We start from the raw sequence: 72089 nt of genomic DNA on the forward strand, positions 1-72089 counted from the left end.
GGCATGCAATGATTGAACATCCTGGCATAGTCAGAGCAGAGGGAGGGATGAGCTGACAACCAGAGCCCTCACCAGGCAGGGAAGGTGCAAACACCCTGACCACCACCCTACAATGTCACGTGCTTTAAGAAAAAAGGCAAGGTGTCCTCAGGTGGAATGCTTGCTTAGCTTCTGGCTCCTGGCTTCTGTCCCCATGCTAAACTGAGGGACACATTTAAAAAGGAAGAAAATAAGGATGAAGTTCTGGGCTCTTTCGTCTTTGGAGTTGGTAGCAAAGACAGAGCTGGTGGACAGAGGACTGCATAACCCATGTGGCAAAGTGAACTGGGCCAGACGTTTGGCAGTCTTTGGGCCATCTGTGATCCTTGACCATTGTGCTCTCTTCCTCACCCCAGTCTCTTTCAGAAACAGCTCTACCTCTCCACTTAGCTCTAGTCTCCCAGGATAGGCACATAGTAGGCTCTTTGGAGCCCTTAAGAAGAAAACTCCAAAGTGGCCTGATTTTCAAGGAACAAGCAACCTTTTAGAAAAAAATTAAACAATAACCATATTAGGTTTGCACTACAACAAAAAGTTGAAGAATATTTCACCTAATCCTTAAAAAGAGGCCATTAGCAAAAACAGACTGAATTACATACTACAACCTCTGTGGTCAGGAGCACGAAACTCACACTGTCACTATGGCAAACACCTTGTGATCCAAGCAATATACCAAACTTCTTCATTTTCATCTTTGTATTTGAAAGAGTGACAATAAGCACAAAGCAGACTGGGAGTTGGCATAATGCCTGTAGTTCTAGCTACTCAGAAGGATGAGGCAGGAGGATTGCTTGATCCCACTCACACCAGACCAGCCTAGGAAACACATAGAGATCCCATTTAAAATAAAAATAAAGTTAAAAACAAAGAACACAGAGCTAATAACAGGAAAACAGTGTGCTTCATTGCTAAATTAATTTTTCTCTTCAATTATGTTGCAGAAATTGGACAAAACCAAAGAAGAATGCACAGAAGTTCTGAAAGGTTAGTTACGTTTTTTTTTTGATAAGTAGAATTCTGAGGCAAAAATTTAAAATTGTCTTTTCTCAAGAAAACGTACACACACAGTAAGTAAAATGTATTTTTTTTTTTTACAAAGGAAAACAATACAGAGTATTGGTGTCGAGTAATATTTTATTTAACCCCTTGTTATCTTATATCTTTAAAGCCAATTTCTGTTTATGAAACAAACCTCATTATTGGCATAAAAATCTTTAAAGGACTTCTAGGGCAGAAAGAACATTCAAACCCCCAGGGTCCTAGGGCTGTGGGGGATTTTCTACTTACAAGAACACCATCTTTAACTGGCTTCCTTGTTTTCTATGTCACGATGTCCTTGTCAAATGTTTGAGAACATTCAGAGTCATTCTATGCTGTTAAATTTCCAGTCCAAGAGAAAAAAATTACTCAGGGGTATAGATTCAGTTGACTAAAAGGAAAAGCAAAAATGTAATAATTTGATGATATCGTTCATCAAACTAAGTTTCTAAATAGCAGGCATGCATTTTTGCATATTAAAGATGCATAGTGCCTTGTTTTCTGTCTACAGGGCTGACAAGCAGGGGACTCCTATGTCATGGAAAGGCACAGCAAGGGCCAGAAGTTTCCTTTAGGACACAGGTCCTTTCTGGTGAAGGTTTGCTCAGTTTGGGGCCAGAAGGCACTGGTCTGCTAGACAGAGGATGACCTTGGGAAACATTGGCCTTTCTTTTCCTAGAAAGCTCTGTCTTTGTTGAGCTCCACAACTCTACTTCTGCAGCAGCAAAGCTGAAGGAGGAGCAACCCCTGGGTGATGGAGGTTAGAACAGAAGCATCAGCTGGGCCAATCGCACTGCACCTGCTAATGAGGCCGACGTGTCTGGACGCAGCAGCCCAATTTGCATTTATCACAAGAGGGAGGAATTAGCAGTATGAGTGTCAGAGAGAGACAGATGTGCCCCAGCAGGACTGCCACCTCAGACACCCGCTGAGCTACCAACACCAGGGAGGCTGCCAGCCCAAGGGATGCCCCTATGCCTCTGCCAGACATGACAAAAGAATAGAAACAGATGTCCTTCCTTGGGGCCCCCGGGGTCCTGGCTAATGGATGGGGGACAAATTAGCTGGTGCCCCTGGGGTGCTGAATCCCTAGTCCTTAGAGACTGTCTGTTGTCTTCCAGTCACAGTGCCCCTTATCTTTTCTGACTCTGTACCTTCAACCCACCAACATTCCCTGTGTTCTTGACAGATGCAAAGGTTTTTAGCAGACTCGTCTGTGTGAGCTGCTTCTTGAGTGTCTCCAAATTCTCCTTAGTCATCTTCTGTTTCTTCCAAGCCACTGAAAAGAATGAAAAAAAATAAAAGGGTTCAGTTAAGTGACATTAGGAATTGCTATGACATCTCTTGGAAGATGGGAATCATGTTAGAGCTGTACCTCAGCTTCCTGGAGGTGTACTTTCAGTGTAAGACAAGAATTTTACATGAGACTGAGTTAGAATTCATAATCTGCTATATTTGTGCATAATCTCATTGTTTAAGATAGAGTAGGCACCCTCTTTCTGAAAATGGCCAAAGGTGAATTACCAGGCTTGTGTGTCTTCCCACAACCCTTCCACTTTTTTATATTGGAAGCGGAATAGTACAAAAAGTGGATGAACATGGATATGTACTAATAAAACTTTATTTACAAAAACAAGCGGTGGACCAGGTTTGTGGCATCATCTACTTTGATGATTCCTGATTCAGAACAAGCAAATTTCATAGAAAGTAAGTACTTAGATTTCAGAACATCCTGGATTGGATGACAGACACATTGCATGCAGAGTCTGGGCTGTGACAAGGATATGACCTCAGCTCCTTTTCTCATGGCCGAATTACCCCTACAAAACCACTGCCATCTCTCAGTATCTCAGCTTGTACAGTAAGGACACACTCTGCCTTTGTCTCTTGATGCCAAAGTTAAGTGAGATGGCGTTTTACAAGATTGGCATCCTACAGCAAGCAGAAACTGTTGTCAGTCCTTCCAAATGTGCTGTGATCTGTTTCTGTCCCCTTAGCCTGCATCCCGAAATTCTTCGTTCTCCACCCCACCCTACATCTCTCCCCCTGTAGGATCGCTTTCCTCTAAGTTTATCCAAACATCTCCTCTGGAGAAGGCTCTAGTCTTAGCATTCACTTTCTTCTTAGGTGATGATGTAATTAGGGAAGAAAATATTTTCCCTTACCTTCTCGAGTTCAGTGCTGCATGAGCTCTGCAAAGTTAATTCGACAAAAGGGAGCTGAGAAAAAGAGATTTTCATCCACACAGTACATGGGAATTCTCAGAAAACTACAACTGGAGGTGATTAGAATCCAAGGCTTAGATGACACAGGAACAGAGGGGGATGAGGGAGAAGTTGTCCTTCCGGGAAATAAATGACTTTTAACATAAAGAAATGGATCATGAGAACACAGCAGAGAGATGGCAGTGTGTGACAACGTCTGCTTAGGTGTGGTACCAACTTCTGTGACCTATGGTGAGAGCTGTGAAAATCTAAAAGAGAATGAGGATGGGGGGCTTTTGAGGAAGACTGTGGGTCTTACAGCTGTCTGTCTGTCTGTATTCTGAAACCCTAAACTTTCACCCGGAATATGTGCTGAGGCGATGAGAAGTCTCTAAGATTTAATTAATTTCTTTGGTGTGTAAAAATAGTTAAAACAACTAGATTGTGGGGAGCTCAGCCTCGATGAATACTTCTGAATCGTGGTTCCTGCATCCATGGCTCGGAGAACATCATGGAAGACAGGGAAGAAAAATAGTAAGAGTCGGAGGACCAGAAAGTATGCTGTGAGATGGTTTCTCCTTAAAAAAAAGGGGGGGGGGCTACATAAACAAGACCAGAACAATATCAATATCCACAGATATGTTAACATAAAAGGGGCATTTTTCAAGAGGTCCCAGACCTAGACAAAGAATTACTGGCAACTATTGACTCCTAGGAGAATGGGAATTAACCTCTCCCAGGGACAAACCCCTTATTGGTTGTCCAATGCAGAATGGTCAATCTTGAAACCATACAAAGACCCATCAGGTTCTAGTTATTACACATTTGTGATATATATATAGAGATAGATAGATAGATAGATAGATAGATAGATAGATAGATAATGTGTGTGTGTGTGTGTGTGTGTGTGTGTAAAAATGTAATCAGAGATAAAGAGGCAATTAACTTGAGAATGATGGCGGCATAGAAGAGGTTGGAAGGAAGGTAAAAAGGAGGGGCTGGAAGAAAGAAAGGGATGAGGAAGTGATGTAATTCTATTTCAGTTTAAAACATTTTAAGATAAAATACATACTGAAAACTGCTGAAATTTAGAAAAAGAAAAAGAAAAAGTGAAACCCTAGTCTACAGAATTAAAAGAGATAAGGCAATGAGAAGAAACCTGGGCTCTCACAGTCCCTCTGACATAGTTTCTATTGTTAGAACACATTTGTTATGAGTCCTGAGGGTAATAAATGAGAGAAATACAATTTTAGAAGATACATGTGTGTGAATACATATATATATATATATATATATATGGAATATAAATCTATTTTATATTATATTTTATTTATTATATACTTACACATATATAAGGTATTCTATATATGACTATCTATTATATGTGTGGAATTCAATGAAAAACATGAGATCATTGAGTTTCACTAAATTATCCTTTTTAATCACTCACTGAAAAACTAATAAACCAAGTCAAGACCACATTGGAAGAAATCTTAAGTGACACTGGCACATGTGTGTTTGTGTTTTATTTTGTTTTGTTTTGTTTTGTGTGTGTATCTGTGAGTGAGCATACATTTTCATATGGTGGTTTATGCAGTAGTAGGGATCAAACACAGGGTTTCATGTGTATTAGAAAAGCATTCTACCAATCAAGCTGTACCTGCAGCCCCCAAAATGGTACAATTATTTAATGAAGTGAAATAAATTATTTAAGTGAAATTCTACATGCATGGGGATCACAAGCAGATAAGAACATAACAATCTCCTTCATATAAAAATTCCCCTTCAGAAGTTCAGGTACCCACAATGTGAACTAGTCTGAAAATATTAAACAGAAATTTCAGAAATAATTAGTTTTAAATAACTTGAGCATATTGTTGTAACTGTTCAATTTGTTGTGTTATCATTAATCTTGTACTGTGCCTAATTTATAGATTTGGAAAGAACATAGCAACAGGGAAGACTGTCTACCACCTTGGGCATCTACTGGAGTCTTGGAAGACCTCCCCAGAGGTAAAAGTGGCAACTTTAAAACTTCCTAGACACTCTCAAAGAGATGAGATAGCACCTTTGAGTGTCTATATAGGGAAATTTATAAAGATGCATGAAGAGAACATTGAGATACCTCAACCCAGCTTCCCTTAAAGACCATAGATGGAGCAGATGTTTCTCAGCATGCCCTGCCCTGTGATAGGTGAAAAGAACTACCCAAGGATTTGTGCACCTAAGAAGTTAAGAGGACTTTGGAAATGTAGAACTTGCTCCAAATCCTTAGTCTGTGAGAAACCAAGAGTAGTAAGAAGACAAAATAGTGAACATTAACGCCACAGTGAGATTCTTGCTGAAAAAAAAAGGGGGGGGGATCACTCTGTAAATATATAGAACACTCTGTAAAATATAGAATCACTCTAAAAAACCTCTGGTATATTTTAAATATGATCACATTTCCAGAATTTCAAGAGCATATTTTTAAATATTTGTTTGGTAATGTTATACATGAATATAATTTATCTTGATCGAAGTTATCCTCATTCCCTACCATTCTCATTCCCTACCATCTTCTTGTTCCCCCTACCAACAACATTTTCCCTTTGAATTTCTCCTGTTCCTTTTTAAGCCCACTGAGTTCACTTAGTACTGTGAGCATCTTCTTGGGTGTAAGGCCGCCCACAGGATCCATTGGAGCATGGGCAGTCCATTAGGGACCACATCCCCAGAAAACTTCCCCCAGCAGTCATCAATTGCCAAGAGCTTCTCAGCCAAATGTGACACTCTGTGAGCCCCTCCTCCATTCACCCTATAATTCTGGCTGGGTTGATTACATGCAGGTCTTCTGCATGCAGTTACAGCCACTCGGAGTTCATGTGTGCAATGACCCTGTTATGTCCAGAAAACACTGTTCACAGCAGTCCTCCAGTACCTCTGGCTATTACAATCCTGCGACTCCTCTTCTTCAGTGAGCCTCAGGAATCCCATTTAGGGCTGATCCCTTCTCAGTGCCTTATTCTCTTCATGTTGATTCTTAAGAATCTTTATATTAATCACCACCTTACTACAAAGAGAAGCTTCTCTGATGAGGGCTGAAAGCTGAACTAGTCTGTGGATATAAAGATAGTTGCTTAGCAAATAGTTTAACAAATGCCCACTTACCAGTATAATAGTATGTTCTCCCCTAGGGCCTATATCCTACCCAGCCACAAGTCCTTGGCCCAGTCAACAGTATCAGACAAGAGTTCTACTTTGTGGAGTAGACTTTATATGCAACCAGAAAGCAGTTGGTTGCTCTCAGAACACTTGTGCCACTATTGAACCTATGGGCATACATTACCTGGCTGGTTATGATAGCTTATTGGATCATACCTGCATAAGGTTATGGATGACTTTTCTCCCCAAGTAGCATGCATAGAAACCTTTAGCATTATGAAAGCTAGCCAATAGGGCCAAAGCTTCCAGGTCAGTACTAGCTTGGCTTCTCCGTGTCCTATAACCTAGGAATATGGAGGCTTTGATAACAGGGTCTTTCTATAAAGTTCTGTGGGATAACCAAGAGGAATGGCAATGAACTATGTTGTTCGACCAACAACTGGAATGGAGTTAACCCACACCTGGCCATGGGAGTTTGTTTAATAACCTCTGATATCTGATGAAGCATTGTCCCTATTAGAGGGTGGCCCTATCTAAACTCCTTTTTAGATGTGTATATGTAGACATTTTGGGAAGAACATATAGAATAAGGTTTCCATATGGCTTTTTCAAAGGTTGTCAGTGTTAATTATTTCTCCCCATGCGCTCTCCTCTATCTTGCCTTCCAACCCACCACCCCATTTAACCCTTCCTGACCCAAGACACATCCTTTTAATGAACTTTCTGTTTATATAAAAAATTATATATACTGCTTCTGCATGGACACTATTTTCAATAAACACATGAAAACAAAAGCTTCCTCAAGACAATGGTTTTACTCTGGTGCTGCTTTGGAATGCTTTAGTATGAGTAACTGAGAAGCAGGATGAATTCCAATGTTAAGAACACACGCATAACCATTTCTGTTGTCATAGAGGGTCCATGCCCCCTCCTGGGGGAAAACGAGCTCCAGAATAAAATTCCTACAGAATAAACTGTAGGTTTCTGTCTGAGGCTTCTTCTCAAAATTGCCAGTGAAAGATGCTGAGACCCTGAGGCTGTCGTGGGAAGGCTGGGAACAGATGCAGAGACCCACAGCCAAACATTAAGCAGAGCCATGGGAACCCCACAGAAGAGGGGGAGGAAAGATTGTAGGATCCTGAGGGGCCAAGGACACCATGAGAACACAGCCTACGGAATCAACTAAGCAGGGCTTATAGAGGCTCAGAGACTGAAGCAACAATCATAGAGCCGGTAGGGTCTGACCTAGGTCCTCTATATGCATGTTACGGTTGTGCGGCTTGGTATTTTTGTGGGACTCCTAACAGTGGGACTGGGAGGGGGGATGTCTCTGACTCTTTTGCCTATGCTTGGGACCCTTTTCCTCCTACTGGGCTGCCTAGTCCAGCCTTGGTTTGAGGGTTTGTGCAGAATCTTACTGTACTTTGCTATACCATGTTCAGTGGATATCCCTGGGAGGCCTGCTCTTTTGCTCTTTTTTTTTTATATAAGGGAAATAGAGAAGGAGGAGTTTATCTGGAGGTGGGAGATGGGGGGAACGACTGGGAGGAATGGAGTGGAGGGAGGGGAAATTGTAGCCAGGATGTAATATATCGGGAAATAATAAAAGTTTTTTTAAAAAGACCAAATAGTCCTCCTTCTTATTTCACTCATTTCTGGATGCCTAAGCTAAGCTCATTGTACACAGCACTGCATTGTTTAGAGGAAGCTGCCAGTCTTTCCTTTGGAGCTCACCAGAGATGCTCCCAACACCAACATCCAACTGGATGAGCACGAGCAACTGCAACCCTCCCTCAGAAGACAAACCTGTGGTTCTGTCCACCGTGAAGAGAAAAGGGCGGTGTGGGGCCAATAACCTCACCTCCTGCAAACTGGACAGCGTCTTCACCTTCAGACCTTTGTCGCTGCTGAATGCCTGCCTCTTCAGCCACCCTTCTGTCGGCCCACAAACATGCTCTTCCTATCTGATGATCCCCTTCGTGCATTGCCCGGCTCCAAAAGTCTCAAGCTGGAATTAGGCAGAGCTCACTTTTACAGAATGCTTGCAGCTCCCCAGTGAAAGCAGTGCTTAGTCTCACAGCAGTAGCTTTCAGAGTGCCAAGGATTCTGCATTATAATAATACATTTCAGGGGCTCACGTGGAGAGGTAAACCTGCAAAGATGGAAACCAACTACCCTGAGAATGCAAGCATTGCTGGGGGGAAAAAAGCCTGGTGAGCACAGGAGACACATGTGGGTAGGGCAGAGGTGCTTGAGAGGCAGATGCACTCATACAGAGGTGGATACTGGCATTCTGCAATCCCAGCACACTCTTCTTCAGAGTTTACCCTACCAGATGCTTCCTAGTGTGTGCATATGTATATTGTATACACTGTGTCTGTGTGTATATTGAGCACACATCCTTCTGGTATTTTCATGTTTTCCATATAAGACAGTGTGACATTTCGGTACTCTGACTCCTTTGGGGATTTGTAACAGATCTGTAAGAGATTGATACTGTAACTATGAAGTCACAGGTAGCACTGGCCTTGGGTAACAATGTCCACAGATGGGCACAAGACATTTTTTTTTTTGCACAGCATATAACATCTATACTCAAGAGAACAATGTGATGCTTTAGTTTGAGATGCCAGTGGGTTTTGAAGTGAGTTTTCTCTTTGTCAGTTGCTTGCATATAGGAGGTTCACAGAAATCCAATGGCCACAAAGGAAAAAGGTGAAGGTGTGGCCTGAGAAATCACATATTGAAGATGAAAAATTAAGTTACTTTTACTTTTATTTTGTTTTACTTATGTATATGAGTATTTTGCCTACATGTATGTCTGTGCACCACATTCATGCCTGATGCTTGCAGGAGGCCAGAAGAGGGCTCAGATCTGTTGGAATTGGAATCACAGATGGTTGGTAAGCCATAAGGGTCCTGGGAATTGAACCTAAGTCCTCTACAAGAGCATCAAGTGCTCTTAACAGCTGAGCCATCCCTCCAGCCCTGAGGATAAGAAATGGATTCTCCCCGCTTCTGGATCTAACTAGCGCTTAGCACTCATGCAGCATAGGTGTCAGAGCTGACTAACACCCTGTAGTTTGAGCTTCATTTGGTCTTGCTAATGTTCTGATTTCTAAGGGACAAATCATGTTAAACAGACACAGAGTATCCGAAGGAATTCCTGGGTGATGTCTAGGTAAGTTAAACACAATGGTGTCCATGGTCACTCATCCTTATGAATCACCTCATTCACAACGATAGAGAGAGAGACAGGAGAGAAAGACACACACACACACACACACACACACACACACACACACACACACACACAGAGAGAGAGAGAGAGAGAGAGAGAGAGAGAGAGAGAGAGAGAGACTGACTGACTGACTGTGTGGACAAGGCAAATGGAGAAGGCAAAGGGAAACCTTGTATTTCCTATTAGCAGTTAACCTGAAGTCTCTAATAATTCGGAGATCTCATCTTGTTACTAAGCACTGACTTGTGAAATGTGCTTTAAACACACAGAGAATCTCGAAATAGGATCTTTGTGTTTATTTCTATGACTGTTTTTGTAGTTTTGTCATTGATGGTGGTAGTGATGGTGATTTTTTATCTATTTGTTTTGTTTTGTTTTGTAGAAGGTTTCAAATGCCCTGAGGCTGGAGGTACAGACATTTGTAAGGCACCCAAAGAAGATGCTGGGAGCAAAACTCTGATCCTTTGGAAAAGCAGTATGAATGCTTAACTGCTAAGCCATCTCCTCAGCTCCCTATGTACCTTTGTTTCTTTAGAAAGATAAAGAAAAAACAAGTATAATCTCCAACCACACTGGTGGTTTGAATAGGCATGGCTCCCATAGACTCATGTGTTTGAATACTTGGCCCATAGGGAGTGGCACTATTGGGAGATATGGCCTTGTTGGAGGAAGTGCGTCACTGTGGGGGCAGGCTTTGAGGCTTTATATGCTCAAACTAAGCCCAGTGTGGCAGTCTCCTTCTGCTGCCTGTGGATCAAGATGTAGAACTCTCAGCTCCTTCTCCAGCACTATGTCTGCCTGCATGACACCATGCTTCTCACCAGGACGATAATGTTTTCCTTCATAAGAGTTGCTATGCTCATGAAAGAGATATCTTGACAGAGGGAGCCATTATGGGGTTAAAGAAGAACCTGGTGCTAGGGAAATCCTCAGGAAACCCACAGAATGACTCCAGTTAAAACTCCTAGAAGTGGTGGAAAGGGTGCCTGAACTGGCCTTCCTTTGTAGTCAGATTTGTGACTACCCTAATTATCATCATAGAACCTACATCCAGTGACTAAAGGAAGCAGAAATACAGACCCATAGCAAAGCACTGGGCTGAGCTCCTGGAGTTCAGTTGAAAAGAGGGAGGAAGGATCATAGGAGAAGGATCATGATCATGATGAGGAAAACCACAGAGACAGCTGACCCAAGTTAGTGGGAACTCCTCGATTCTGGACTGACTGCTGGGGAGCTGGCATGGGACCCAACTAGGCCCTTTGAATGTGGGTGACAGCTGTTTCTGGGGCTCCTGGCAGAGGGACCAAGACTTACTCTGGGTACATGAACTGACTTTTTAGAGACCATTCCCTATGGTGGGATGCCTTGCTCAGCCAGGATCTATCGGGGAGGGGCTTGGTCCTGCCCCAACATGGTATGCCAGCCTGTGTTGACTACCTAAGGGAGGCCTTACCTCCTATGAGGAGTGGATTGGGGGAAGGTGGAGGGAGTGGGAAAAGGGGAGGGAGGGGAAACTGTGGTTGGCATGTAAAATGAAAAAAATTTAAATAAAATATATTTTTTAAAAAGTTGTTGTGCTCATGGTGTCTCTTCACAGCAATAGAAACCCTAAGATGCATACCACAAAGGAAGCTTTCTGTACAGTAGTTATTGTATTCCATGTCTTCTTCATGTTTGGTGATTTCTTTTTTTAACAAATCAAAGAAGTAAAAATGATGGCACACATGGGACCACTTTAAAATTGAATGACAGCATTTTCCCTCAAGAGTCAAAGCAGATGGAGGCTGAAGCCAAGCCTCATCCTTACCTGATTCTGAAGAAGCACCTGTGGATGATGGTGTGTGTGTGGGGGGGGGGAGGCTGGGCATGCAGGAACCCAGAAGATAACTGCAACTTTTATTTTCTTAGTTAGTCAGTCAGTTTTCTGGACAGCCATTTCAAAAATGTGAAGTCCTGGAGTCTAAGTCACTGTAATGAGTTTCCAGGGCAGGTTTTAGAGCAGATAGGTGCCTCCTCTCCATTTTCAGGTTCAAATGGAGCAGTCTCAATGAGCCTCTGTGAGTCTGCTGTGGACAGCCACCTGCCCACCTCCTGGGTGGGAAATAGGAGCTGTAAGTCCCCCACCCCCACCCCCGGGATGGAAGGACAGCAGAAGGGATGGGGAATTCCCAGCCGGGGCCCTGACTTTCCACAGGTCCCTGTCCCTCAATCCGGCCCCACTGTGGGCATGGCTCAAACCTTCCCTTTACCTCCTCTGCAGCAAGTAAGGGCACTATGTGCTAAATCTGAAAAATGTCGTCCAATAGGCTGGAAGATGCTGAAGCGGACACCTAGTGTATTCATTGACGTGTTGAATGTTGCTGGGACAACTTTACCATGCAGTGAGAGACTGTCGCCTGTCTCTGGATGCCAAGTGGCCCCAGCTTGAACTTAATGCTTCTTCCCAGCCGGAGACACTGAACTATAATCAGAGCTCTTTTCAACTAAGATTCCAACCAAGTCAAGTTTCTATCACCTACCGCCACTGACCTTGCAACTTTCTACAGTATATTCTTATGTCCAATATTCTTACATGATTTTATTCCTAATTATACACCTTTATTTCTTCAGTGAGAAGATTAACTCTTCTTCAGAGCTGATGTGTATTCAGAGACTGTATTAGTATTAGTGCCTAACTCATGGATACCAACAAATGATTCCCTCTAGGACACTGTCCTTGAGATTTTTACAGGATCTAGTACAAAATATCAAATATTTGATTCCAAGAATAGAAAAAAATGATTTCTGTTACAAAAAAAAAAAAAAAAAAGAGGAGGTCCTTTACGCCCCTTCATTAGTTAGCTTCACATCTGTTTCACATCTCAGGACTCTAGAGTTGCTTCTTGGACCTACCTGTGGCAGTTTGAGTGATATGCCCCCATAGAATTTCAATGTTTGATCCCCAGTTGATGGCACAATTTGGGTAAGCTGAGGAAGTATGGCCTTTCTAAAGGAAGTATGTCACTGGGGGGCAGGCTTTGCAAGGGGGAGGCTCAGACCACTCCTAGTTCACTTTTTCTGCTGTCTGCTTGCTTCAAGATGTGAGCCCCCAGCATCTTGCTCCAACCAGCATGCCGCTGCACTGCTATCATGAACTCTTCTCCCTCTAGGACCATAAGCCAGATAAGCCTTTTCTTCTATAAGCTCTCTTGGTCGCTGTATTTTCTCACAGCAATAGAATAGTGACTCACTGGGCGGTGGTGGCGTACACCTTTAATCCCAGCTCTCAGGAGGCAGAGCCAGGTGGATCTCTGTGAGTTCAAGGCCAGCCTGGTCTACAAAGCAAGATTCAGGACAGACACCAAAACTACACAGAGAAACCCTGTCTCAAAAAAACAAAAAGAAAAGAAAAGTGACTAATATCACACCTGATACCTTAAGTCATTCACAGCAGCTTGCACACAGCATTTAATCACCTGAAAACCTCAATGGAAAACAGACAGAGGTCTGTTCTTTTCAGGCATTTCATACTGAAGAGTCAGTTGTTCTCAGATAAGCTCATGATACCAATGCCCTATCAGCCTGCTTCTCCCAAGTCTCCTTCCTCCAGCCCATGGCTTCACAAGGTACTTCCCCACCTGATGCCTTGCTCTGTTGCCCAAAAGCTTTCTCAACATTATCCTATTAATCCTCACCAATTCCCCTTCTAAAGAAGTCCAACGTCAGCCACAGATGATGAAGAATTATCATAAACAGTCATAAACAACATTAAAGACCTTCCTGTCAAAATAAGTACAGAAAGGGACATTTTCCAGAGCAGGACCCCTGATTTTGATTGTGTGCTCATGTACTCACTAATTTGCAAAATTCTACAATCCACAATGGGTTCCCCTGTCATTAGCGCTAATTAGTGGGATTCTACCGGACTAATAAATCAACATTACTCACAGTGCCTGGAGACATGGGTGAGGACACATTCCTGCACAGGAATTTCTAAAAATTAGATTGTGGCTCACCACCGCAGCCCTGATTTCCACGGATAGGGTTTGGATACATGCAGCCTGTTTATAGCTGCTTCTAATGATGGCCTCATCATTCCAGTCAGACAAACCCAGAGAGAAGGCAGGGTCAGAAAGGGGTTGGTTGGCACACTCAAGCAGGATCCATGTGCCACAGGAGTCTTTCCAGAGCCACATGAGTCTCTGTATCACATCCTAAGGCTCATCATAAGGCTGACATTGATGTGTCACAAATAGGTCTCCTGCACAGCAATACTAATACTAATAGTCTTTAAGAGATGGGGCCCAGTTGGGAGATTTTTAGATCTTTGGACATGAAGAGCCCATGGAGATGATTAACATAGTTCTTGGGGGACCTTAGTGACTCTTTGGCTTCCTCCCTGGTCTATGACCTCTCCCATATTCACAAAATCTTATTAAGGTGACCTCCATCGCCTTGTGATATAATAAGAAAAGACCCACTAGAGTTAATCCTATGCTACTAGAGTTAATCCTATGCTACTTAGACATCCTTAACTGTGAGCTAAATGAAACTCTTGTCTTTATAAAGTATACAACCTCAGGTATTTTGATCTAGTGACCAAAAGGTTACCAATGTGCTACTTCCAGCAAAAATATGAACATGCACAAGTCCAGTGAAGACTTACTTTTCATATGCCTTGAAGGAGTCATGACATTTCTCCAAGTTCCCTTATTTTCTGGTCTTTCAATCATACCTTCCCATTGTCTCCCATCTGATAATTTTGCACTCTCCATTCCCTTTTGTTCCTCAGTTATGAACTATGTGCTTTTTATTTGTGGAACACTGTGCAATATTCCATCCTAAAAACAGTCAGTGGTTTGCATTAGACACCATAGTTGGTCTGTAGCTCAGCTCTCCTAAGGCATTTACCTGACCTGGGATTCATTTATTGAACATCATACCTTTCTTTTAACCTCACACCATCATTTAATTTACAGTGGACAAAATGAATTTCTTCACCAATCGGTATAATGGAAGGTTATACAGTTACTGACCCACATCTGAGCAACTGTTCTCAGAGCTGTACAAAACCCGGCTCTCTGGCTGGCCAGCAATGGCCCAGAGCCAATCAGCACAAATGCCTTTTGACCGGATAGTCACCTTACAATAAATATCATTTAGCAGTAGCTATGGAAGACCCATTACTTTTCAGCATTTTTACAAGAGGATGCATGTCATGGGACAGTTTCTAGACCAAGACAGAAGCAAATCATAGGATGCGACAGACGATTAAGAAGCCAGTCAGAATCTCTCCACAGAATCTCTCTGAAAATGAAAGCAGTTGCTCTGTGAAATGGGAGACAGGCATGACAGGATGGACCAGCCATGGCTGCTTCTCAGTTCTGTAATGTTTTGACATCCCCACAAAATGACTGAGTCTCTCTAAGATGTATATTTGTACTGTCAGTCATAAGTATTCTGCGTAATACATGACTCCCTGGGTGCGGTTCAACTCTGATTGCTCACCAAGAGAGACAGTGCAGATAAATCCTCTATGACACATTCCTCTACTTCCCTGCAAGAAATGCTGTGATTCCAGCAGTTATGCTCCCACAAAGGAGGCTGCAGTTTAGCAGGTAGAACTCGGGCAGTGAGCCCCGGAATGAATTTATACACATGGATGAATGAATACTCAATGTTACTCAGGCACAGTGTGTTTTTAAAATCAAGTAGCATTTTAGTATAGCCACACTATACAAAGGCCATTCTGGTGCTTTCTAGTAAATATGTTGGTGCATTCCATTACTCTGTAATCTGAGATGGAAGAATTCAGGCTGGGGGCATCCTGAAAGACTTCAAGATGGCATTTCATAAGTATCAGAAAGTTGGGCTGCTCACTCAAGCCTTTTGCAAATTTCTGCTGCACTGCTCTGGAAGCAAGTTGATTTTCAGTACTTGCTAGGAATCTTGACAGGACATGCAAAGAGGTGTAGGAAGGTGGCCAGGTGTAGGGAATGTTGGTGGACACATTGCCAAAACCAGGTAGGGTAAACAATAGGATGAAACTGATCACATTTGGTTTCAAATGAAGCACACACAGTACAGTGGATACGCTAAATGTCATGTTTAAAGATTTAATTCACAAATGCCCTGAAATATCCATGATACATATCTATAAAGGCAGGGAAAGTATTTTTCTCCAACTATTTAATACTGAAGAGACCAGGACTGTCTACAGAAGGAAATCTTTGAGTGAGGAATCTTCTAAAATATTAAGAAGTTCTACCATGTCATTCCCAAGAGCAAGTACTACTGTGAGTCCGTGTTAGCTTAGAGTGCTGGGTCCACTGGATAGCTAGACTGGAGAACAGGTCTGGGTGGTTGTGTCTACTCACCATGGTTTTTAACATACTGATAATCTTTTTTAATGCAAAATACATTTTTAATCACATAATATATCTTGATTATAGTTTCCCCTCCCTCTTCTCCTCACAGTTTCTCCCCACCTCCCCTCCCATGCAGATCCACTCCCTCTCATTCTCTCATTAGAAAATGAGCAGGCTTCTAAGGGATAATAATAAAATATAGCAAAATAAGATATAATACAGTAAAACAAAAACTTTCACATCAAAATTGGCCCAAATAAACAAACAGAGGGTCAAGAACCCAAGAGAAGGCACCAGAGTCAGAGACCCATTCATTTACACTCAGGAGTCCCACAAAAACACTGAACTGGAAGCCACATTATGTATTCAAAGGACCTGTAGAATAAGAGACAAATATATATATATATACATATACATATATGTGTGTGTATAAAATACTTTTCATGCCTTTATTTTATATATATTATATATAATATATATAATAAAATTACTCTATATTCCTGGGCTATCTAGGCTCTGGTTCTTGGTCACCCAGGCAGTGGCAGGTATGGGTTCTATCTCCTGGAGTTGGCCTTAAGTCCAAAGAGATGCTCATTGGTGACTCCCACAAGCTTTGTGCTGCAGTTGCTCTTGCATATCTTGTAGGAACGACAAGACACATTGTAGATCGAAGAGTGTGTGGCTGAATTAGTATTTACCTTCCTTTTTTGGTAGCATGCAGAGTACTTTCCTATACCAAAAATGCTAGAACATAGGGGTGAAAGCTCTATGGAGGCTCTAGCTCCACTTCTCCAATAACAAACCAATATCATTAAGAATGTGCATTTTAGTGAACTCTAGATGCAGACAACTGTAAGAGATGCCTGTAGTATAGCTATGGAAGTTTCAAGCTTTATGTTAGACTGATTTAATTTTTTATATTTTGCTCTTATTTACAGAAATGGTGACCCATATGGTAGTAACTTTCTTTGGCAATGAGAAATCCAGCAAAGGCAAAATCATAAGCATTTCTCCATCACTGCTCCCCATGTGGTCTCTTCTTATTTCATAAAGCTGCAATCCCATTACTAGAGAGAAGTTATTAGAAAAATGAACAGAACTCATCCTAGGGACTGGGGATTCAGCTGTATTGGCAGAGTGTTTCTCTAGGATACTTGAAGTCCTGGGTTTAATCCCTTGCCCCACAAAGCTGGGCATGGTAGTTCATGCCTGAAATCCTAGCATTCGGATTTAGGAAGTGATGACAAGAGGGTCAGAAGTTCCAGATCACCTTCAACTGCAAGGAAATCTTAGGTCAGATTGAGCTGTAGAGCCTGTCCCTGCTCCAAAAAAAAAAAAAGAAAAGAAAAAAAGAAAATTCATCTTCTAAGAAATGAACAAATGAACATGCAGGTATAACAAGGCATCACAGTGAATTCCTAGCCTGAATGTTCCCAGGTGAGAGGTGTAAATTCAAAGATTAGTGCTAACTTCACCTGCTTCTTAAAAAACAAAACAACCCAGCCAGCTGGTTGTAGGGATTCAGGTCAGGGTCATACCTCATCATTACTAAGTTGTTTCTCAACAGGTCTTTCCTGGGAAACACCTTAGAATGCTGAAGTGTTTAACTACAAGATGCCTTGCTACCATGGTTTAAAATTGAAGAGTTCTTTTTGGTTTGCTTCCCAAAAATCAAACCCATGTGCAGCAAGCTTCCTTCTCAGACTATCTTTGGACCGCCAGCCCTCAAATAATGACCTGGAGACTTATTATTAATCATGAAAACTTGGCCTTTAGCATAGGCTTGTCTCAATTAGCTCTTATTACTTAAATGAACCCATATTTATTAATCTACGTTCTACCAAACAGCATTACCTCTCTTCCATCTTGCACCTCCTGTCTCCTTTCTGTGTCTGGCTAGTGACTCCACCTTTCTTCTTCCCAGAGTCCTCTCTGTCTCTGAAAGTCCTGCCTATACCTCCTGCCTATAGATTGGCCTTTATTACACCAGTCACAGTGATACAACCTTCCAACAGTGTACAAATACCCCATAACATTTCCTCCTTTTTGTCTAAATAAAAAGGGAAGGTTTTAACTTTAACACAGTAAAACTCTAGACAATAGTTTTAGTATTATAAAGAACAATTATCAAGTAAGAATTACAATTACAGTGTCCAGTCCATTTGTATTTAGCAAATTTGAAGAAACAACTCTATTATCTATCCTATCTTGGTGAATCCAGTTTTTACCAAATTTATTTTTTATCCTAATTTTTATTATCAACCCAAAACTGTCTTTTTTGATCTCAAAACAGGTAAACAATTTAAGCTTTTAAGTCTCTCAGCCTTATATATTCTACACCTCTTTTGTGAATTTATTTTCTGAATTTGGTAACAAGAAAAACTATAACTATAACCATCTAGTCTTCAACTCCATCAAAGACCTGAGAAGGATATAATATTACCCAAGTAAACAGAAAGTTCAGAGCAAGAAACTTCCAAAACTGTTGAAATGGCAGAAACAGCTAACTGCCTGGACAATCACCCAAGGTTCCTCTGCAACATTGGAGCACCCATCTACTGCCTACAGGTCTAGAATATCTGATAGCCTTTTTGTGAAGCAGGAATTTTTGAAGGACTATCATACCTTGCCTTGCCGAAGTTAGGTGGTCACCTTCTTTTATGTCCTGTTTGTCCAGTTTGGACAGCATTCTGTCAGTAGTCAAGGCAAAGGCAGTTTCTTTGCCCAGTGGTTAACCTTGACACACATGAAACTCCATATGTAGGTTCATGCCCATCATCCTTTTTTGAAGTAAATTGGTGCTGCCAGCAGCAGGTATGTCTCACTGTCATGAAAAGCCTTATGTTATTAAAACACTTTAAATGCCATATTCTGTAGGTCTTTGAAGTGCTTGAAGACCATCTATCTATTTAAAACATATCTCTGTTTTACCTTGAAGACATACCTAACATGACTATAAGTTTGATTGTTGTAGATGACTAACGACTAGCCTGTATTTTTTAAATTTTCCTAAATAGTTTATAATAACTTTCAAGGACAAGAGATTTACACTACATTGTTAAATGAGCTACATAGGTACAATACCTTAAACAAGGGTAGAAACATATATACAGTATAACAAAAATAACCTTAAATTTGGATCAATATATAAAAGTCCATAACAATGTAAAATATTTGAGATTAATAGTTGCCTCTTAGTTAAAAGTAGATTCAATAATCTATTTTTTCATTCTATCATTTCTATATCCCTCTGTTTTCTTTTTAGAAAAAGATCCTTGAATCTAACCTCCCTTGTTTCATTTTTCTCCCTTACCATGATCAGTAATAACTTGTAACCAATACCCCTAGATGATGACAGACATTCATAACCTACCAAATGACCAAAAAACATCCATCACATATCTTGGGAATGTGGGTATCTTGTTCTTTTGACTACTTCCTCTTTGTCTAGGGATGAGAGTATTTTTAGGGGACCCTGACAAAATTGGGATAATAGTCAAGTCCTCGAAAAGCTTGCTGTATTAATTTTATTTATCCTCTATATTGTGGGCAAGTGTAGAGCTTCTCTGCAGTCTTGGCTGGATAGTCTGGTGGCTAGACCATCTCAATGAGCAGCTTTGAAATTGTTCTGGATGCAGAATTTTGAGAAAACTACAATAGAGGCATTCTGAGAAATTAGTTCACTTGGGCTACTTGTATTTCTTGGTGTCTGGTCCTTTTTTTCTGAAAATACATAAACTTTTAAAGGTAACATATATATCTGTATTAACACAAGTATGAAATGTGCGGTGTGTATAAGACAGCTAAAGATGATTTTTTTGTTTTAACTTTGAGCAGGTAAAAAGGCATCTGTTAGCTTTATAAATTTCTTTGGATCATATAGCCAAACCTCTGTCCATGCCATATGAGAGGTTGACATGTAATAATAAGCCATGAGGACTTTGTAGACAACAAGACTTATCATGTCTCATCCACTCTCAGAGCTGTTCCCATGTCTAAGGATCAGTATATATGTCATCTGTCCTGTAGTCTTCTTTGGCTTTTCCCCTCATGTCTGCAGCCAAGATCCTCAGGATGTCTCCCCTGATTAAATCTGATCTTTATTAATTTTGAAGAAAACCATAGCTTTTTGTTCCTTGTGGAAACAAAGACATAACCTCTCCCCCAACACAACACATTATCCAACTTCCATTCTGAAGCCAACACATTTTTAAAACATATAAGTTGATTTAGTTTAGTAGATTTTATAATCCAATGTCTCTCAGCAGTTATTTTTTTGTTCACTAGCATTTAAAATATCAAAATCAACTAAACTCCATACAGGATCTAGACACCCTGTGTATCTTTACGTGGCTTATTTTTTTATATTACTTTACTCTCCTTTTAAAGACTTTATTATTTTTAAACTATTTATTTTTCTATGACTATCTACACCAATTTTCTTTTTGTAATTCAACATCTAAGCACATTTTTAAGCATACTATGTCTGTTTAGTCCAGACTTGACTTTATTGTGCGCCTTCAGTGTTCTGCGACCATCGAGAGAGCCTAAATGGTTAGGCTAAGCAGGGTAGTGCTGGTGGCTGGCTCCACCTCCCTCAGTTCTGTAAGAACTTAGCCTCATGTCAAAGGTACAGGCACATTTATCACTCCAGCTCTGGGAATGTGTTGAGTCCTAGCAGCAAGTGTTTTTACTTAGTAGCAGGCTGGTCAAGTGCTCTGCTGCTGTGCCTATAAAAAGAGTCAGGCCTCTGTATGATGAGCCTACCCAGAAGACCACAGTCACCAGGAAGCCATGTGAGGAAGCTGCATTTGACTCCATGTTCCAAACTTTTTTCTTTCTTTTTTCTATTTTTTTCTTTCTCAGGCCTTATGTGGATATTCGTGGCCAGATGTTGGGCACCATATGTTGCAAGCTTTCTTGTTGGACTGTCTTTGGACCACCAGCCTGAAATGATGACCTGGACTTATTACTAACTATGAAAGCTTGGGCTTTAGCTTAGGCTTGTCTCAACTAGCTCTTATAACTTAAATAATCCCATATTTTTAAATCTATGTTCTGCCATGTAGCATTACCTCTCTTTCATCTTGTACTTCCTATTTCCTCTCCATATCTTGCTGGTGACTCCTCCTTTCTTCCCAGAGTCCTCTCTATCTCTGGAAGTTCCCCCATACCTCTTGCCTAGTGACTCGCCATTTAGCTTTTTATTACACAATCACAATACACCATCACACAGTGTATAAATATCCCACAACACCTTTGCATCCTGTAGTCAGCCAAGGGAACAAAGAGGAAAGCTGGCAAACAGAATCCTGTTTGCCCACGTGAACAGAAACTCCTGGTTCGTCTCCAAAGTGCATATTTTGACTTTCCTAGAGGGTTTGTCAATCACTGCTATTCTGTGTGATATATGGCTCCCTGGGTGCAGTTAAACACTGGTAGATCACCATGGTAGACAGTACAGATAAATCCTCTAAGACACATTTCCCTACTGCCCTGCAAGGAGCCCTGTTAGCCCAGTATCACACGCCTCCTAAGAAGGATGCTATTGTTCAGCAAGTCAGAGTGGTGCAGAAAGCTGAGGCAGGCTCAGTTCTGTCTCCATGACATGTGTGCTTGCACTTAGAGATACTTTATTTTGTAAAGACAGATGGGAGAGGGGAAGATATAGATTCAGTGGGTAAAAACCAGGTATGTAGGCTGCATAGCCCTCAACCAGACTTCATCTGACCCCATGTCAGGGATTCCAACCTGGGATGTTGTGAACTACCAGAATGGAACAGTTCCCAGAGGCTGCTAACACATTTCTTGTGGGCCAGTGGCCTAAATAGCCAGTCACCTGGACACTAAAATCTATTGTCCTGTTCCCACATTAAAGGGGTCTCCCAAGTGACTGATTGCTCCTCGAGGAAGGACACAGCTGGATGGAAATTTGCCTCAAGCAGAAATCTCTTTTGTCTCTCCATTTGTCATCACCATCATTCCCTTTTGACTTTGGTTAGCAGATGTTTCTTTAGTGCTCTGACGTCCTTTTTAATTTGCACATTTATTAATTTGGCTGGCTGAGAGTGGAACTCCTTACCTGGAGAGTCACTCCTATATGTAAGGCTACTGGGGTTGCCCATGGAATGGTCCTGCCCTGCCGTTCATCACCGGGCAGCAACTCTGACCTGGGTCCCCTTTCAATGGGGTCACTGATGGCCAGGGCAAAGTTTGGTTTCTCTGCTACCTCACATTTCAAGTGAATGAAGCCGATGGCCCTCGAGTCCATTTCCTCCCACACTCTACAGGGGATTGTTTAGATTCTAACATGCACCCTCACGACATCCCATTTATAGCTGTAACAAAGAGGTAACCAATTAATCAGGCACCCATCCTAACAATACTGACCTGCCAGCATTTAAACGCTTTAATTAAAATCGAAGCACTATACAAGCCTGGATAGTGGCCCAGTGGGTCTGAGGCAGGCTGGAAACCTCTCCCTTCACCAGCCCCCGAAGCAAGCACACAGCATCAAGTCCCTTCAGAGGACCTTTAATGAGAAGGAAGAAAAGTCTCCAGGGATGGTGTGTGCACGCTGTTGCTCACCTGCAGACAGAGGACATTCACTGAGAAAAACTACTGTAGGACCCACCCTGTAAAGAGACTTCCCTCTCCTTCTCCCTGTTTCCCCTTCTCTATCCCTGTCTTTCCCCTCCTTTTCTTCTCCTCTCCTTTCTCTCTTCCCTCCTAACTGCTCTCACCTTTCTCTTCATTTCCTCCCCCTTTCCTCTCTCCCTCCCCCTCTCTCTCTCCCTCCCTCCCTCCCCCTTCACCCCTTTTTAAAACCTTACAACGAAAAGAGATTTTAAAACGTTTAAATATCAGTATGGGTAGACAAGGCTAGAATTTTCCAACTTCCAATGTTAAGTCACCTTGAGGCTGCATTTAGCCTCTTGATATTCAAGCCTGCACTCAGAGTATTTGCCTTTCTTATACACAGGAATACCAATCACTGGTACTGTGACTGCCAGTGCACCTGGACATGTCCTCTGTCACTGCCAGGACCACTGGAAAGGCCTCTGCATCCTCATAGCCGGTGCCTGCTATCTGTCACCTCCAGCTTCAGCAGGATTTTGTCTTCCAGTTCTAGCCACAATTCCGGAACATATCCTTTAAGCAAAGTCTTTTTGCAGACTTAGTCTTATACCCAAATACACTACTAGGGCAGCTGTCTGACGGTACTTAGATTGCTCATGCAGTCACCCAAGACTCAATTGATTTCCAGTGCCATGTGCCCCTTTCCATCCAAATTCTTAATGTCTTTATTCCGTCTCTCCCTCAAGCTTCCCTCAAATTTGTGCTCTTTGTGGATGCACTAGAAAGTACCTCCTCGCTTATCTGGCTTCCCACATGCAGCTCTCAAGTGTGTGGCACCTATTGAGGGTTGCCTGTCCTCAGGAGCACAGACTCTGTGCGCTCTTCCCCTGCCTGGGCCTGCCACACTGTTTATCCACCTTCCCCAGGGCTTGAATCCACTGACTTCCTGCTCTGCTCATGGCCCTGCCCGCCCCCCCCCCCCTTTTCATATCCTGCCTCTTTCAAGTTTCTGTTCTTTCTCCTTTGAAGGATATTGATACTTCCCTTCACAATTTTCAAGTTGGAAATATGAAACTTAATACTTTTCCTCATTTCCCTCCTCCCCGCTGCTTCCCTTCTGTGTTTATTTTTAAAACTTTATCCTCTATTGGACTCTCTCTCTCTCTCTCTCTCTCTCTACACACACACACACACACACACACACACACACACACACACACACACACAAACACACATACCTTACCACAAGCTTAGAATCAGAAATTTGAGAGGCTGACAGCCTTTACTTTATCATTTCTGCTCATTTTGGGGCAGACAGTGGGCAATCTCAGCAGCAGACAGGATACAGAGTCAACTGGTAGGAGCTAATATAACCCATTATTATTTTTAAAAATATGACTATAAGGACTCCTTGATACTGAGAAATAACTTCCTAGACACACATCTGATTTGTCTTTCAACCCTCTCCTTGGATCCCTCCTAATTCACTTTTGGCTTCTCTGCTCTTAAAAACATCACTAGAAAGTATAGATAGAGGTTTGCTTCATGAATCTGTTCCAACTGTCCCAGAGGCTTGGAAATGCCCAGCCCTACAGTCTCAGTGAAGAGGTGCAGGCCATCTGCTGGCAGGACTCTTTCTTGTTTCTAGACATGGGCAGTTGACTGGGTAAGGTTCAATACATTGTGCAGAGCTATTAGCTTTACCCAATGTCCACTAGCTTAAATGCTTATCTCATCCAAGAAAGCACTCATTCACAAATATCCAGACATCTGAGAAGCCTACCTAGCCATGGTGACAGATTAACCTTTGTCACAGACATTCCTAAACTGTGTGCTATGGAGTACTAACTGGTCTTAGGAATTCTTCTTAAAAAGCTGCCATCATTACATGGAAAAGAATGGATGTTAACATAAGAGTCCCTGTTTGATGTATCATATTTTATAGTTCCAGTCACCTGAAACCAATCATTGCCTAGAAATATTGAATAGAAAATTCTGGGAAAAAAAAAAAAAAAAACAACAACCAAAAATCTTAAATCGAATACCCTTATGAGGAGCATGGTAAACTCTTTCACGGTTTCTTCCTTTCTGATGCGGATGAGAATTGTGCCTGTGTTTAACATGTCTGCAGTGTATGCACTATCCCACCCAGAAATTGCCCTGTACCACAATGTGTGTGTTGAGTAATCCTTATTTAACTTGACAGTGGCCCCAACATGCAAGACTAACGGACAAAACAGGGATTAGGCGTATTTCCTGGAAAGACAGATGAATCCTGTTGTGTGGCAGTGATAGTAGAGCATACAGGAGAATCTTTGCAGCATATACAGCAGGGGTATCCATTGAAACTAGCCTAGAAATAGCCCATGTACATAAGGGATTCAACTGCTTGTATTTGTTGAAAGTCTCAAAATCGCCATCTGCTTATAAGAGAGTGTCATTACCAAGATTACTTAACATGCTACTGGAAGAAAACAATATATTGATTTAGAGGTAATCCTATGCTTATATTTTTTGCAAAATAAAGAGAATCACACACCACCACAGTCTTTCCAGTCTTTAGACAAACCACCAACTGAATCGCAGTCTTCTGTCTGTGACCCTCACCTTCATTCAAAGCTGGTCTGTTTGAGACACAGCACTTTTTTTTTTCTGGCACCCAATGTTCATGGTACAAAATCACAAAAAAAGCTGCTTGCCTGTGGCCTTGTGGGCCCCAGCTCAGGCCCTAGCTGACCTCAACCAGTTGTGGTGGCTCATGCTGGTTGTATTTAATGAAGGAGGCAGAGGCAGGAGGATCCTGAGTTGAGGCCAGCCTAGGAGGCTTCATAAGGAGAAGCTTCGGCAGGGGCCCAGCAACAAACAGTGGTGGAACCATGGAGGCAGCGGCTACTGCTCCGAGTTGCAGGCTGCTTCTCATCGTGTCGGTGACTTCAGTGATGCTGCTACCTGGGATGAAGTGTTTACTACTGATTGTTCAGAAAAGAATTGCCAGGCCCATCATGTTACAAGAAAGCATTGACAAAGGTCAGTTTGGAGAAGTTTGGCGAGACACATGGTGGGGAGAAATTGCTGTGAAGATTCTCTCTTCTAAGGAAAACTGTTCATGGTTCCAAGAGACAGACGTTTATCAGCATTTATCAGACTGTGATTGCTCCAAACCACAGAGGAGGCAAAAAAAAAAAAAAAAAAAAACCATGACCATGCTTAACAGTGACTTTGAAATCTTCAAAAGGAGGACAAGATCCCACAATGATGATTCCACATGGACTATGATAAAGCCATTAAGCTGATTAACACCACGGAAGGATCGGCTTTGGACTACACACTACTCAGGACAATTTCAAGATGGCTAGCTATGATGATCCAGCCTGACAGACTAATTGAACAAGGACTTGAAACATGCCCTGCACTTTCTCATTATGCAGCAGCTGGACAAATGATACAGGACTTGAGAATTAACCCAAAAATAGAGTTTTTGTTTAAAAAAGAAAAGGGAGAATATAGATATGAGGTAGATCACCGAATCTACTCTGAGAAAAAAGATAAAGAAATAATAGGATAAATGGGCAGATCATTGAATCTGCTCTAAAAAGAGAAAGAGAAAGATGACAAAAGGTAGATTATTGAATCTATTATGAAAAGAAAAGAGAGAGAATATGGATATGATAAGATAAAAAGGGAGATTATGGACTCTACTTTTAAAAAAGGAACTACTTGTTTTAAATAGGATAAGTAATGAATTTTTTTTTGCCTGAATTTATCAAATGTTACTTGACTGGACATTGTTATACATAATGGAGTTTTTCACCTGAATCTGTTAAATGTTAATGGACTAGACACTGTTAATGTATTTCTTGACTGTGTAAATTGTATATACTTATTGGATATGATTTTTCTTGTATTAGTTATAACCTTTTTTAAATTTTAGACAAAAAAGGGGAAATGTGGTGGTATTGTGTTCCCCACAATATTGTGCACCCTAATAAATTTATCTGGGATCAGAGAACAGACAGCCACTAGAACAGAGCCAGAAATGGTGGCTAGAAAATGGGTCAGAGCAAGCCATAGCAGAAGTTGGCTGGTGGTCGCACACACCTTTAATCCCAGCACTTGGGAGGCAAAGCTAGGCGGATCTCTGTGTGTTCAAGGATACAGCCAGCATGGAGACACAGCGCCTTTAATCCCAGAAAGCGAGCCTTTAATCCAAGGGAGTGACGGCAGAAAGAGAAAGATTATATAAGGTGTGAAGACCAGAAACTAGAAGCATTTGGTTAAGCATTCAGGCTTTGGAGCAGCACAGTTCAGCTGAGATTCATGTGGATGAGGACTCAGAAGCTTCCAGCCTGAGGAAACAGAAGGTGAGGCAGCTGTGGCTTGTTCTGCTTCTCTGATCTTCCAGCGTTCACCCCAATAACTGGCCTCAGATTTGATTTTATTAATAAGAACTGTTAAGATTCTTGCTACAGCACTTTTTTTTTCTTTTTTCTTTTTCAAGACAGGGTTTCTCTGTGTAGTTTTGGTGCCTGTCCTAGATCTCGCTCTGTAGAACAAGCTGGCCTTGAATTCATAGAGATTCGTCTGGCTCTGCCTCCTGAGTGCTGGAATTAAAGGCATGCACCACCACCACCTGGCCAAGACACAGCACTTCTAAAGCATCTGTCCAAGCTTACTTTTTTTTATCTAAAATTACAAAAGATATTATGAAACATATTTTGAAAGTTCTTAGATCTTTGAGCATATAGAAAATATTGCTTCTATTAACTCAATTCTATAAACACCCAGAATTGAAAAAGTTACTAAATTGAGTCCGGGACAAAACACTTTCTCAAGTGGAATTTGGTCTGAAAAAGAAGCAATGAAGAGATGATTCAGTAGAAAACAAAACACAACCCAGCAACTGCAGGGTGTACCAGAGATCACGTCACTTACAAAACCAAAGTCTTAATGCCTAGAGCTCAACATGAATCTCTCAGACACCACCAATGTGAAGCTAGTGCTCTGATAATGTCCATGTCCATGGGTTTTGCCCCCTGACATTGCCATGTTTATGGGAAGGCTTCAGCCCCTGAGGTTGTCCATATTCATGGACAGGCTCTATACTCTGTGTCCAGACTCCTCATCAATTCTAGAAAGGGATCCTATAACCATATAGCAGTGGCTGAAAAGCAAATCAAAATATCCACTTTGTGAAATATTTATGTCTCCCTACCTTAAGCAGAATGGCTGTAACTACCCCTCTGCATTTATAGGTAAACACTTCTCAGACACCTGCACCTCATGGAAATCCATGGATGTTCAAGTCCCTTTTGTAAAATAGCAAGGTTTTTGCATACAACTAACTCATAGGCTTCAGTGTATTTTAAACCTTCTGTAGATGACTTATAACACCTAACACAAATGTAAGTGCTATGTAAGTAATTATTGTACTATATTAATTAGGGAATAATGGCAAGAATAAAATCTGCACCTGTTCAATATACAAGCATCCACTGTAAGTCTAATTATACAGTGCACCTTAGCAATGACTTAAACGTTATTATTTTATTTCCCTCCCAAGTTTGGCTAAATTCATGAATACAGAACCTGATGATACACAGGACCAAATAGACTATGAAAATCATTTTTGAAATGCTTCATTATCCAGAAGAAAAAAAGAAAGAGGAAAAACTATATTCCCCAGGATAAAATCTGAGTTTCTCTAGTGGAGATTTTAGAAGCAAAGTGACATAAAAGCCTTATGAGAGGGAAACTGTGTAAAACCTCAATTTAGTCTGGCAGCCATAACTTGAGGAAGCCACTGAAACCAGGTGCCTCTGTTCCTTGTTTTGGAATGGGATTAATCACACATACACATACCTATCTAGAGGTCTATGATAATTAAAATGCTAGGCACAAAATAGGAGTGAAACAAACCACAGCAAAACTAGATGTCCATTAAAAAGCTGAAAATAATGCAGCCGTTGGTGCAGTGGTAAGATGCTCCAGCAATCCTGCCACTGGGTAAACATCCAAAGGAGACACAAGCACAGACAGCACTCCAGAGCTTACCATAGCTCTCTGAACAGGGCTGAGACAGAGTCATCCCAGATGCCCATCACCACACGAGTGGACAGGTACTGTGGTACATAAACACCCTGAAATATTGCTTAGCCTTGAAAAGAATAAAATCCCGAAGACTGGATAACATAATGTTAAGTGAAATAAGCCAAACATGGGAATACAAGTACCATATTGTCCCATTCATTTGTAAAACTAAGTTTGTTTCTTAGAAGAGCAAAGGGGAACCAAAGTCAATAGTGACTGGGACAGGCAGACAGAGAAGGGAGGAAAGTCTTTGGACACACAGCAAGAGGGCGTGCTCATCCTGCTCCTGTCGTGCAGTGCCTGCAGGCTATAGCAACCCACCATGCTGTGTTTCTGAATAACTAGAGAATAGGAGGCTCTGACATACCAAGATGAAACACTGAGAGAGAGGGGACATTTCTCACCTGCCATGATCCTGACATGCTGAATATACACACCTAGTTATCAGGATACCACAGAGATAAGGCCTGATCCTGGGGGAGGGGGAATCTGGATAGCTAAGGCTTTTTGTTATTTCTCACACTTGAGATTCCCCCGAGAAAAAAGAGGAGGGCAAGACTGGATTGAGCAGAATTTCCAGTTTTGATAGCTGATTGTCCAACACCTTATCAAAGTCCCTCACTGCCCACCTGTATTTGTAAGAATCTTGTAGGTTTGGTCAGCCAGTGTTCCTTTCAGACATCATGCATCCATGTAGTAAATTTGCACCCACTGGCCATCTGCTTTGAGATTATGAATTTCCAGGAGCCTATGCAGTATTCAGAGTGGAACTCTGGGAAGTCCATTGTGAGAATAAGCCTGCTGGAATGTTAGTGAAATCAGTTATTTTAACTCATACGTGCAGATGCGTTAGTCCATAGTCTTTGGCTCTGTTTATTCTAGTCCTGTAGTGAAGGAGTACATCATGATATCAAGAGCATGTGGCAGAAGCCACTCTCACTCACCTCAGAGCAACCAGAAAGGAGGAGAATCACATACAGGAAGGTACCAGAACAAGATGTAGTCTCCAAGGACATGACTATATTGGTCTGATTCTTCCAAACCTGTCCACCTTCTACTTCCATCACTTCTCAATAAAGCTGTTATATAATGAATCCATTGGGAGACTCATCCTTTCATCAAGTCAAAACCCTCAAAGTCTCACATTTCCCTAAAATCCATAGGCTGGTCCCAAATAAATGAACATTCAGCTGTTGATTGGTTGGGAAGCAAATCCTCTTACCAAGCACCAAAGAGGCCAGTCTGTGAACTGCGAGCAATAAACTTCTGTCGTTGGAACCACCATTCTATGATAACCTGTTCTAGTTACCAACGTCACAAAAAAATCCAAGTATATTCGATTCTGCTTCTAACACATGTGAGTAGCATTACATTGGGGGTAGCATTTGACTTTGTGCCCTTCCTGTTCTTATCTGCAAGGTAGACACAGCACTGCCTGACTGCCTTTTGGGGTTGTGGCATGTCTTGATTGACCTAAGGAGTCATTTTCCAGAGGCCTACTTTCATGTCAAAAGTTCTCCAGTTTCTGTGAACTGCCATCCCCTCCCCTAATCTTCAAAGCACTAACTCCAGCCTGATGCTCAGTGAATACTCTGTGAAATGACCTGGATTCATGGATTGACATTTTCCCAAACTTAATATTAATTATTAAAGTTGTTTACATTTTAAAACTATCTTTAGTGGAGTCTGAAAATTTGGTATTGAAAGAAAGTCTATAATATGCAATATATGCCATATGGGCATCAGAGTTTGTAAAATCTTTTCCTTTTTCCAAAATCATGATGCCCCTTTATTTGAATGATAGCATTGTAATATGGGCACTAATTCTGGCTTTCTGAGTCCTGAGAGCTGTTGGGGGGGGGGGGGGGGCTTTATAATTACTCACTTTGAAGGACATTAGATACCTTCCAAAGTTCCATGTATTTACAGGTTGGTCCTCTCCTTGTTTCTAGCCAGTGTCAGGGAGTGGAACAATTAAGGAGTGGAGCCTAAAAGGAAGTCTCAGGTCATTGGGTCATGACCTTGATGAGGATAATAGAAATCTAGCCTTTGCCTGTTGTTCTTTTCCACTGGAAGGATGACAGGAGGTAGGCAGCTTCCTCCACCTCACACTTCATTGTAATGTGCAACCTCAATACAGGTCCCAAAGCAATAGGACCATTGAACCACGAGCTGAACTCTCCCAAGCCATGAGCCCATGTTAAAATTTCTTCTTTTTAACTTGATTGCCTTACACATCTTCCTACAGTACTAGAATATTAACATACCCCACAGGACTGTGGCTCAGCCTAAGTAAGTGGCCTATGTGCCTCAGTTTCCTCTTCCATTAAACTGGTACAAGGATACAGAGCAGTATGAAGACTTTAAAGAGTTAATGTATTAATGTTAATACCATAAATCTCATTTCATTAGTTAAAATATTTATTAAGCCACATCTAGTAACAACATCTATAATGCCCAGACCAGAGACATGGAGACAGGAGGATTGCAAGTTTAAGATTAACTTGGTCTACAGTCTGTGCTAAATAAGACAAGAGAAGTTTTTTTAAGTTGTCAAGGACTGTGGATTCAGGTAAAATAAAGTAGGGGTGCAGAAGGAGTAGGGGGAAGAGAGGTGGAGGAGGAAGAGGAAGGGGAAAGGAAAAGAGGAAGAAGAGAAAAGGAAAAAGAAGGAAGGAGACGGGGAGGGAGGGAAGAAGGGAGGAAGGAGGAGAAAGAGGAGACCAAGGAGACCTTCCTTGGCCTGTCAGGTCCAGGACTCAACTGTGCCCAAAATTAGTGGGTTCTGGAAAGATAGTCTGACTGGCTGAAAAATGATTAACCTTCCCTTTAATAATCAACATATTTTACCCAAGGGCGGTCTCAAAATATCTTACCTCTGTGTAAGGCTGATCATTTTTCTAATAACTACCTGCATGCCTTTTTTCAATCACACCTAGAGAAGACACAGGCTTCTAAGATAATAGGAATGTCTCGATTCTCCTCTCATTAATATAATGATTCTATAACACAGTGACAGATAAAAGAACATTCTCTTATTCCACTCAAGGCTGGTTTTACATAAAAATGGACCATAACTCAGAGTCTGTAATGTCTATGGAAAGGTTAGGCTCGTTACCATCCAAATAGGCTGAGCTAATAAAAATTATATTTGTTACAATCCAAATAGATTAACCGGCCTTAAGGGCTTAACAATGTATTACACTTTTCAATTTTCTTATAATTAAATTAACATAAAATCGTCTTCACAAATAAATGGCTGTTTCAGAAAGAGTTAAGCTCTGCTTCACACACACATTCACACACACACACACATACACACACACACACACACACACACACACACACATACATACACACACACACACAAATAGCCACTCTGTTTACATGCTCAGCCTCTCAGGTAGACTTGCCAAGTGGAAAGAGGCTCTTGTCTGGAGAGAGGACTCCTCATCTACAGATTAGCATGCTTCTTCTGGCCTTCATGCCTGGCTTAGGGCCCTGCCCCTGGCACAGGAACCCTAGCAAGCTAACTGAAAAGCAACCCCAATCCCTTCCCTCATTTCCTCTGGACAGATCACCATGGTAGTCCTTCTGTTCTTTGCTGGCACTCCCAGCCATCGTCCAGTGGGAGGAGCCTCAAGTGACCTATCTGTAAAATAGACAGCTAGTGTTGGGAAGCTAGCCTTGGTGCTCTATGTCTTAAACAAGTTTCTGTTGTCCCTTCCCCCAAGTGATCCTTGCTTGTTTCTCCCGGACCTCAGGATCCAGGTATCTATTTACCTTCCAGCTGTAGATCCTACTAGAGTATTGTTTATTTATTAAAAGGCACTAGTCAAAACTTTGATACCTCTTATTAGCTCCTACTGGCTGTCCCCGATGAGATCACAATGGTGGCTTAGGGCTCAACTGAGATCTTACACAAAGATGCCCTTGAACTGATTGCATCCCTTAAATGTTACCATTGCATGAAGCTAATTAATTTACCATCAGCTTTTTTTTCCTCCTTGAAATGTCTTAAAGAATGGGGAAAAAAAAGAGGAAACAATGTACATAGCCATTTCATTTTAAAATAATCTTAGGTTTATGTTTTCTGGTTCTAAAAATCAAGAGAGAAAATCCATAATACGGGAGCTCATGAGAAAGCCCCAATGCCTGGCAAGGGGATAGTATGACAGTACACACTTTATAAAGATTTGTTTTATTTTTAATTACATGTGTGTGGGAATGGGGTATGTTAATGTGAGAGCAATGCCTGTGGAGGTCAGTGGCATTGGATCCTCCTTGAGTGAAGTTACAAGCAGTTGTTAGCTGCTTAATATGGGTGCTGGGAACCAAACTTGGGTCCTCTGAAAGAGCCATAAACACCCCTAAATATTGAACTACCATTCTGGCCCCTATAATACACTTCTAATTCCTCATCTTATTCTACATCATCTATATCTACATACCTAAGGATCAGGGAAAAATGCCAAGTTTCTGGTGTGGGAAAATAAATATCCCAGAGCCAATGTGAGTCCAAGCAAATTGCACAGACTGAGAAATCAAGAGAAGGACTGAGGCATATGAGCCTGTGGATATAGGTTGAAGAAAAGCCTGGGTTGAAACACTATTGGCAAAGGAAGCCATTCATGGCACACAGTAGGCAGGAATTCCATAGTTAGTTAATGTGTCAATATGAACTTGTCATTGTGTCAGTAGACATCAATCTTTCATGCTGTCTTTGAGCAAGATGTCTCTACAGCATTAACAGTAAAACATCAGCTAATACATGCTCATAGTGATGGAATGTAAACACTCAGTGGGCAATATAAGCAGCACCTCATACATCACTCACTGGAAAATAACTAATCACAGAGTGTGTCTTGGTCATGTTGGAGCTCACAGTGGTACAGGCTCTTACAATCTTATAAACACTGCCTTTGCCTACCTTTGGGGCAATTTAACCCTCACTAGTTCCTCCACAAAAGGAGGAGCAAGAAAAACAGATAGTAGGTTCAAATAAGTCCAGCTTGCCACATGTCAGTAGCTTCCATGGAAGCTTTGATGAGAGAAGGGTCAAAAGCAATGGCACCATAAGGTCTTTCAATTACCCATGGGACTCGTTTATGAGGGTGCCCCTGCCCATCCTCACTCCTCCCTAACATCTAGGAGGAGCCAGACACAGCTGTACACATAAGAAGGTGAAGTTGCTTTGATTCAAAGTGTTCATGGGACACAGGTAGATGAAGAACACTGTAATTCGTACCTCAGATTTCTGTCTTTAATGTTTATCTCTCTGGCTATAAACTTGCTTCATCCCAAGAAGTTCCCCTCCTGTGTGTGTGTGTGTGTGTGTGTGTGTGTGTGTGTGTGTGTGTGTGTATGGTGTAGGTATGGTCCCATTGAGTTTAATGAGAATTTTTAAAAAATGCTCCCCCTTTTCCCAGTGACCATTAAATGACAACAGTCCCTCAAGAAAAAGTGTGGCCTCATGACCACTTGTTGGTGATGCTATGGACTGGTTCTCAAAGGTTGCTAGCTGTACACTATCAGCTGGCACATTAAGAAAATGTTAATTTCTCAATGGGCTTGGTCATGGATATTGGGATTTCCCCAAAATACCCAGGGCACACCATCCATGCAATGACATCAAATGAAGAGTGCCATCAATGTAACTCGAAAGCTGCAGAGACGGGAGCTACCTGAGGCAGGTGACAGCCACTTGCCTATCCCCCTCACCCAGCCAGTAGAGGACCAACTTAGAAGGTCCAGTTAACTGCTGGGACAGCTGGAGGGCAGGGACATTACAAAATGAAGTGAAAGAGACAAAGATAAGAAAGAAGAGCGAGAGGAACATGAATTTTGAGCTACTTCTGATTGAAACCAACCCACAGAAGAAACACCTTTAACAAAATGTGTGCCCACGACAAAGCAAGTTCAGGGGCTAGACTAGCCCAAGAAGGGATCATGGTCAGGCTTGCAAATCAAGCTGTGCTCCACTGCCAACCCCACTCTGAGCCCTCAGCTGATCAAAGATCAGCCACTGGGTTGTGGTGAGTTTGATCCTGGGACAAGTCTGCGTAGTGTAGAGAGCCTATAGGTACATCACATGACACACAAACCCACACATCCTCACAAGACACACTCCCCATATGGCACACACAGAGAATCACATACCACATATGACACACACACACACAACCCCGCATATACACCTCACATCATACACATAGACACACATACCTCACATGGAACACACACACACACACACACACACACACACACCCCTCATATAACACACACATATAGACTGACACAGACTCCCCACATGGAATGTACACTCAAACCCCCACACAAACCTTACATGACAAACACAACACCTCACATCTCTCTCTCTCTCTCTCTCTCTCTCTCTCTCTCTCTCTCTCTCACACACACACACACACACACACACACACACACACACACACACACACCTGGTATAACATACATACAACCTCCCCATACCTCACATGACACACATAAAATGCCCCCATAAAATACCCCTCATACTTCACATATCATATTCTCATATCCCCCAATTTAATCTCTTTCCCACACCTCTCGTGACACACACATACAACCTCCACATACACTCCTTACATGACACACTCACGTACACATGTTCCTTACATAGAACATGCATGCATAAACTCACACAATGTACAACTGCATACACCCCTCATGGGACACACCTATATCAGAGCTGGACTGTGTATCTCAAAGAAGCTGGCAGAGAAGATTTGAAGTGTCCCCAACAGAGGTGGTGTGTACTAAGCAGAGAGATGTGCTAGTTACTCTGAACTGATCATTATTTCATAAATGTGTTGAAACGTCATAAATTATGTCAGTTCAAAATCTAAAAAAAAAAAAAGAAAAGAAAAGAAAGCAAAAAGAAGAAGAAAAAGTAAAGATCACTAGGAAATACAAACCTGGGATGAACTGAAAAAGACTGATGAGGAGCCACTAATTGTAGTCCCCAAGGAAAGCAGAAGCCATCTCCTCCATGCCCTTAGCTCACAGGGGCATGGGGACTGCACAGACCCAGGGCATTCGCTTGCTGTTGCTCACCAGCAGCGTCCCCCCCGCACCCCCCTCCCGCCCCCCCCCCCAAGCGGGCTTTGGCTTTGGCTTTGTGCTCTTTCCTGTGTGGTCCTTTCAGCCAGACAGGGCTGCCCTCCATGTGCCTGGCCTGGAGTGTGTCAGCTCAGCCCACTGATCAAAAGCGAGGCGGTTCAGCCTTCGCTGGCGCTGGCTTTTCTACTGCTCTCCCTGTTTGGAGTCTATTATAACTTGTGCGTTAATTCTCAGTTCCTCTGGACACCAAGCTCCGTGGGGAACTGGGCACTAAAGTCTCAGTGTCCGCAGAACTAGTACTAGTCTGTCCACCCTGTGCTGTTTCAGATGCACAGTGTTTCTCTAGGGACATTCCCAAACCCACTCGAAACCTGAAAATAGGCCACATGCAGGGTAAACTGCATCTCAGGCACCGTGGGAAGGAATCGGCAGCCTACATGTTAAGAAAGGCTCGGAACCTTCTATTTCAGATCCAAAGCAAGATGAAATTCCTCCCCACGCACCTATGACATTTGTTCTGTGAAGACTTGGTAAAAATCGATTGTCAGAGTTAAAAAGGACCCTTGAGACGCTCTAGCTGGGGATTATTAAGTGGGGGCGCACATCAAAATCACCTGAGGAGGTTTTTCAACATGGACAAGAGACTCTGATTCACAAATTCAAGTTGAATTATAAAAGGAATTAAAAGGCTGCCAGTTGGTACTGCATTTTTCATTTGCTATTTGAGTGGTGTGGGGGGGATTTTTTTTTTAAACCGTTTTTCAAAGTAAAAGAGTATAAATCACTTATGCATGACTGTTGCCCATTCCACCTTGACTTTGACGTGCGAACTATTCTGCACCTTCTGCACCTTCACACGGCTCGATTAAGCAAAGAGCTAGAAAGTGTCAGGGTGGTGGGTGATCACAGGAACACAGGGGAGCCATAAGGCTGGCTCCTTTGATCTCCTCCCTCTCTTTTTCATCCCGCCCTGGACACTTCCTCTCCTGCAGCTTCAAGTGGCCATTCATGTCCGGCTCTGCTTCATCTGCCCTTCTCATCTCCAATGTCTCTCCTCTTCACTGCTCTCTTTGGTCCCGCTTCCTTCTCACACGCTTCCCATGCCCCTACCCAAATCGTCCTGTATGAAAATGAGGAGGACTTCAACAGATGTCTGACGCTTGGCATTTCATGAAATGAGACAAGAATCCAATCCACACAAAGGCAGGCTCTGGGAACCCTCCATTCCATGCACAAGAGTAGCTCAAACTTCTGCAAGAGAGAGGGGGGAAGGGGGAAGGGAGGGAGGGAGGGAGAATACCAAAGGAAAGGGGAGTTAGACAGCTTATAGAAATACAGATTTCCAGGCCTCTGATTGACAGCCTGCATTCAGTAAACACAAGATGAGTACCCAGTTATTCAGAGACAGAAAACAAAGTGTTGAGCATCAGGTGGTCCAAAGAATAGTACACAATGAAGAAGACCAATGTACCCATGGAGTCTGCATTCCTCCTTCCAATCCCAGCTACCAGCTCTGCTCTCTGTGTCCTGCTGCCTTTGGCTGAATGAGGCTCACCATCATGACCACGTCATTCCATAAGAACACAGTAGAAAGTGCAAGGAGACCTGTCCCCAGTCATGCAGATATGCATGCATTCTCCAAAAGCCAGCCCACTCTTTCTGATGAGCATGGTTTTTTTTTTGTTTTGTTTTTTGTTTTGTTTTGTTTTGTTTTTAAATAGAACTCTGTGGAAATGTCTTTTTGCCTTCACACCAATGTTTTCCATGGAATGCTGCACCTGGGACTTGGGGAATTTTGACAAACTTGAACATTCTTAATCCAAAACTATAGCACCTGAAATGTGGCATCACAGATAGGAACGGTGACATCATAAAAACTTCTTCATGAACAAAGTTATCAAAAAATATTACAGGAATTAATTACCTTTAGGTTGTGTATATAAGGAGCATATGAATCACCAATAAATCTCATGTTTAAATTTGGCTCACACCAACTAAGTATCTTGTTATGCATATGCAAATACTTTAGTATTCAAAAAACATCCCAGCAAATGAAGAATTGAAAACACTTCTGGAAGTTCTCAGAGACAGTATCCAAGGTGCAATTTCCTTGAAGCTTCTCCTGCCTTTGACATCATTCTCATCTAATGTAGGCGAGAGTCTCTGTGAAACATGATGAATGCATTTGAACTTTGTTTTTCATGGTCATGTGTAGGGAGGGAGTGGAAGAAGTCCTGAGTGAGTGAAGTCCTGAGTGAATGTGTATTGTTGACATGACATGGGCATGACCATGAAAAGGACCAGGGCCTTGTACTCATGGGAAATTGGTGAAGCCTTTCCATATAGGGGTAGAGAGCAAAATTGGCAATGCCTTCTTTCTCTAGTCCAAGGAAGAGTGTTTATAGACGACTGGCCAGTGTGTGCAAAAAAAAGAAAAAAAGAAAAAAAGCAACTGCAGCTTCCTTCTGCTGTGTGTTTATATCCTGAGACTGTTCACCTTCAGAGTTCACCTAGCTAAGCACTGTCCCAATGCTGTTCATGATAAATACACTGAGGATCCAGGTGGATGGTGGTAGGTACACTCAATCAGAGTGTGTGCACACTGTCTGACTCCAGGTTTCCATATTTGTGTCTGTCTGTCAGACCTCCTTTAGTTCTCTTGCTTCCCCTAGTTAGTCTGGGTACTCATGAAACAGCCTCAGTTCCAAAGGCCATTCTGCCCCCTGCCTGTCTCCTAGTCACTTCTTATGCTCAGTGCAGGACTTGTGTTCCTTCCTCTCCCTGACTTCTTCTGCAGCTCTAGCTTTTCTTTTCTTTTTCCCACATTTTCTGTTGTTTTGTTGAGTTGAGATCATGGGACTTGGATTTTATTATTTTAATTCTCTTGTTAGGGAGGAGAATAATTAGACATCCCAGTAGTTAAAAGCATTTGCTGTGAAAGCAGGGGTAACTAAGTTCAAATCCTCAGCATCCACATAAAGGTGAAGCATGAACTTGTCTCTCACCCCAGCACTGGGGGTTGGGGAGTGGGGTTGAAATAGCTCAGTCACAGGAGCTCACCAGTTAGCAGGCTAGAGGAGATGGTGAGAGTCAGATTGTCAGAGACTCTCAAAAAGCAAGATGAAATCAACCCAATTCTCTCCTCTGCCCTCACACATTAGTGCATTTAGGTATGTGTACCTGCACACACAAGTGTGCATACACACACTCCACACACAAACACACATACACACACATGCATGCACACACTCTGGGTAGGAAAGGGGTCCTCATATCCCTCAGCTCCAGTTCCTCAGTGCTACATGAACAAGCCCCAAGCTTCTAGATTCTTAGAGAAAAGTTTGGGGAAAGCTATAAAATATAAATGTTGTACAGTAGGGATCGGGTTGGTTTCATTCACTTCTCCCACCATCTACAACATATGAGAACTGAATTCCTTGAGTGTGACTGATGGAGAGGACTCTAGCTATCCCACACCTCAAGATCATTACAGAAATACCTCTTAAGATTCCTGAAATGCACAACTTCCATGTTCAGTCATTGCCTACCAAGTAGTGTATAACCCCATAGCAGCTACCTGAAAGGGAAACTACATACTTATTTACTGTAGGATGTCCTTCTGTACATTGTGAATATGTGTTGCTATCTTTGGTTGATAATAAAAGCTGATTTGGCCTATAGCCAATCAGAGTAAAGTGAGGTGAGGAAGTCATACTGAGACTGCTGGGAAGGATAAGGGCGGAGTCGGAGTTGCCAGCCAGATGCAGAGGAGGCAAGATAAGAATGCCATGCTGAGAAAAGGTACCAAGCCAGGTGGATAAACATAGATAAAAATTATTGATTAATTTAAGTGTAAGACTTAAATAAGCCTGAGCTACCAGCCAAGTATTTATAAGTAATATTAAGCCCCTGAGTCAATTATGTGGCTATTGGGTATTTGGGAGTTGCTGATGGGACAGAAACTTTCAATTACACTTATTTTCTCATTTTATTAATACTCTTCTAAATTATAAATCTGTGGACATTGTTTGGGAATTATTGCAATTTTTGATTTATAATAAATTTTATCCTTCATCACTGAATTTATGTTATTTCCATTTGTAGTTTATTTAAATTTAAATGTGAGGCATTCTACTAGTTTTCTAGGGTCAACACAGAAATTATTGCTGTGCTAAATCAGCAGCACCTTACTCTCCCATGGGTCTGGGGTCTGAAATCAAATCAGTGGCAAGATTCTGACCCCTCTGAGGCCTGAGGCAGAGCCCAATCTGGCTTTCTTTGGCTTCCTGAGGTTCCCAGCAACTTATAGTGTTCCTTAACCACCAAATGTGTCATCTCAGACCCTGCCCCTACTTCAACAAGCAGTCTCCTATGTAGCCACATCTAAATTTCCCTATTCTTATAAGAATATTGGGCCTTGTAGGATCAAGGACTATCCTTATCTTAACTTGATTACAACTGCAAAGTCCCCACTTACCAAGACCGCACCCATAGATTCCAAGTGGACCCAGGACAAGTAGTTGCTTGCCCCAAAATCTGTAAGGGTTAAAATTCATATTGCCAGGTTTGGGGGACTAAAAGCAATTTCCTTTTCCTAAAGCCTTGATGGTAGCCTTGGGGCAGAGGATGACATGGGAATGAAGGCTGCTGAGCCCCTATTCAACATAGGTATCCATTTACCCCAGAGGGTGGATCCAAGTCTGTTTCTGGACCAATTTCCCTGCCCTTCCCCAGAAAAGCTTCTCATGTCATGGAGCTGTGACCATCACATAGGAGAAAGAGGAAAGTGGTGAGATCTCTGCTTTCTTCTCTTTAGCAATCCCCTCAAAATTCGAGAGCCAAGTGTCATCACTCCAGCTGATATAACAAAATACTGAAGACTGTAGAGCCTGTGATGGGTGATATCACTCTGTATGCTGTAAATATGTTGCTCTGATTGGTTGATAAATAAACTGCTGATTGGCCAGTAGCCAGGGAGAAAGTATAGGTGGGATAAGCAGACAAAGAGAAATCTGGGAAGAGGAAGACTGAGTGAGGAGATGCCAGCCCACCATCCAGGGAGCAGCAGGTAATGGCACACAAGTAAAGCCACCAAACACATGGCAACACATGGATTAACAGAAATGGGCTGGGGTTAAGTGTAAGAGCTAGTCAGTAGTAAGCCTGAGCTAATAACCGAGCAGTTTTAATTAATATAAGCCTCTGTGTGTTTACTTGGGTCTGAGTGGCTATGGACCGTGTGGGACACAGGAAAACTTTCAGCTATAAGCCTGAACATCAGAAATGTATTTTCTCAGAGTTCAGAAGGATGAAGTTAGAGTATCCACATGAGACATTTCTGGTGAGGCCTTTGTGCCTAGCTTACATGTGGCCTCATCTGAGTCCTCACATGGCCTTTCCTTTCTGTGGCCAGTCTCACTTCCTTGTCCCATATGGACACCAATCCGACTATATTAGGGCCCCACTCTCTTTGCCTCATTTCACCTGAATTTTCTCCTTAAAGTAGTACTGTCCAATACAGTCATACATAAAGAGTGCTTTCAACACAGAAATACGTGAGAGACGGTGCAGACTTTAGCAGAAGGGACCTTGAGAGTCAGTGACTGATGGACCTTTCTGCAAAGTGAAGAAACTTGATGAAGGTCCCTGAGATTGGAGAGGGCTATGTTCTGGATGCTTCTCTACACTTCTAGAACCTTGAATCAACAGTCTTTTGACTTTTCCCTTCACATTCCTCCCTCTCAGAACACAGACAATAAACAAACACTTGGAGCAAGTCCAGACGGCACACCTTTCCTTGGACTTATGCCTAAATATAATATATATCAAGGCCCCTTCCATCAGACAGAAACACAAAATAAATATAGAACTCACTTTAGATTCCCCTACAAACAAGCACTATACATTATAAAGAATAGACATGCATTAAATACAATTATATGAATATTTAAAAGCAAGGTGTTCTTTAGCCTTTAGTATTTACACCATATTAACTCATTTAATTTTTGTAATACTTTAATAGGTAGGTCTTTCTACTAGTGTCATTTTACAGAGAAAGTGAGAAAGAGATTTGTATTAATTTACTCAAGGTTAATTAAGACAAAAATGAATGAAAAGATGTGGAATCTGAACAGTGCTCCAAGCTTTATGCTTAAACACTGCCTAGCTATATCTCTTAGTTTTCATTTTGAAGCTGCAAATATGTTAAGTACATAAATAACATATTATATTTGTCTGAGAGATTTATTCTATTAACATAAAGGGGCTGCCAGGGAAACCTCACTAATAAAAAAAATCAACTGTAAGTATTCAGGATTTTATAGCAGTGTTTGTGTATCAGATTGGAGCATTTACAGGTATAGTAAAACAGTAGCCCCTAAATAGTATCTAATATCACTTTGTAGCAGTCTTTGGGTCTCCATTGATGTGAAAAAGACCATGACAAAAGGCTGCTTAGGGAGAAAGGGTTTAACTTGGCTTACATATCCCAGGTCACAAGGTAACAGCTATTCTGTTGCTGAGGGAAGTGGGGCAGGACCCTGAAGGCAGGAGCTGAAGCAACACAAGACAACCTGCCTAGGAATGGCACTGCCTACAGTGGGCTGGGACCTCCCACATCAATCATTAACTAAGAAAATGCCCCCCACAGACTTTCCTATAATCAGGTTGAGGCATTTTCTCAGTGGAGGTTTTCTCTTCCTAAATGATCCTAGCTTGGGTCAAGGGGACAAAAAATCAACCAGCCTAGGAATAGAATCTATATAGAATGTTGATTTTTCCTTTTCTCTGTTCTGTCACAGTTCTGACTACTTTATGTGTGTCTCTCTTTGCACACATGGATCACATGTATTCATATAAACTATTTACATTTACTTATTACATGCATATAAATATTTTTCAGCAATGTTTGTATGTACACACACACACACACACACACACACACACACACACACATATATATGATATATCTTTTGCCCCCAGCTGATGAAGTTAAGATTTATGAAGACTGGCTAACATGTATACATTTAAAAGTCCAGAGAACTGGCTAGATGCTGCCACAGGTAAAGGCATGCACTTACAAGCCTGATACCCTAAGTTTAATTCCCCAGGACCCACAGGTGGAAAAGAGAACTGACTCCCCAAAATTGTTTTCTGGCCTCCTCATATGCACACACACACACACACACACACACACACACACACACACACACACCACCAACAACAACAACAACTAAATAAGTGTGATAAATTTATTCTTAAAATAAAAAGTTGCAGAATAAAAACAGAAACAAAGGCTGCTAATGAGACTAATAGATTCCAATGATATTCTGGTTCTGCAAACACACTTAACATTTGTTCAGTACCATAAAAACACGTGGGACACCACCTTCATAAGATGAAGTCACTTGTACATGGTGATAAAATAGTGGGGGAGCAGGCAGAACAATTCATGTACTGGGGAAAAAGGCAGATCTGAAGAGGTGAGTGCAGTGAGGACCAGGCTGAGGTAGATGACTTGCTTACCATCCATGACCATAGTTATATCTGGGCATGGGCTGCTGCCAAGGGTCAAGGCTTAGTCCATGTCCCTGATACAGCTGTGGGCATCTGCGTTGATGTCCATGGCTCCTGTTACCATTGAGAGCCCTTTGGACAACCAGAGTCTATGCCACTACCTGTGAACAAGTTGATGTCCATGGTTCAGTCTGGGTCTATGGGTCTAGAGACTCTCAGGTCACATAAAGACAACCATCAAGTGTGCTGTGGTCTCTCCCATTAGTCTGGGTCTATGGCAGTGGTTCTCAAACTGTAGGTCGAAACCCCCTTGACAACTCTCTATCTCCAAAACTAGTTACATTATGATTCACAATAGTAGCAAAATTACAGTGATGAAGTAGCAGTGAAATAATTTTATGATTGGCGTCACCACAACATGAAGGACTGTATTAAAGGGTCGCAGTGTAAGGAAGATTGAGAACCTCTGGTCTGTGGGTAGAAAGACTCTCTGGTCATACAAAGACAACAGTCAAATGTGCTATGGTTTCTCTCCTTAGTCTGTCCCTTGATGTAGGCACACAATCACATTTCCCCCTACACTATGAAAAAGAAAAATACCAGGGAATGCGATAAAGTATGTTCAAAGACTGTAGTTGGAATGTTAGATGGGTGAATATGTCTTAAAAAGATGTTTGAAGCATTTTCTCACTTGTACATTGTGTCCAGTTTTGAACATTCCATGGAAAAAGAAAACAGTGAACACCCACTTGGATCACACACCATTTCCTGAAATCCAGATCTTATTTAGAAGAGGGTTTGTTTTATGGATACTAAGGAAACAGGAGTCAGCACACTGCCACAGAATTTCAAAGTTGTGGAAATGGACTGCTAAAAAAAAAAAAAAAAAAAAAAAAACCTCTTGAGACCTACAAAGATGGCTCATCACTTAAGAGCACTAATGTTCTTTCAAAGGACTGGGGTTCAATTCCCAGCATGCACTCAGAAACTCACAACCATTTCCCTCCAATTCCAGGGTCTCTGGCACCTTCTTCTGGCCTCCAGTGGCACTAGGTACACACACACATTACACATGTCACATATACATGCCAGCAAAACACCCATACACAAAACAGGGCGGAGGGAATTCCTGATATCCCATTTTCTTTCCCTCAAACCGTGTTCATTTCCTTGACTGTCACATTCTAAGGAAAGCAAGAGTCAGCTTCCAAAAAGTTGCTTTAAGAGATGATTTTAAATATACTAACGCAAAACAGGATTTGAACTTGGCATTGGAATGCACCTGACCAGAGTGGTATTTCTAAAGTCAATCAAATACGGATTTGCTCCCAGAGGATTGTGATGTGGCAGATCATTCCAGAAGTCTGTTCTGTGCCTGGAAGGGCCTGACGGAGAATTCAGAGATCACATCTGTTTGCAGTCCGTGGGCACTGGAATCCAGCAATTCTCAAACTGGAGCAGGCAGCCGGAGTGCCAGGAGCATGTGTGGAAGCAAGGGCTGCTGAGCCCATCACAGAGCCCTGATTCAGCACCCTGGACGGGAATGAGAGCACAATGCCCAGCAATACCCAGGTGCTGCTTCTGGGAGCTACACTCTCTGAGAAGCTGCATTCTCTAGTCCCACTGTGTGCGGCGAAGACCGTTGACCCTTCTTACCACAGAAGGAACAGGGTCTTCCAGATGTCCTTAGAAATACCACCTTCTGTCGCTGATTGGCTCCTATGTTCATGGACAAAGAAAGCCAGTGATCTCCAAGTGAAGATAGGAAGAGACCTGTGATGGCCATAAGAATGCTGTCCCCACTTGGCTCAAACATACAGAGCTCTAAGCTCGGCTAAGGTTCACAACCCTGAAATTTCCAGAACACGGAAGGAATAGAAAGTTTCTTGAGAAGACAATGCAAATAAATGCAGCAGGCTTCATCCCCTTCCTCCACGAACAGCTGAGATCTTAAGTCACCAGACAGTCAGGAAGGAAGAGGACTGGTGTATGCATCTCCCTAACAGTCTGGCATTCGTGGAGGAAATAAAAATATTTCAGGATAAATGCTATGAAATACAAGGAATATCAAAGGGGAGAAAGACAAAGAAACAAGTTCTCTCTCTTTTAATTTTGAAGTCAGCTTTTAAACATTTATTAGTTAGTCAATTAATTAATTAATTAACTCAGTTGTGTGTGTGTGTGTGTGTGTGTGTGTGTGTGTGTGTGTGTGTGTGTGTGTGTATGTATGTGTGTGTATATATACTAGTGCATACCACAGACTGCATGTGCAGGTTAGAGAATTTTCTCCTCTGGACCTTAGGTAGGCTCTGGTGTTTGAACCCAGGCCCAGAGGTTTGCCCTGCAAGCACTTTTACCTGATAAGTCCCTCATTGGCCCCTACTTACTTGTTAGTTTTTGAGATTAAAATCTGGTACTGTAGTTCAGGATGGCCTTGAACTCCTGGTCTTCTACCTCAGCCTACACAGTCCCAGGATTTTTAAAGGTGTGTGTCACCACGCAGCCAGAAGAAAGTTTGGATTTGGATTTTTTCGTTTTTCTGTCTTCTTGATTTTTGAAAGGTAAGAACAGCCTAGAGCCTCCGGAGTGATGAGCAAGCATTCCCTGACTGAGTCATAGCCTGTGTCCAACCTCACTTTATTTTGTTGGGATTATTTGTTTTTGAGACAGGGTCGCCACTTTGTAGCTCTGGCTGGCCTAGAACTCACAACATACAGCCATGATGGCTTCAAACTCACAGAGATCTTCCTGCCCCTGCCTCATGAATGTTTGTGCACACCTGGATAACAGATTTTGTTCTTAATTTATTGACTTTAAAAATATTGTTATGCGATATATGCCAAGCAAGCGTATTCTTTCCTCTCCTCCAGCTCCTCCCACTCTCTTTCCATCTCCTTTTCACACAGATCTCTGAGACTTGAGAGGAGGGAGCTGATAAAGGTATCCTAGCTAGGGCTGAGTCCATAAGTGGGAATTCATGTCTGGTCAAAAGCTCATGGCTGAGGATGTCATATGCCCCAGATGGGTCCTACTACAGTTTTGCTAAATGGTCATGCTCTCAAAAGGCTTTCTGAATATTTTATCTATACCTATGCTCCAAAGAAACTGAGGGAAGTCCTCTTAGTGATTCTAATGACAAAAATGCCCCCAACTGACTTAGGGGGTAGGCATCTAACTACAGCCAAGTCTGACTATGACTCAACTTCTCACAGTTCAGCAGTACAGGGTGGTTCACCAGGAACAAAGCCTTGGTTCTTCCCAAGAGCACTAAGCAAGCAGGAAACTGAACCACTGTAGGTGGGGGAAGCCAACTGCCTTAAGAGAAGCAGATTTTATTAAAATTCAGAAAAAGAAATCAAGCTGAGATGATTTAGAAAGCATTCTGCATTTATTGAACAAACACTGCTAAAGACATTTCAACAGACCGTGTGTTTAAAAAGTAATAAATAGCCATTGTGCTTACTTCTCAAACTTGTCAGACTGTCTTCATTTTATTTTCCTGAACAAACTGAATTTCTGTACTGCTCATCCCCAGCCAGTTAATAAATACATCACCCTAAAAAGTGCTGTGGTATTAAATTTACAGCAGATAAAATATGGATGAAGTTGCTGGGCCTCAGGTACGTCAAGTGTGATTTAATATCTCACACTCTTCTTATGAAGACTAAAAGATTACCCGGCTGCCTCCACTGCCAGAGAGTGACCTCTGCCCCAGAGTAACAGCCACTCAGCAAATAGCACCAAATGAAGACAGAGAATAACATATAGATTTGCCATAAGAAAAAATTGATCGCGATCCATATATCAAATCTGCTGATCAGAGCCCAGGAGAAAAGTCTCAGTTATTCATATGTAATGGCAGAATGCTGCTCAGACGCCTTTTCAACCATGCTGAGATTGTCTCGTTAATTCTTTACCTTATTGTCGTTATCATTATTTGCCCTTATTTCTTTCCACCTTCATTGCTAGGGATGGAACATAAGGCCTTGCATGCTAGGTGACTACTCTGTCCCTCAGCCACACAGCCAGCCCCTACTGCTGGCCCATTTTTTTTTTTAAATCAATGTAATGAATCCCCTTAGAGGAAATGATTCTTGTACTCCATGTCTCAGTGGCCATCTCTCCTGTCTGTGGAAGCTGTACCCTCTTGGAGCATCTCAGAAACCCAAAGCATCTTGCAGATGAAGACATTGATCCCTGGGGAAATTTCTCCTCCATCTGACTTGATTTATACCTTTTTTTTTTCTTAAAGTTCTGTCTAAAATGTTTTTTTAAGTCTCCAAGGAAAACATTTGTTACCACAGAAAATAAATTCTCCTGATTAACATTTTGCCATCCAGAATGGCTGATGACTAAGAGAGCTCTCTGCACTTCAAAGGTAGGAGAGGGATGAGTTTTAAAACAAGAGTAAAAAATGAAGCCAATTGCCACTGAGCTGTTTATATTTCAAATGTAAAACCGTGGAGTCGGTAAACGCCATGTATAAATCCTCAAAGTGTGGACTGCTATGGGCCTCCCTCTAAAGATTGCAATGCAATTAAAGCATCTTTTCTTTTAACTGTGAAAGCAAGAGAAGTGTCTCAGGGGCTCCTGGTACCCTCTGTGTTCCCAGGCAGCGGACTGCTGCCACTAATTTAGAACGGGAGGTGGGGAACTTCTCCAGCATCAGGCCTTAGCAAACAAAAAAGCTTCAGTCAACTTTCCCCAAACATGGTTGGTTGATGGGTGTGTGTGTGTGTGTGTGTGTGTGTGTGTGTGTGTGTGTGTGTGTGTGTTGGTTGGTTTTGCACAGGGCACTTTTTGCTCCTTTGTAATGGTTTTCCCGGGCTATGGTTTGTCTGTGTTGGAAACAAGTCTGTTTACTTGAGATTTCCTCAGTGCTGAACAGTGAGGCTTTGACACTAGCAGAAAGGGCTACCCAACAGGTCCAATTCTTAAAAATCTATGAATCGAGGGCAAATATTCCCACACAGGGAAGAGACAGGTCTGCAGGGAATGTTGGAGCAAATCTGTGATGAGAAGTCTCTAACCACAGGGCTAGACAGGGCTGCACTGTTTCCTACTGACCAAGATGTGATGATACAAGAAGCTGCTGTCTCTACTGGGTCCTTAAGTCAGAGCTGTCCTCATCACAAATGACCAAGACAAGGCTGCAAGATTGAGTGACTGGGTGGCATGGTGAGCTGGTGTGCTCATCTTTGCTCCTGGAGGAACAGGGACAGAGCCCTTCATTTGCCTCTGCCCTGGAGAGCTGGGGAGGGGGTGGGAAGAGGCGAAAGAGGAGAGGTCTTTTTCTTCTTTTTTTTTTAAGTAAGAATATGCATAGTGAATATAGGAGAATTGGAACCAATCAACAAAATGTTCAAGACTGCTTAGGGATGAGTAATTTGGAAGGTAACAGAGCTTTGAATCCCATGAAACAACAGGTCCTCATGCAATACTTCCCAAATTGACCTGACCAGAAGTGAAAGGCTTTACTCAACAGTCAAAGGGAAGTTGATGTCCTGACTTTGAAATGTAGTTTGTGAAGGCCAGTTTCTTCTTGTCCACTATTTTGTTTTATTGCATTTAGTGGGGGGTGATGTCCACATATATGTCCATGTCTATGTGCAAGTCAGAGGTCAGCCTTGAATATCCTTCTGAAGGAGTCACTCACATTGTTTTGAGACAGCGTCTGTCACTGGAACCTGAGGCTTGGGGATTTGCCTACAGATCAGACTGCCTCTGCTTCTCCAACACTGGAATTAGGCACCATAGTTTTTTTTACAGGGATTTGGGGGATTGAACTCAGGCCTCCACGCTTTCAAGACGAGCACTATATCAACTGAACTACCTCTACAGCCCACTATTGTATTTTTTCTTAATTCCCATACCACACCTAATTTGTAGATCATTCTGTTGCCTGTTCTATAATATGAAAGATACCTTTTAAAAAATACCAGCAAATCAGGCCATTGAGATGAAGAAAGGGTTAAAGTCCCTGCCTTGTAAGCCTGAGCCCCTGTGTTCAATACCCTGAACTTCCAGTGCAAGGAGAGAAGTCAACTCATAAAAATTCTTCCCTGAACTCCACACTCAAAATGCAGTTGATGCATACACACACACACACACACACACACACACACACACACACACACACAAATCATAATTATTATTAAATTTTTAAATTATAAATACTAGCAAATCATGCCCTAACAAAGATTTCTGCCAACCTTGCCCTGCCAGAAAGAGCCCCACCTGAGACCACCATCAAGGGGGTCTTCAGAGGACAGCCTTCTATTTCCCCTTGGAATGCTCTAGAAAGGTCAACTTAGGAGCAACAGCCAGGAGAATTCTATACTGCATTTGCCAAACTGGCTTGGGGGGAATAAACGTAACTCACTGGAAGTGATCCCACAGTAATTCATTAGCATTTCAAAACCACTAGTAAGTGGCCATTTATTTTCTATTTTTTAAAAGCTAACAATACCATTAATTATCCCTTTTATGAATCCTGGTAATGGCTGTTTACTTGCCATAAATTAATATGACACTGTCAGGGACCTCGCACCCCTGCATGTTGCAGCATTTGAGCCTGGAACTCGCCACAAAGCACATCTCCGCCATTCACTCACAAGATTATTAGTGTCACACAAAATCTCGCCCCTTCAGGTGCTGGAGGTCGCCAGGCTCACTTTCCCCTGCATTTCCCTGCTGGTGGAGGAAGCCCTTCCTGAGAGTGTGTCCACGCGGCATCTAGGAGCTGAGAGAAGATGGCACGCTCACTTTCCTAATCCAGGCACTCTCTAGTTCAGTAATGTCCACTTAAGTTGCAAAGCATGGTTTATTGCTGAAGTCAATTTGATTCATTTTGGTTTTTTAAAATTCAAGTTAAAGCCAAGGTCACTTCCTGATGTCCTTTTTTAAAAAAAAAAAAAAAAGTTTATATTTCTGAATAATTTTAGATTCTTTCTGGTGGTGGGGGGTGGGAGAGTGGGGGTGGTAGTGGTGGTGGGTGTGTGTGTGTGTCTGTGTCTGTGTCTCTGTGTGTCTCTGTGTCTCTCTACGTGTGCTTCCTTCTATTTTTACTGATTAATCAATCCTGTTATCTGACAGTTTCATACATCTGATTCATCTCTCCCCAGGTTATCTCTTCTTCCTTCCCATGGATATTAACCCCACTCCCCCACTCTTTCCTACCTCTCCCTTTTCCAAGCTCATGATATAGTTTTGTTTTATGATCGTTTTAGTTGAACCAGGCCCATCTGTGTAACCACCGAGTTGGCAGTGTCCGCTGGGGCCCAGTGGAGTCACTGGTAGGGGCATCACTGAAGGCAATGACTCCCTGACTCCCTGAAGTCATCAGTTCAGGCAGTTGCAGCTTCTGTGCGTTCCGGACTGCAGTCAAGTTTTCCAGCTCCTTCCTTCTACTCCTTGCCCAAAGCTCCCTGAAACCTAGGAGGGATGGTATAAATGTCGGTTTAGAACTCATTAGTCGCTTATGCTCACACAAGATTGGACATTCTCAGTCATGCACTGGAAAAGAGAGGCTTTCCAACTAAGACACCAAGTGGTGTTCATCTATGAGTATAAAAAAAAAAAAATTATTTAGAAGGTATTTAGAAGGTTGTTTGACAGTATGTCCACTTAGTTCAACAACAGTATCCAATGCCCCCACTATGGCCTATGATCTCCTCTGCCATAGGTATTTGACCAGAATTACAGCACCAGGAATGGATTCCCTCTTTGAAGATCAATAAAAGAACAATTGCACACTCCCATAACTATTGTGCCATTATTGCATGGGTGGACATATCTTGCTTGGCAGGTTCAAATCATTAATCATAGGCTGCACAGCCAGGCAAGACTATTGATACCTTTGCTCCTCCAGCAGCCTGCTTAGCACCCTCTGGGACTATGAAAACTATTCAGTAGAGAGGAAGTTTCTAGGTCCAGTTACAGTTTATTTACTCTATATCATACATCCTAGGTATGTGGCATCTTCAGCAATGGGGTCTTAGTATCTATTTATAGTGGGCAAACAGGAGGAATTCCAAGAGCCTATATTGTTTGGAACACCTTGGGGACCTCTCTGAGTAACAAGTCATAAAGTTATTCTAAAGAAGTGTATCATCCCTAGGGTTTTTGTTTAACAGGAGGGCTTCTGAGAGCAGCTTATTCCATGCAAGGTATCTCCCTTCAAAGTCTTTTATATCTTTATATTTGGTTACAAAATAGTAGGTTTCCATATGGCTTTTAAATACTGTATCTAAATTTGTTTTCTCAGTCCAATGAACATCACACGCTATTTGGAAATTATGAACCACTGAGCTGTAGGGATGAGAATTTTTCAGCTTTGAAACAATAATGAAGGAGAAAAATGGCATCCAGAGTTGCATCAATGGTGAGTGTGTTCAGGAAATGACACCCCCAAACCTGCTACCACATGTGTTACTGATATTTTGAACTGAAAGCGTGGGGATAGAGGACACCAGGCTTTTGCTGAGTTGACCTTGGAAGAGAGTGGGGAGTGGAGGTCCACTCCACACTCAGTAGGTTGGTCACAGCTGTTGCTTGTGTTCTGAGGTTCCTTTCATATTTTCTAGAACTCTCTTTCTGTAATTACCTGAACACCCCTCTCCCATCTGCCCTATGAAGAGGGGTACTTCTAGGTCTCACAGGGTTGGGGAACTCACTCTTCTTTCATGTGGAGTCTCAATTCAGGAAGCAAGTTTATTCTGTTTCTCTACCTACTGTGGGTTTTACATGATATCAGTTACTGAACCTGAACCCTCAGAGGGCAGAAGAAAATTCTTCTCCCCTATAGAACTAAAACTTAAAAAAAAAAAAAAAAAAAAACTAGAAATTTTTTCTAAGAAGATAATGGAGAGAATGGTATTTGCAAAGAAACTATATTATATGAAGTTTTTCCTTTGGAAGAGAAAAACATAAAATTTAAGTTTCTGAATTGAAAACAAAAGTATACATTAAGAGTATTAAGTTTGGGTGTATATTATTACTTACACAAACATGCAGCTTTGTTTCCCTAAAAGGAACCAATTCGTAAGTGCCACACAGAGTTAGGAAAGAATGTATATTTTCTATATATGGAAAATGCTGGTTATTTTTTATTCTTTTAAGTCTGTAGTGAGTTGTCTCCTGTTATTTTAATTTGCATTTCATTGATTTTTGTAGTTTGAGTTTCTTCTCGTGTATTTTTCTCTAGTTAACTTATTGATGACCTTACTATCACATATCCATTTGCAATCATTTGATTTTTTGCAGAAGGGGTGTGTATGTGTCTCCTCTGGGTGAAAATGACATTTCCTTCATCTTCAGTGGAATGGAGACTCTAGGACAGTCCTCTAGTCCTTCTGTGTCTTTCCTGTGCTGCTACATGGATCAGCTCACTGTGGCCTCACCTCCCTGTGCACAGCACCATTGTCCAGGGCTCATCTCTCACCTCTGTGCTCTGACACACTTTCTTACATTCATTCACTAGAAGACTGACAACTTTTCTACAAACCAGTTTCTTCTTAACTCCTCTGCCTTCTGCTGTGGTAGAATATTTCCCTTAAATTGTCTTGGTATGTATTTTTTTTCTTTGTCTCAGATTATATATCGATGCTGTCTTTTTATCTCACTTTTTGTCTCCTATTTCATAGAGACAAATTTTAAATAATGGATGCTCCTTCTGTTTGTTGTAGTATTCTTTCTTTTTCTCCCAGAATCATTCTCTTGAAGTAATTTTGCTTATTTTTTTTTCTTTAAGGTATATCATCTCTTTCTAACAAAACTCATTAACCAACTGTATAATCTTCCTTCTGATGCCAAGTGTAGAGTTCTTTCCAAATAACAAATACATGTCATTCTTTTCCAGAGGAATTCTATGACACCAACTGACATTTCAAAACTCAATTCTGACACTGTCTGCCCAGACAGTCCACCTGTGTGCCCCAGCGAAGAGCCTAAGCCCCTAAGCCTGCCCTACCACAGACAATAGTCATAAGCCCTAGGGTCCCGCCACTTGGGACTGCATGACCTCTCTCCAGATTCATTAATGTTCTAGAACAATTCACAGAAAACTACTCATTTACCAATAGTGATTATTAGAGAGAATACAGTGCAGGAAGAAACCAGTAGAAGGAAGACAAGCATAGGTCAGAGGACTGGGGAAGGGGAAGGGTCTCCATACCCTCCCTGTAGGGACTCCCAGCGCTCCAAATATTCACCAACACAGAAGTTCCCTGAAGTTTCTACTGGAGTAAAAGTGCAAACATGGCTGGCCTGTCCTTATCACTGCCGGCTGAGCTCTGTCCTCATTCTCCTTCACCTCTCCAAGGTTGCAGAGTGAAGCCGGGAGCTTCATGCTCTAATCCAGCCTTGGCCTTTCTGCTGACCAGCCATCATCGCCAAGCTACATAGGATGTAGAGGCTCCCCACAGAGGTTGTCACATTAGCAAACAAGACACACTTATCACCCAGGAGAGTGCAGAAGTTTATAAAGCTCTGTGTAGCTAAGTAGGGACAAAACCCTAACGTGGACAGCATACACAAATGATGATTTTAGCCCAAACTTTTTTCACTCCTGATGAAACACCCAAGGGAAAAAGAATTGATTTTGACTTGTAGTTTTGGAGCTTCTGGTCCATAGAGGTTGGCTCTCTTGATTCTGGACCCCAGTTGAGGTAGAACATTGTGGCAGCATAAGTCTATGGCAGAAGCCACTCACCTCATGGTAAATAAGAAGCAGAGAGAGACAAAGAGAACAGGGGCCAAATATAAATTTCAAAGGCCCCAAATGATGCTCCTTCAAAGTAGGTCCTACCACCAAATGTCTCCATCACTTGGAACCAAACCTTCCACACATGAACTTGTAAACAGTATTTCGTAGTCAAACTGTAATAGGTTTTCTGTATTCATGGATATATATATATATATATATATATATATATATATATATATATATATAAATTATATTAACATGTAAAAATGTATAACAAATGCATACATGTTGTGCATATATTATTTTATACCACATCATCCTTAAACAGAAGATGTTTGTTTTTATTTTTCAGGCTTCTAACTATCAACATGGATAGTCTCTGTTAGCCTTCTCCCAGGTGGAGGTGATTCTCTCTTTCAAGCACTAACCCAGGCAAGACGAGTCTATGTGAAAATGGAGCTATGGCACGTTGCCACAAGAAAAACTCAGCTCACCAGCACCCAGTATAGTCTTCATATTGAAAAGAGATTATTGATGGGTTGCACTGTCCAGGTAGAAAACATTGGCATGTAAAATAGAAATTGCAGAATCTGGTAACTTAGTAAATTGGAACCATATTTTAAAAAAGAAGAAGAAATTACAATTGGCCTCAGGATCCCTATTTTTGACATTGATATGATTGATGCTGCCTTTAACAAAAATAGGAACAGACAAATAATTAGAGAAAGATGTGCTTGGGCTGTGGGTATGGCTAGGCCCTATTTTGTACACAGATCATTAAGAGTCACAGTGTGAGACAAAAACAGAGGTTTTTCAAGGCCAAAAGAGATAGGAGAGACTGGAGAAAGAGAACTTTCAGAGCTGAGTGCTATGCAACCAGACAAGGCCAGTGAGGAGAGATGAGAGGAATGTTGAAGGGGAAAGCCAGAGGGAGCAGAGCTGGTGGAGGCTGAGAATGATGGGCATTTCTGAAGCTAAAGAAAAGGTAGATGTGGCACCAACGATGGTAGTAGCATTGGCTAATACAGAGAGAAATTGAGCAATTACAGGAAGCACTTTAAATTCATTATCTCATTAAGCCTCTCAGATGAAGAGGTGGGCATTACTACATTCATTTTGAAAATGAGTATGTGGAGAATTTGAATAGCCATGGGTAGGCCCCACAGTCACACAGGAAAACTAGCAAAACAGCCATGATCCAAGCACTTCTAACTTTAACTTGGGACCATGACATCATGGGTTTGAAAAACCCGGCACAGTTTCAAACAAAGACACAAAGCCACCCAGGTTGTGATCTGTGTGGAGCTTGACAGGAACCTTACTTGAAGGCTAGCTGCATGGAGTAAAGGAGGCACAGCAGATGCTGAGGTGAAGACCCAGGACGCGTGTTTTGGAGGTATAAAAAGCCTCGCTGAGGAATGGGAAAATGAAACAGACAAGGGGAGTCAATCCACAAAGTGTGCATCCCAGCCTCCTACCACTGTAGTCAAGGGAAACTTCATCCAGGAGGAAGATTCTAGAAAATGAGTTGTCTCTGAGTATTCCCAAAGCAGCAGGGTGAAGAAGCTGGTGCACACACACAACTGCTACTCCACTCAGTTGCTGGTGCAGGTCTCTACTGGACCTCTAAACAGAGACTCCCACCATGATATGGAGAAAGCTCACAGGCAGGGCTGCAGAGGCTAGCCGGTCAGCAACACACCATAGCTGTAACCCACCAGAGGAACCTGAGTGGCTCCTGTAAGGTTCTGCTGTATAAACACTGTCACAGCCTATACAAACTGTTAATTGCATCAGAGGCCTTCAAGATGGAAATAGTAAATCTCACTGGACAAAAGGAGCCAAAAGGTTTTCTTGACTTGATTTCTCATGACATGGTGAAGGGTAAAATGGTAAATGAACTTTGCATCCAGCAAGATGCAATATTACAAACCAGATTGTGCTTTTTATTTCTCTTGTAATATGTAAGCAAAACACTGAGATAATTGATATACGTCATAATGAAGAGGCCTAACTTAATGTTAGTGCAGCCATGAGAGGCTGCAAACTAACAATACTAGAACTAGGCCTTGCCATTATAATAACCAAAACAAAACACAAACTGTACTCTGTGGGAGACCAATCAGAATTGAGACAAACAAGCACTAGGTGCTCCAGAACACTAAGGATAGCTTATATCACTTGTATATAACTTGTCAATTCCCTTGCAGCAATACCAGTACCGATCCCTGTTTGGCAAGACTTCTATGCCCCACTCCTGCCCAATCAGGAGTTAAAAACCCCATCTAAATCCAGAATCCCCCTACTGTCTGTACCATCCTGTACTCCTTAAAAATCCTGCCCTAACTGAGCTCAGAGCCTTCTCTGATTCAACCACTGTGTTGGAGCTGGCAGACAGCCCATGCTCGAGCTTGTAATAAAAGCTTTTTGCTTTTGCATACAAAGTTGGACTCCTGGTGGTCTCTTGAGGAGCTCATGATGCAGGCATAAAAATAATAAACATAAGAAGCCTCTAAACAGTGGAGAAAGAATGTAACATAGTAAAGAAACTTAGGACCAAATGTAAGACATGGAGGCTAAGCCCTGGATTTGCTTTCTCCTCGTGTAGCCCAGAAATGGGCTTGAATAAATATAAAATGCAAAAGCCAATGAATTCAAGCAAAAAGCCCCCCAAAATGACCAAGAGAGATAAAGACCCTTAATCTGAATTTTTTAGATACCATAGGAGAAACAGCACCTTGAAATCCACTCACACAAGCAAAAGCTGACTGGGAACCTAGATTTCTACACACACCGGGTTGCAAAGAATACCTAAAACTTCCAGCCATCCTGAGATCAGAGAAGAATAGTAATGAGCTGCTGGGGGGGTGGGAGGTAACAAAGTAATTCTTCCTGTGGTATCCATGGCGATGCTACATGGAGCTCAAATGTCCACCTGTTAGCGGTAGTGAAGCACCTCTCCCTTGTTCCTTGAGTGACACTAGAAGAGGCCTAATGGGAAGTCAATAACAGCAGCATCTCCCATCAGTAGGTGTGTTACCCTCACCCACCCTCACACAATGAAGAGAACCCAGGAGTGGAGGGTAGGGGCAGGTCAGCTTTCACCTTTGACCAGAGGTAAGGAGGAGGCAAATCTTGGGTATCCAGGAAGCTCAAGTCCAGACCCTGAATTTCTACCTTCACCTGGATGCAGCATGCACATGGCAACTCTCTATTACTGGAGCAGCATTAGATAACACTGGCTGAAGCAGAACATGTAAATGCTTCCTAAAAGGCCATAAACCGAGGAAGCAGGAAGACTTCAAATAAACGAAAAAGTCAATTGATGACAAACCAAGACAGCTGAGAGGAAGAATCACCAGTGACCATTTTAGACCACTCAAATACTATGAAATACTACCAAAAAAGCCTAGAACAATAACACACTTTCCAAACTGTCTTAGCCACTGTTCTGCTGCTGGGAAGAGATACCATGACCATGGCAACTCTTACCAAAGAACACAGTTAATTGGTGCTTACTTACAGTTTTGGAGGGTTAGTCCATGATCACCATGGCAGACAGCATGGCAGCAGATGTGGTACTGGAGAAGTAGCTGAGAGGTACATCATGATCTGCAAGCATAGAAAGACACACTGGGTCTGGAGCAGGCTTCTGGAACCTTAAAGGCCACCCCCAGTGAAACATTTCCTCCAACAAGGCCACACCTCCTAATCTCTCTAACCCCTGGTGACCAGGCATTCGAATACATTAACCTATGGGCACCATTCTTATTCAAACCACTAAACAAAGTTTTAAAATGTCTCTCTGCTTCCTGTGTGGATAAAAATGTGCCCAGTCGCCTTCCTTTTCCTGCCATTATGTTTCCCCTGACTATTATCATGCCTTCCCTGCCATCATAGACAGACTCTCTCCCTCTGCAATCATAGGCCAAAAATTAATACTTTCTTCCTTTAAATTTAAAATTGTGGGTCTCCAACTTCCTCAAGGGTTGTTGGCCACTGGTCCATGAGGGAGGAGGAAGCAGAAGTGGAGAAGAGGGTAAAATGGAAGAAGCTTTCTGGGAGACAACTCAGTGTTACAGCTCAGCTTTCTTCCAGAGTGATGGGAAATGTATAGGATGGGAACAGCAGCCGAGGCATCACCGCATTTGAGTTTGGTAGCATAGTCCTACCATAAGGCTGAGAGCACAAAACCTAACTATAGGGGCAGCGTGGGGAGAGTGTCTGCAGGGATCTGTGTCAAAGGTCACGCTGAAGAAAGGTCAGGCATCAAGGCTTAGGGACAGCTTCCAGATAAAGTCAGGCCTCTGAGCCTAGAGACACTACCCAGGTAGGGAGAGAGCCCTCCTGGAAAGGAAATCTTCCATTTTGCAAGGAGCCCAGAGAGCAAGCAGTGAGACATGATGGACTATAGCCTTAAGTGCAGGGTACTCCCAACATAAAGTAAAAAATAATAAAATGAAAGCCTTTATCCATGAAAACCAAGATGTAAAGAACCAATCAGAAACTTTAGAACTGGGAACAATTGTTAGAATTAAAAGTAGTAGATGAGCTCAGTGATACAGCGGATTCATTTCTAAGAAGTAAAGAATGGGTTAGAAGATGCAGGAAAGCACTTGTGACATCAGGATTTTAGAAAGTAAAAAATAGGATGGAGCCAAAAAGGCACTGAAAGAATGGCAAAAACTTTCCAAATAAACCAGAATCCTTAGCCTATAGATTCAAGAAACTATAGGTTAATTCCATGCAGGGTGTGATGGTTTGAATAAGAATGACCCCCACAGGCTCATATATTTGAACACTTGGTCATCAGGGAGTGGCACTACTTAGGGGATTAGGAGGCGTGGCCTTGTTGGAGTGGGTGTGGCTTTGTTGGGGTGGGTGTGGCCTTGGGAGTGGGCTTTGGGGTTTCAAAAGCCCATGCCAGTCCCAGTGTCTCTCTCTGTCTGCTGCCTGAGGATCCAGACGTAGAACTTTCAGCTTCTTCTCCAGCACCACGTCTGCCTGTGTGCCACCGTGCTCTCCTCCATGACAATAATGAACTAAGCCTCAGAAACTGTAAGCCAGCCCAAATTAACTGTTTTCTTTTATAAGATGTCTCTCTCTTCATGGCAATAGAACACTGACTAAGACACAGGATAAACCCGAATAATTCAATAGGAGGACAAGCCATGATTACATTTCTAAGAATTAAAGAAATAAATACAAATTAAAATGAGCCAGAGAGGAGCAGTAAGATGCTAATACTAAGAGAAACACCACTGTGGAGGCATCTGACCCTTTCAGTAAACCACAGATAAGTGGTGCAAATGGTTTCAAATACCGAAAGATCTATGAGTCCAGAATTATAGACCTACAAGAAAAATTGTCTTAATCATTTTTCTGTTGCTATGATATGACACTATGACCAAGGCAACTTACAGGAGAAATACTTTATTTTGGTCTTACAGTTTCAGAAATTTAGAATCTATGATTGCAGTGTGGAAGTAGCTGGGCAACAGTTGAAATTTCCCATCTTGAACCTCAAGCAGTCAGAGAAAGCTAACTTGAAATGGTATAAGCCTTTTGAAACCTCAAACCCTGCCTTACATACTTCCTCCAGCAAGACCACACCTCTTAATCCTCACCAAACGGCCACCAACCAGGGACCAAGTATTCAAATGCTGGAGATTTATGGGTGACGTCTCATTCAAAGCACCAAAAATAGCCCTCAGAAATAAAAGAGAAATCAAAACTTTGGTTTTTTGAGGTGACATCTCATTATGTTAGTCCCAGATGGGTTCAAATGTGTGGGTCCAGGATATTCTCTCCATCAGGTAGGACTGCAGGTATACGGTATCACAGCTAACCTCAGATCATCTTGAGTGAAGAAAACTTTATTAGTCAAATTCTGAGTGAAGTATGGCTAAAGATGGGTCCTTAAAAGAAAAGAAAAGATAAAATAAAGACCCTTGGAGTATTAGGAACAAAAGTATTGTAAAACAAAACTGTGGGAAATTGGTCAATTTTCTTTCTCTTGGCATTTTATAAATAACTTTTGAAAGCAAGAGGAAACATCATACTATTTGATTTTGCTTTTATCTGGATGTGGAGCAATGTGAATGTTCAAATATAGGATAGATGGGGACAGTAAAGGAGTGCGAAAGGAAATAAGGTTTTGATAGTTTCTTCAGCAAAAGCTGCTGAGTCCTAGAGCATGTATGAAAGCTAGAGCATGCACTATCAGAGCACATATGACAGAAAGAGCATGCACTATCCTAGATCATGCACTATCCTAGAGCATGCACCATCTATCACAGCTCATGTATGACAGCTAGAGTATGTACTATCTGTCCTAGAGCATGTATGACAGCTAGAGCATGCACTATCTATCATAGAGCATGTATGACAGCTAGAGTATGTACTATCTATCCTAGAGCATGTATGACAGCTAGAGCACACACTATCCTAGAGCATGTATGACAGCTAGAGCATGCACTAGCAGTGCTAAAGAGATTATAAAAACATTTAAGCAGCAATCTAAAGGCATCCAAATAACCTGTAAAAAGGCAAATAGAAAAATAAAAAAAACAAGAAAAATTAATGACTGACATAAGCTCTAACAGCTAAGAGAGGGAGAGAGAGAGAGAGGGAGGGAGGGAAGGAGGAAGGAAGGAAGGAAGGAAGGAAGGAAGGAAGGAAGGAAGGAAGGAAGGAAGGAAGGAAGGAAGGAAAAGAAAAAAGAAAAATCACCAATTGGAAGAGCAAGAGCAGACCAAACACCAGAACTCACTGTGATGGCTCCTTTTGAGGTTGTAACATATTATCTCAACTTCAAATACTTAAAACACATAAGTCTATTCTCTTATTGGTCTAGAGGCCAAGTCTTTAATCAGTTTTGCTGCGCTAAAGTGAAAACAGCTCAGTGGAGAAGTGTTCTCAAAGGAGGCTGTTGGAAATAATCCATGTCTCGCTTTACCTAGGTTTTAAAAGTGCAATCTTTGACTGTTTTGACTATATGTGTTATGCATGTTCACTTGTATGTGCTCAAGAGTGCAGGAAGTGTTTACTTCTGTGTGGCTTTCTAAGACTAATGTCAATAATCTACCTTGATTGCTTTCCACCTTATTCATTGAGACATGGTCTGTTAATGGAACCCAGAACTTGTCAATATGGCTAGTCTAACTATCTAGCAGCTAGATCCCGGGAGTCCCTGTCTCAGCCTTCTGATCACTGAAATTACAAGCAAGCTTCTGCATCTACCCAGCATTCACATGCATGCTAGGGATTTCAACTCATTTTTTTTTTCATGCTTGCTTTGTATAATGTGAATTTACTTTGTAAACTGCCATGTGCTGTCTGGGCTCACTGAGAAGGTTCCCCCTGCCTCAGACTGAAATGTTTGTGTCAAGCATCCTCTGAAACCTCTGTCCTGGGTCAGGCTGGCCCCTGGCTCTGTGAGAAAGGAAGAAAGTGCAAAGAGCTAAGGGTATTAAAATATTGTGCCTTTAGAACTGCTAGACGTGAACCATTTCCAACAGACTTACCCTTTTTATCCCATGTTATAAAAATGTCTGCATTGGGAACACAAAGCTGAATGTTCATCCACTGAAAGAAGCTGCTCAGCTGGAAACTGTAGTTGACTACCTCACCTTCCCCAGTTGATTTCAACTGGGTGCATGGACGCTGGATTATTATTGACGATGTCACTCTTGCTTGCTTTCATTAGGTGGCTACAGTCATCCCTGCTGGCTGTTGTCAATCTGTAATTGTATGATGTTTTGCTCTTTATCTGCCACTCTCATCTGCCCACTTTTGCTATTTATTCTTTTGCCCCTGTTTGCCAAATATTTAATAAACTCATGTTTTCGAAGCCAAAAACTGCTACCAAAGACCATTCTCCAGATGGTACAGGCCACACTGCAAGAGCTTTCTCCACTGACCCATCACCCCAGCCTGCGTTCCTTGAATCTGAACCACCTCTTCCTTCTACTCACTAACAGCCAGCAGCCTTTATCTTCAAATTCCTCTCTGGTTCTCTCACGTAACTTTCTCTTTTCTATCAAAACCCTCTGTCTTTCTCTTATAAAGACTTGTGATTATATTTTGGGTTTACCTGGAAATGGAGGATCATCTGTCACCTCAAGCTCTTGAGTGACAGTGACAAAGCCTCCTTTGTCGTGAGCAGTAACTTTCAAAGGACCCAGCAACTTGCACGTAGACATCTTAGAACTCATTATTCAGCCCAATATGCCCTACTATATGCTTTCCATGAAGAATCATTTCAAATACAGCCATATAGGTAGACCGAAAGTAAAAACGTGCAAAAAGCTATGTTATGCAAACACAGAGGAAAGGAGGAAGTATGTAGGAACATCAGATGAAATATAATTTATGGCAAGGAAAGTGACAAGGGACAGAGTGTGGCGTTACATAATGATAAAAAGCAAAGCTACCAAGATAGCATGCAACCCTTACACTGGCCCGCACCAGATAGGATGTCACTCTCTAGTGCCCATAAGATGGAAAAGACACCAAGATGTAGCATGTTCTTGGTGTCAGAAAACAAACCTAGAAGGATTACAGAAGGACACATACTATAGAATGTGCCCTTCAGGCACAAGGGATGTAGATGATGACTGGAAGATGACTCAGAAATACTAAAATTTCTCGAACTCTGGAAACTACACAATACATCTTAAATAATCCACGGAGCAAAGAGAATGCTTTAAAGGATTTTTTTTTAATACTAGTGGAACTTAATAAAAATTCTAAAATAAAATATAGCAAAACTTATAGAATTAAGCAATAGCACCTATCAGAAAGAAACTTAAAATAACTGCTTATATTTAAAAAAAGAATATAGAGATGTCTCAATTTAGTTACTGAAGCTCTCATCTTAAGACTCTATGGAAAACAAAAGATTAAAATAAACCCAAACAGGCAGAAAGAGTCTCAAACAGAAAGAGGAGAACAGTAAATGTGATAAAACAGAGAGTCAGTTTGTTGAAATAATAAGTGTAGTTGACAAACATCTGGTATGATGGACCATGAGGCCATTGTAATCAATCAGCACAGTGTCTCGGTTTCTTTCTAAACAATACACCAGTATATGATATATTTAATTTCTGAAGTTCCTGTAACAAAATATGACAAGTTAGAGGCTTAAACAACAGTGCTAGCATTGTCAGGGTTGTATCACTCTAAGAACTCTCCTTGGCCTACTGATGGCCATGCTTCGACTGTATCTTGGTATGGTCTCCTGTGTGTTCATACGCTCAGTGTACTGGAAGGATGCCAGTCACATTGGGTTAGGGGGACCTCACATTAGCCATCTCAATTTAACATATCCTCTCTTTAAAGACAATGATGCCAAATATGTCTACCTTATGAGAAACTTAAGTATCACCAACACAAATGCAGTCCCTAAAGCTATTAAACACTTATAATCATACCAGAGAAAAGGCCAGCATCCTGGGCTGGGCAAATATTCCTGGCTTTGACATCTAACAAACAATCTATAACAAGTCACACCAACTAATCTCCAGAAGTTGTACATTTTTTCCTCTTCAAGCAGAACTCCTTAAAAGACAATTATCACATGACTTCTCCTGAAGAGATGAGACAATAAATAGGTCACTAAGAGATGCTAAAAATACTAAGGTTAAACTTGGTGAACCACTGAGTTTATTAGGATTACCTTTTACAGGAGTATGGGTAGCTCAAATGTAAATGCAGGCCTGAAAAGCCCACCTAGCATGCGTCAGTGGCTACTGGTCCAGGGCCAAGGCTGCCTGATTCCTGCCATGCTCCCTACTGTGATGGCCATAGACTCTAACCCTCTGAAACTGTAAGCCCCAAATGAACTTCCTTCTATAAGTTTTCTTGGTCATGGTGTTTTATCACAGCAACAGAGAAGTAACTAAAGCGTAAGTGGAAACAGAAAAGTAGAAGTAGCACCCAGGAATTAAAAAGTGAGTGAGAACGAAGGGAAGTGGTTGTGGCTGTGTGAGAAAAAGCAGAAAATGCCTGACAAGAAACAGTTTAAGGAAGTATTTACTCTGGCTTACAGTCTGAGGGGACACATTCCATCATGGTAGAGAAGGCAGGGAAGGACTATGAAGCAGGCTGGTCACACTTCACGGGCAGTTTTCAGGAGCAGACAATAATCAAGAGGTGGGGCCAGGCTATAAAACATCAAGGTCCACCCACACCCTCTGACCCACTTTTTTCTAGCAAAAGCCCTACCCTGTGCAAATTCCCAAACATCCCCATCAGCTGAGCAGCAAGCATTCAAGCACATGGGCACACGGGGGTATATTTCTCATTCAAACCACAACATTCTACTTCCGGCACCCATAAGCTCATGACCAACTCAGGATACAGAAAGTAAGGCTCCATGACCTTTTCAACCTTGCATCTTTCATGCCAACAAAATCAGCACCACATAGACAAAGCTGTCAAGTCCTGCTGCAGTCTTGGGATGGATATTGGTCCCAGTGGATGACAGTCGCAGCAGCTTCTGTGTGCCGTCCCTGGGAAATTGCTTCCCTAGACATTTGCTTTCCCAAAGCAGGGAGATCTCCCAGTACTCTGAGTTTAGGCTCTGTCGTCTTAAAAGAATTTTCATTTTCAGAAGTTGTAGCCTTTGATGGAGGGGAGGTCTGACTCTCAGAGGACCTTTCCTGTTGTCCTGACACAGAGGAGATTTCTCTTTAAGAATAAGAGCCTCTGTTCATCATACACTCTCACCACAATTTGGATGTGCTTGAGCTCTTTCACTGATAAACAAATTCCTTTACATCTTTCCTTCCCACTTGTTTTCACTGTAGACCTCAGTGAGAGTGCCGAGCAATACCGTACAACACGTTAAGTCCTATCTTGCCTTGGCATTACCTCTACCAAGTAGGTTAGTCTATAGTTTATGAGTCTCAAGTTCTCAAGACAAGGTCAGAATGTAGCCAAACTCTTTGCCAGAATATCCTATGGATGACTTATAGCCTAGTAACCAATAGAGCCCTTGTTCTCCCTCTGAAATCCCATGAGTTTAGCTTCCATACTTTGCACGTCCTGTATTTTGGTACTTAATGACTTTATAATCTCAAGGAAATCATTTGAAATACCTTGGGGCTTAATTCATCATTGCTGAGGTAGAAACACTGCATGGGAAACAGCAAGGTATGCTTACAATGATTTGAAATATGTAAAAATCCTTCATTAAAATGGACAACAATACCAGAACTTCATGCAGACCAAATTCCCCTCTCAACTTGCATGTTCCTGAAATCGTAACTTTTGTTTTACAAAATGAAACATTATCTTCCATTAAATCACCCAGATATAGTTTGAAAACGCAAGTCAACATGAATTTTGGTTATATTTCAGAATCTTGATTCTTTTCTGGAGTTGACATAAGTGAAGCCAGAAACACACAGTCCTCTCAGAAGGCAGTGCTGAACCCATGGGTGACACAGGCTGTCCAGGTGGGTCATGGAATAAGAGGGAGGTGGCTAGCTCAAAGTATAATCTGTCCAAAGAAGGTCGGCTGTCCCAGAGAACACCATAAATTATTGGAGCCCAACCATTCATCATTCATTCATGGTGGAGCCTTAAGATGAAAAAGAAAATGAGACACCTGCCTGTGGGAAGAACACGAAACCCAAACCTTGCTTTTGGTTCCCTGTGGTGGTATTGTGTTCCCCAAAATATTGTGCACCCTAATAAACTTATCTGGGGTCAGAGACAGAACAGCCACAATATTAAACATAAAGGATAGGCAGTGGTAACACATGCCTTTAATCCTAGCATTCCAGAGGTAGAAATCCATCTGTTCAAGGACACAACCATGCATGGTGACTCTCGCCTTTAATCCCAGGGAGTGATGGTAGAAAACAGAAAGGTATATAAGGTGTCAGGACCTTAGAAACTAGAAGTATTTGGCTGGTTAAGCTTTCAGGCTTTCGAGCAACAGTGCAGCTGAGATTCATTTGGAGGAGGACTCAGAGGCTTCCAGTCTGAGGAAACAGGATCACCTGAGGAATTGGCGAGGCGAGGAAGCTGTGGCTTGTTCTGCTTCTCTGATCTTCCAGCATTCATCCCAATAGCTGATCTCAGGTTTGCTTTTATTAATAAGAACTATTAAGATTCATGTTACAGTTCCTCTTTCTCATCAACTGCAGAAGAAGCTGCAGGACAGCTTTGCTTACTTACATAGTACCCTATTTAGTTTTCACGTCTTTAAAAGCTCCATGGAGCTTCTCAGGGTAGAAAAAGGAAGCTATTAAAGAAACAAAAGGAAGCTGATTATTCTTTTTAAGCCATATAGCAGTATGTGTCACAACTGCAAGAGGATTGTGTGTAAAATAAAATATGGAGACAAATAGATTTTCACCTGTATTTCCATTGTGATTTCTGATTTGAATACTCATAGAAAATCAGTTTGAAATGCAATGCAACAACCTCTTCGATAGTTGTCTTCTATTCTGAGGAGTACCCTACCTTTGTAAGCACGTAATTCCCTTCTACCTACCTCCTCAGACTAGGAAGTCAAATGAATCAGGCCAAGATTTTGACACACCCACTAAATGTAACACATATCACTATGTACCACTCAGTAAATTTCCTGTTCTGAAGGCCTTAAATGCTCTATCCATCTTACATCTGCAAGGACCCAACATCCACATCAGTGTTCTGGTTGTCCAACATAATTTAAAAGCCAGTTCAGCCAAAGTGGTCCACAAATGGCATGTTGCTGCTCAGCTGAGCATAAACTTCCCAGTTGGAAAAGAAGTGCCCTCTTCAAGTTAGGAAACACAACATGGCAATCAGTGTGTTGAATCAGTGTTGTAAGACCTCAAACTGTCTATATACTGCAAAAGTCCCCCAGGAACTGTCATTCATGTCCCTGTGCTGCCAATGTCATGCCTATCAGAAAACTACATAAAGAGCACCAACCCACTGAGATGATGTGCAAACTCTAGTCATCAACATATATCAGAGGCACTGGTACATTATATTAATCTCTCCATAGTTCTTCTTATCACATCAGAATAGCAAATTTGTTTTAAATGAGTATTCAATAAAGATCTTACCATTTTTATTAAGTGTGAGAAAATCCTGGCTTTTCTTAGGCTTGAGTAACTGGTATCCATCATCTTGTATGTCAACTCTGAGGGCGGAGATACCTGTGGCCTGTACCATGCTTCATTTCCTAGTAGTGAAGACATGAGCTGTATCCCATCTGCTGTAGTAAGTTTGGTATCATACAGAGGGTGGGGCACTGCCTCTTATGGCAGCTGTAGGTTGAAGCATGGAACTGAACTTTTACCTTCCTATTGTATTGCTCTCTGACTCCCAAGCCAATAAGTATATTTGTGTTTTTTTTACTGCTGCTAGGTATGGTTGTGGTAATCTGACCCATTACTAACAAAATCTATTTAAAACCAAAGAAATATCCCTTTCATTATAATGAAGTGCTCGATATTTCTCACTGCGGTAACTGGGATGCCTGTCTGTGTGGCTGCCATTGCTAGGGCCCCAGCCTCATGCTCCAGCTATGGCAACTTCTACTTCCCAGAGAAAGACAGGGTGATCAGAAGGCTCAACTAATTCCCCAGCACAGCTCCTCTGTAGAGCTTTAGATCTAAATGGTGTGTGGACTATTCTGCATCGCACAGGATCACGTCTTCCTCCTGGATGATGATGCTTTCCTGGGTCCAGGGTTGGTGGGATATGTGTTTAAAATCCCAGCATTTGGCAGATCTCTGTGAGTTTAAGGACAGCCTGGTCTACATAGTGAGTTATGGGCCAACCAGGACTATACAGTGAGATCCTGTCTCAAAAAAGAATAAAAGGAAAGAAAGGCACAAAAGAAAAGAAAAGCTAGAGAAATGGTTCAGAGGTTAAGAACCCATACTGCTCTAGCAAAGAAATGAGTTTGGTTCCCAGCACCCACATTGGGCAACCCCAAGTTCCAGGAGATCTGACACCCTTTTCTGGCCTCTCCAGGCTCTGCACTTGCATGAATAAACCCACAGTTGAAATATACATATAATTAAAAATAAAGATAAAATGTTTTTAACATGCCTCTCTGATGCTGGGACACCACACTGAGATTTCCAATTCCTCGTCCTTCTCAGTCCTTTCCTTCTCCATATTCACCCCCTAGCCATTTTTAGAAGCATTACCTTACCTGTTCCCACTCTTGTTTATCTCTTCCGTCGTCAACTGCCATCACTTTTCTCTGATGCAAACATCCAGACCACTTGGAATTCTGCTAGTCTCACTATAGAAATGTATTTAGAATTTGTTCCAGATGTGGTAGCATGTGTTGTCATCCCAGCACTCAAAGGCTGAGGCAGTGGGATGATGTGTTTCAGGCCAGCCTAAGTATGTCTTCAAACCCTATCTCAAAAAACAGACATGGATTCCTAAGCCTGGCTTCCCTTCACTTCCCTCATGGTCAGAACCACCACATTCTTCCCCGTCACTATACTGGCCACACAATATGATAGATATGGGGATTCTGCACCTACATCTGCTTCAAAAAGATTTTTGAAGCAGAAGTCAAGCCAAACTATTACATACCTCCCCTTTTACTCAAAGCAAAAAGCAAAGCTTGGGCCCTGGCCTTTGCTTATAATGGGGTCACATGATCATAAATCCATTGCAAACTGAAAACACTGTTAGAAAAGACTAAACCCAAGCTACCAAACACTCTAATTTGACTTGACTTGCTTTAAATGTTCTCAGAAGACATATTGTTAGACAAAATCATTTAATGCCTAACTTCTTTTAAAATAGACATGAGTAGCTCTGGGGTTTGTTGAAAACTGTACTGAAAAGTGAAAATGCAAAACACTGGTGGGATGGGAAACACTTTCCCAATGTGGTAAAGTCAAAAAAGAGGAAGTTTAGCCATTGTCAGCTGAGCACATAGAAATGACTGCCAACAAGCCTGTGAGTCTGCCCAGTCACCTCTGCCTCACCAGACAATCCCTTGAACCTTGTCTACCACCCTCTCCATCACTCATTCTGCACTACTCCTGAATGCCTCCCTGCTCATGCTCCAAGGCATCACCTGCCCCAGAGCATTTGCTGTGGCAGATCCCTATGTGGAGTAATGCCCACCCCCAGATCTCTTCATGATTCATCTTTGCTCATATGTCACTGTCCCCACAATGCCTATGCAACCACATGACTTCAGGCAACTTCTCTGCTTCCCTCACCTTGGGTCACCCCCACCCCTGCCCTTTCTTATTCTTGTTTCTTCACATCCTGCATTGCTTTGCCTTTTGCCATAGCATCCATCACCATCTCATATTATTTAATTGGCTTGTCTCTCTCTGCCAAGTGCAAGCCCCAGTTGGCAGGGGTCTCGTTTTCTTCACTACACCCTGTAAGCACTTGGAACGGTGCTCCATATACAGTAGAAATAAATAAATGTTTGCAACGTAAACGATTGCCCTGAGTATGCTCGCCACCCATAAAAGCTACTTGAGAATGTGATGTTTTTATTCTGTGTTTTTCTAACAATTAAAGTAACGCAAACAAATTTGGAAACTTTGAAAATATGTCACATATTAATGTGAAGAAATAAACCAAATGCACTAATACATTCACGAATCAATAAAAATGGCTGAGTTTTTAAACACGCTTTCTACAAATATTGCGATTTTAGGTGGTATCAAACATATTGAGTTTGGCTGAATATACCAAAGTCATTTCTATGACACTGAAAATATATCTAAACATTTTTTCCCAATAAGCAGCAAAATACCTTGCCATGCAAACTACTACCTTTTGATTGATTATGTTCATTTCTGTTATCTACAGAGTTGCTTGGTACCATAATCAGCATCATTTTGCACATATATCTGAATTTCTCCAGACTCACTCACTGAGAGCACAGAGGAGGAAGCTCTGGAACAAAAGACCAACAATGTAACCATAGAATGAGTTTGTTTGTGACCTAATGATCCAGGTTCTAGTTGTGCATTTGAAGGAACTGAAGAATTGAAGAGAAGACCCTTCAGACATACTTGCACATCCGTGTCCCAAGCAACACATGTTGCAATAGCCAAGAAACAGAACAACACAAATGCCCCATTCTAAAGACCAGGTGAAACAGAGTAGTGGATAGAGTAATCGGAATATCATTCAGCCTTAAAGAAGAAAAAAATCCTCTCATTAGCTCCCACATGGATAGACCTGGGAAGATTATGCTAAGAGATATTCCAGCAAGATAGCATTCATCTGCGATCCCAATATTTGGGAGAAAACAGAGGTACTTATAGTTCAGTTCCTCATTGGCTACATAGGGAGTTCAAGGCCAACCTGGGCTTTATGAAATTCTGTCTCAACCAGGTGAAACACGGGTAGAATATTGGTGGCCACAGGCTTGGGAGGAAGGATGAGAAGCTGTTGTCAGTGGGTATGGAATATGAGTTTTGCATGGTGAAAAAATACTGTAAGCCTGTTTGCACAACAATGTAAACTGCTCAACTCTATTGAAATGCATCCCCCCAAAAAAGTGACTAAAATGTTAACTTGTTACCACAAGCAAAACAAACCTACCCTAAAAGGTCTTCAGTCACTGCAGGTTTCACCAGATTTAAACCGTACTCTCAAAACTGCTGATGAAAATGGACACTTTTTCTACCTGCCATTCATTATTTACATCCATCTTCTGTCTTTTCATTTCCTTCACTGATTATCTATTGATGTCTTCATCATTTTTATTGACTCAAATGAGCTCTTTATATGTAGAGGTATTCAACTTTCCTCTTCCCATTTGTTAAAAGTATTTTCCATCAGGCTGTCTTTTCTTGACACGTATTTTGCAATAATTTTTCCCCATCATCAAGTAGCTAAATTCATCAACCTTTTCCTTAGTGTCATGGCTAATAATGGCTGTCAACTCGACTACATCTGGAATCAGCAAAAATCCAAACTGCTGGCCACTCCTGTGAGGGATATCCTTCATCGGACTATTTGAAGAAGGAAAACCCACCCTAAATCTGAGCCACACTTTATGGTGGCAACCTGCAAAAAAGGACACAGAGGAAGGAAGCTGCTTTTAGTCTGCTTGCCCTCACTCTTGCTGGCAGGTTCATCTATATACATTCTTGCTAAGGTATCCCTTCACCTGCAGCAGAGCCAACATCTTCAGAATCCTCATAAAGACTAAAGACCAGCAGCTTCCAAAAAATTTCCAGGACTCCAGTGCCAGATTGGAACTGCTAAGACAGCGAGCCTTATAGACTGAACAACTACAGGACTTATGGCCTTTCCATCAGGAGATAGCCATTGTTAGACTTCTGGGACTATAACCTATCAGTCAAATAAAGTGTGTGTGTGTGTGTATGTGTGTGTGTGTGTGTGTGTGTGTGTGTATTCATTCTACATTTCTGTTCCTCTAGAAAACCCTTTAGTATTCATTGCTGGTGGTAGTGCAAATTAATGCAGCCATTGCAAATATCAGTTCGGATGTTTATTCAAAACAAGAAAAGAACTACTCTATGACCCAGCTTTACTACTCCTGGCACACACCCAAAGGTCTCCAGACCCTACTGCAGAGATTCCTGCACATCTATGTTTATTGCTGCACTGTTCACAATAGCAAAGAAGTGAAGCCTGCCTAGACAGATGAATGGATAATGGAAATGTGGTGCATACACACAATGGAATTTTCTTTAACTACCAAGTGATCCTATTCATATTTTAGCTCTTCCTCTGCTATTCAAAGTTCACTGTAAGTTTTCCCAATCTTAACTGCTTTTTTGTCTTCTAGAATTTATTCATTAATTCGAGCTGAGTTGAGGCACCAATATTATTTTTTTCCCAAAAGATATCTAATTGTCTGGGTATCTTCTATCAATCCTTTTCTGCTTGACTTGGCATGCCATCCTTGTCAATCATCAAATCTGTATGTGTAAATGTCATATTAATGCCTACAGAATCCACTCCAGTTCTGCGTGGGATCTGTAACTTTAGCAGTTACTGCCTGGAACTGTAACTATTTGTTTGTTCTTTCTCTCCTATTAGTTTGTGATCTTTCTCGGTTTTTTTGTTTTTTTTTTTCTGGGCCCACCATGGTGCTCAGTGCACAGCAG

This window comes from Onychomys torridus, chromosome 18 (genome assembly GCF_903995425.1).
Source record: "Onychomys torridus chromosome 18, mOncTor1.1, whole genome shotgun sequence".
NCBI classification, from domain to species: Eukaryota; Metazoa; Chordata; class Mammalia; order Rodentia; family Cricetidae; genus Onychomys; species Onychomys torridus.